The sequence below is a fragment of the Triticum aestivum genome, chromosome 2A (genome assembly GCF_018294505.1).
Source record: "Triticum aestivum cultivar Chinese Spring chromosome 2A, IWGSC CS RefSeq v2.1, whole genome shotgun sequence".
Lineage (NCBI taxonomy): Eukaryota > Viridiplantae > Streptophyta > Magnoliopsida > Poales > Poaceae > Triticum > Triticum aestivum.
Window position 1 is genome coordinate 744,500,505 of NC_057797.1, and position 72,089 is coordinate 744,572,593.

General features: G+C 46.0%; 2 protein-coding genes and 1 pseudogene across 2 annotated transcripts; 2 read left to right on the forward strand and 1 right to left on the reverse strand.

Moving 5' to 3' along the window:
- Positions 1-12,274: 12,274 nt before the first annotated feature.
- Positions 12,275-15,042, reverse strand: LOC123186371 (protein FAR1-RELATED SEQUENCE 5-like). The gene is made up of 3 exons (XM_044598149.1): positions 14,339-15,042; positions 14,022-14,245; positions 12,275-13,309 (listed from the first exon to the last, which is right to left on the reverse strand). Exons 1-3 carry the CDS (start codon positions 15,020-15,022, stop codon positions 12,580-12,582), a joined length of 1,638 nt encoding a protein of 545 aa, XP_044454084.1. The 5' UTR covers positions 15,023-15,042; the 3' UTR covers positions 12,275-12,579.
- A 3,029-nt stretch (positions 15,043-18,071) lies between these two features.
- On the forward strand, positions 18,072-22,564 carry LOC123186372 (uncharacterized). The gene is made up of 5 exons (XM_044598150.1): positions 18,072-18,514; positions 20,868-21,029; positions 21,865-21,908; positions 21,998-22,029; positions 22,116-22,564. The coding sequence occupies exons 1-5, from the start codon at positions 18,121-18,123 to the stop codon at positions 22,267-22,269; spliced, it is 786 nt and encodes a 261-aa protein (XP_044454085.1). The 5' UTR covers positions 18,072-18,120; the 3' UTR covers positions 22,270-22,564.
- Positions 22,565-67,432: 44,868 nt separating this feature from the next.
- LOC123191972 (uncharacterized) overlaps positions 67,433-72,089 on the forward strand; it is a 5,482-nt pseudogene continuing 825 nt past the window's right edge.

The window sequence follows — 72,089 nt, forward strand, 5'->3', positions numbered from 1 at the left end:
TGAGATCCAGCAGCGGGTCAGATCAACTCCGGTTAACCCATTCCCCAACAAAGCATTAATCCTTTTGATGGATGGTATCAACTTCTTGCGTTCAGCAGCAGTGAGTTTGTCAGGAAGTGCAAATTTGGAGTCAAGACGCTCTGAGCGATAACCTGGTAGGGGATGTTCGTTTGCTGGTGAGGTATCTTGACAATAAAACCAAGTCTGATTCTAGTCTTTGGGATGACTTGGCAAGACTATGAGGGGGAAGACAGCGCCCTGCCGACGCTGAATTGAGATGCCTCCAAGCTCCAAGCTAGGGCCATTGGTGCACTCATTTTGCCGGTTCAGATAAAAATATTCTCTAAAGAGGTCCACGGTCGGCTCTTCCTAAAGGTACACTTCGCAGAGCACTTAGAAGTTGCAGATATTAGATATGGAATTGGGCCCAATATCTTGAGGGTGGAGTTTGAAAAAATGGAGGACATCTCTGAAGAACTTTGAGCCGGGCGGTGAAAAGCCATGGTTCATATGGTCAGTAAAAACAATCACTTGGCCGTCCTTTGGATTGGGCCGTTCTTCATCCGAGTCAGGGGCACGGTAAGACATGACAGCTTTTCCTGGCAAAAATCCTATGGAAAAGAACTCCTTCAAACATTTCTCAGTTACGGTGGAGGGAACCCAGTTGCAGATGGTTGGCGCTTTGGACGGCATGATGTTCAAAAACGAACTGAAAAGAAAGGCAACATGCCGGTTCAATTCAATGGTGAAATTAGCAGTTAAAGGATGATAATACAGGGGAGTAATGGCGGCTTAGTTAAGGGCTGATGCCATATAAGGAAAAGAAAGCCGACACAGTAAGCCGCCATGACTACAGATATTTGAGAAAGCAAATTTAGCTAAGTGTTGAGACAAACAAGTTTCCTAATTGCTTGGTATTATTCCAGATCAAATGGCTATTCAAAATGGGAAAAATTCTAGACCTAAAAAGTTTAGCGCAGATGAGTCTGTAAGTTCTAATGAGGTCTTTGAACCAGAGAAAGGGATCTGTGGGTATCAATAGTAGGCACAAAACCACTACTGCACAAGCATATATATCTTTTTGGATCAAGAAGAGGCCTGCGGTGGAAGAACTACGAAGAACTACGATGAACTATGAAGAACATGCAGAAGCCTGGAAACCCTAATGCGGATCTGAGAAGCGAAAAGGAGAATACTTACAGCCACAAATCTTCTGCGGAGGTCGCTGCTATTTCTCTGGACCGATTCGGGTTGATGCAGCGGCCAAGATCAACGGAGACGGAGGTGAAGCGTGACGGCGGCGAAACTTGACCAGCAGGAGGGCTGTGAGAGGAAGAAGACAGAGAGAGAGAGAGAATGAGGAAGGCCGAGGTGTGCCTATTTATAAGGAAAAATGTGAACAGACGGGCGCGAAAATCGACGAAGAGCCGAATAATGGTTATCCAACTACACAGACGCCTCGATTCTCGGAAGACATTAAAGGGGAAGATCCGTTGGGAGATGATGTCATAAGAGTTTTTTGCGTTTTCAAGAGATGATGTCATGGAGGGTCACAAAAACTTCTGCGAGGATAAGAAGATGGATTTGGTCTAAGTGTTGAAGATTGACAAAGAACAAAGTTCAAAGTCAACCTGGGGCCTAATGTTGGGGATATAGCTATCAGTTATGACCCGCCCAGGAGGGGCCGGGTCAGCCCCAATGGCGGGTTACACAAAAAGCCCAGTAAACATTAAGATAATAGTTTATCAAATCTTATAGAAGGCCCAAAGGCCTAGAGGCGGCTTAAGGCCCAATATTGCAAACCGCCGTATGTAAGGAAGGACTTGTAAAGAAAGGCATGTAAAGGAAGTCGCCGAGCCGGACACGATTATGAGCCGGCCGGGACTCTGTAGGCCACCAGGCATCAACCCGTGTATATAAGGGGACGACCCGGTGGCGGCTTAGGGCAAGAAACAAGAGATTGATAACCAAGCCGGCGAGTTAAGCCTCTTTGTGATCGAAACCCCAGCAATACCAACACAACTAGACGTAGGCTTTTACCTTCATCGTAAGGGGCCGAAGTAGTATAAAACCTTTCGTGTCCTTTGTCCCGATTAACCCCTTTAAGCTTCCTAGTTGTGATGGCCATACCACTAAGTTCTTTCGCTAGGACATCTTCCGTGACAATTCCACGACAGTTTTACTTTTGTGTAAACGCCACAAAGCCCAAATATTCTCAAAACAAGTAGATGTATCAACTTGAAATAAGTTTGAATCAAAAGACCAAACATGTTTGGCAACAATACATGCAAAGAATAAATGTTGAACTTATTCTTTATCACTATAAAACAAACAAGATGGATCCTCGAGAGGCATAATTTTGCTTCTCTTAGAGGTACGGATTTGGTTCCGCGAGAGGCACAACCTCGTCTCTCGGAAAAGAAAACAAATACAATTTTTGCTTCCGGGATAGGCACAACCACCTCTCGGAAAAGAAGAAAACATATTCCTTTTTACTTCAAAAAAGAAGAAGCGTTTTTTTTTCTTTCGCGATAGGCATAGATTTGCTTCTTGTGGAGGCACAAATTTAGGATCTATTTGGTTGGAGACTAGTGTGGCCAAGCCAAAGTGTGGCCAGCCACACAAGTATGACAAGCCACACAAGTGTGGCTGAGAAATTAGACGCCAAACTTTGACAGAAGTTGACAAAAAAGTTATTTCTATGTCAAGTGGGCCATAGAGGAAATAAAGTGTGGCAAAAACCAAACACATACCAACTAAACTATAGCAGCCAAACTTTGGCTTGACAAACTGTGACTGGGAACCAAACAACCCCTTACTTGCAAAGCACAATTGCGCCTTTCCAAAAAAGGAACAGAAAAATGAAAAAGAAAAACCATGCTTCCGTCTTTGGATATTTTCCGTGAAAAATGTTTGTCAAAACCTTTAACATGGGATCTAATTTCGAAGATCTCGACGTGATAAGTCCATCACTAAAAATGATTCGATATTTAGACACACGGTTTAAAAGATAAAACGGTGTAAATAATCGAATCTACGAGAAAAGAGAAAATCCTAGGTTATGACAAATAGCGCATATATCGCAACCTTTGTAATCTATTTTTTATAGAGGGGGAACATCTTTGTAATCGGCTTTCATAGCACAGTGTGATTTTTGCCCACCATCGAGGAGTTGAACTCTCGGCTTTAGGTGACCCGACCGAACTCGAAAATTCTAGACCTACGGACCAGTTACGGGCTGCAGGCTACGGATAACTTTTCGGAAATGTTAACGCCCACACGTGTGGGCGTTCACCATTTCGTCCGCACGCAAGCATCGCCGTTGGTTTCGTTTTGCACGAATCTTGGAGCAAAAGGGCTGGTTTTCGGCGCCACGTTGGACGATCCTAGTGTGCGGTGTGCGAGTGGGTTCGCCCGCACGATAGTTGCCATCCCGCGGTCAGCGGTTGCCACTGAGAGGCGTGCGGTGGAACTGCCATGCGCCCGCACGCCACGGTCCGACCGCAGTTGACGCCAAACACGTCGCACACCCCTCCACCCTCTCCCTCACGGTTCCATTCACTCTCCCCCGCGTTGCATTTACTGGCACAACCCACTCGCATTACAGTCCACCGGAGGAGAAGGTGAGGGGAGAAGGCAACGGCGGAGGCGGGACAGTTGACGGTGTTCGCGGGCGTTGGTGGTGCTCGTCGGAGCGGAGCGGCGTCGCCGGAACGCGTGCGGGTCGAAGGTAATGCTCGCTTCATCTATCGCATACCCTCCCTGATTTTGTTCCCCTCTTTCCTCCCTGTTCGATTTCTAGATCCATTCCTAGAAATTTCGGAGATTCGGTGGTGCGCCGGCGTTCCCGCCGCTGCGGCGGTGCGCCATAGTTGTGTGCCTGCCGTTGCTTCGTGGGAGTGGGCAGTTTCGTCGCCGTTGCTGCGGCGGCATCGTCGGTGAGGCTATGCCTGCTCATAGGCAACGCATTAGTCTTGCATTTGGATTTTGAGAGTTGTCCGCCGGGTTGTTTTGGTGCGGATTGGTTCGAAATTTGGGGTTGCAGCCATTTCGCGTGAGAATTGTAAGGGTGATTTTGAGGTTGAAGCAGTTGCCATTGAAACCTAGACCTAGTCTAGTTTTGGGGTTGAAACTGCAGACTATGGCGAAATTGGCAGTATGATTGAACGTGAACAAATGTGCGGCAACTAAACTACCTGAAGAAACGTGGTAGTTGCCACAAACGTGTTCTCCCATGTGGCAACAGATTTCCGAAAATGACTGTCATAGTTGCCACCCCAAAACGAGGTGGCAACTAATTTCATTTGAACTCCTGTGGCAGTTGTCACACGCATGCTCTTCCCATGTGGCAAATTTTAATTCTGCTGAACTTGTACGATAAGTAACCAGAAAAAATATGCTTTCTGAATGTGGCAACTATGGCAGTATGACCGAACGTGAACAGGTGTGTGGCAACTAAACTACATGAACAAATGTGGCAGTTGCCACAAATGTGTTCTCTTCTGCGGCAACATATTTTCTGAAACTGACTGTCATAGTTGCCACAAATGTGTTCAAGCTCACACACAAGGGGGGCAACTAAATTTTACTGAATGAATGAGATAGTTGCCACATACACGCTCTCGAACGAGGCAAACTGATTTTTTTACTGAATTTACATAATAGTAACCTCAAACATTCTTTTTCATTTGTGAGACTTGTTTTTTTTTTCTGAATTATTTGCGACAGTTTCCAAACATTGGTAGTTACCACAATCAGTAGCACTGGACGGAACTAATGTGCACATCGAGTTGGCGTGTTTGCCACTTTGGATTTTGTATAATCATGTTGCAATACAGTATGTGAACACAATGTCTGTTGCCACAATACAGATATGACAGTGTGGCAAACTGGCTGCATAGTATGGCAACCACATTTGCATTCAAATAGTTAATATTTTTCTGTTAGGTGGCAACTGCTTAACCATTGCATTTTACATTTTCGCCATTAACAATTTGGTCTGTTCCTACATCAGCAGAATGGCTCGTGGCGATCATCAAAGTGATGATGACGATTTCATGGATCCACCTCAACGTAACCAGGCAACTGGACGGAGAAAAGAGGGCGATGAGGTAACTGTCCGCACACCCGCCCCCCTCCTCCTGATTTATGTTATTTGTTGGCAGCTAGATCTTTTTTATAGTCGTCCATCATGAACTAAATTTTCATAACATTGCAAAAACATGGCAACAGCTCAACACTTTTGTGTTTGTTTTTTGCAGAAGAAGAAACGTATTCGCAACAGAGCCTCCCAGGAACGTCTGACCATGTTGATTGACAAATTCACTGACGATCAAAAGGGAGCTGCTGCTGAGATGGGTATGCAGGTTCTGATGGATGTCCGGTGTACGAACCTTGTCAACCCGGTATGCGACTGGCTTGGTGAGATATACGATCCCGCCTCCAGGGAATTCGTGATCCCGGGACGGGGAAGACTTCCATTGAATGAGGAATCCGTGTTCTGCACTTTGGGTGTGCCTCGGGGACATATCAAAGTCCCGTACAAGGTTAATAATGAGATCGAGGAAGAGCTGTTCGCCCGTTTGTTTCCTGGGTTGGAGGCAATGCCGAACATGTCTGTACTGGCAGATTCTCTGCAGGACATGACGACGCACGGAGAAGTTTTCAAGATGAAGCTACTCATGTACCTCATCTCAGCTATTTTCGCGCCGACCACTTCTCTTCGCCCAAGCAACAAATGTTTCCCCATCCTGGTGAATGATCCATGCTTGCTACTGCCAGTGTTTTCGTTGCGTTTCTTCCGTTTTGATTTCTGACGCGGCAAACTTTTTTGCCCTGAAATTTTGTGTGGTGCAGGCGAATCTGAAAAACGTGAAGAGTATGAACTGGTGTAAGTTTATTGCCGACTTTCTCCACGATGCTTTCAAAAACAAGATGTACCAGAAGGGTTGTCGTCTGCACTTAATGGTATTTATTTTCACTAGATCTCTGTGTGAACTCTTTGTTTATAACGTACTTTTATTTCATGCATGACAATCTGGTCATAACAAGATGGCAACTGCCATAGTGACAATGTGGCAACTGCCATAATGACAACGTGGCAACTGTCACACTGACAATGTGGCAACTACCTTCATATTAGCATGGCAACTGCTATCACAGTAGGATGACAACTGCCATCACACTTTGATGGCAACTAACACATACATATTATCGTTGGATCATACATTATCCTGCTCTTTTTTTTTCTGAACTACAAATTAACCACGATGGCAACTGATATTTTCTTTTCTTTGCAAAATTGTTTTAAATCAGCTCATGTATGTCGACTCTCTTGATCTGCCCACCGTGGATTTCACCGAGATAGGAGGCCCGCCGCCTACTCACAAGTTTGCTGTTTCTGCGTGGACCATCAGCGCTGTCAAGGCTGTGCTTGCCGCAGACAAGGCAACTGATGGCACATATGGAAAACTACAGGTTAGTTTTTGTTTATGTCTTTTTCACACAGCATGCTTACAAATTTGACATGACGCAACTGTCCGTGGTTTATAAGGCATGCTTACATTTTCTTTTTTTGTTTTTTCATAGCTGATGGCCAAGCATGCTATAGACTACAGCGTGTTTGGGGGGCCTCAAAAATTTGAAAAGTGGATGGACGTGCACTCAGCTCCGTCTTGCCCTTCTGAGGTAATCAAAATGTCCACATCTACGGTTTGCCGTGGATTACATGTTGATGTCGCGGAAGCGAATGCAGTACGGGTGTTGTTTTGTTGATGCTTCTTGTTTTCGTGCACAGGCGAGGGCACCAGTGGAGCATCTAATTGGGCAGTTTGCATCCGGAATGACCGGCCTGCTCGGGAAGTTGGTTGAGGGGTGGACGTCCCTCAGTGCCTCTGACAGCGACGCGGTTGCGAGGCAGTTCACTTCATTTGTCCCAGAACGTACACATCGGCCAACCGGTTGCCGTGGCCGGTATGACTACAACAGCTCCCAAGAGCCCGGTGACACACAGGATGATGTGGATGGAGACGCTGGCCTCAGCAAGGACGACGACGATGACACTGATGACGATGAACACGCTGAAGTTCGCACATGCGGCAACAAGGGCAAGGATGCAACAGGTGCCCACCCACCGGAGAAAGTGAAAGAACATACGGCTGCGAGAGGCGAGGGGGTTTTTCCATCAAGGAGGGGGAGGGCTCCAGAGGATGTTGGGCAGGGTTCTGCTGGCAAGAGGTCTAGGATCGACCCCGTAGCTGCCAGGAAGAGGTTCGGCTCTCAATTTTAGTTTTCTGCCGTGTATCTTTTCTTTGGAACAATCTCATCCATTTCTTTTGCACTTGTTTTTTGTCAAGCGCGGCAATTAGTTTGTTGTCTGACAATTTCCACCTTCTTTTTTCCTTCCATCTGTTGCGTGCAGTGAGCCGACCGCTGGTGGACGAGCAGCTACGAAGAAACAGGCGCCAACGCCAACTCGTGTTTCTGCTCGCTTGAACAAAGGTGCCCCCATTGCCGGTGACATCCCTTCCACCAGGTCTTCTGCTCGTACGACGACGACCAACACCGGGGATCCTGTCGTGTTGCCTGACCTGAGGAAGGCAGTCAAGAAGTAGGTTTCTCCATGTGCTTTTCATTTGAGATAGCGGTTTTTTTCTTGATTTTTCAATGCAACTGGTCTGCTTTGTCACATGTTCTTTTGTTATCATCCCCCACGAGGCAACTGCTGTTTTTCCAAATGATTTCTTCCTTCATTTTTTAAATGTATGGCAACTCCTATTATCTTTACATGGCAACTGGCATCTAGGCCAAATGGCAACTATTTCTGTACCTAATGGCAACTGTCATCTTTTTTTTACCATTTTCTTCTGAGAGTTCATCCCCCACCTAATTTTGAAATTGCATTCCTCACAGATCAGACATTTTCTATCATTCCTTTCAATTTGCCTAACTTTGATAACTGCTGCTGTATGGCAACTGCTAACTATGGCACATGGCAACTCATGACCCCCTTACATGGCAACTACCAGCTTTTTCCACTTGTTTTTAGTTTTTTAATGCTTCTATCATTGCAAACATATTTTTTGTCCATTTTTTTCATACCATTTTTCACGTGCTTTTTTTCCTTTGCAGGGTGAAGAAGACTACTAAGCGCGGGGCCAAGCATATCAGTAGAGACCCACTCGAACGCCTGCATTCAAAGTTGTCAACAGGTGGCAACTCAGATGTACATGAGGCGCCAGGCGACAATACTGCTGCTGCACCGTCAACTGCTCCCACTAACTCTGATGCAAGTGGCCGACCATCTCCGCCGGCTGCAGATGTGCAGGCTAGAACAACAGGCATCCGTACATCGGGGAGTGACGAGTCGGTATCCGCCAGGACAGCTGAAATATTGCCAACTCTTCTGGCAATGAAGGATGCTGCTGTGAGCCATGCCACCCCATCAGCAAGCTCGAAGTGGATGCTCCCGAGACCAACCTAGGCAAGGAAGATTCCCGCTCATCTGACACTGATTCCAAGCGCGTGCCTGGTGTCTCACCTGTGTCCATGACAGAAGCGGCTGAGGCGGCACTTCACAAGGATATGCCATCTGCAGATGAGAATCCTGGCACAACAGCTCCAGCTCCTGTCGGTGGAGATACTGCTAAGGCGACCGTTCCGCGTGCTGGTCTTCCACCTAGGCGTCGTAGCCCCCGCAAGCAATCAACAGACACACCCAACGCTCCGGCTGTAGCTAGGAGCAGGAGAGACGAATCTGGTTATGTTCCTGCGTCCACACTGTTCCCGCCACCTGCAAAAATCAATGTGATGGAGAAACCGCAAGACCGGAGCACAACTGATGCAGGTGTCAAGCCGGGCACGAGTGACGCAGAGGAACGCCCGGAGCAGACTGCGCCTTCACCCGCAGCGGAAATCCCCAGCATAAATCTGCGCACTTCCAGGCTCCCAGTCAATGTCGGTGTCCCCTACAGTCCAAACAAGAAGATTGTCATGAAAGCTGCGGCTGAGACCGCTGACAACACGCCCCGCCCTGCAAATAAGGCCGATCATTTTGTAGCGGCCGATTCAGATATGCTTGTCGATCTTTCACCCTTGGATTCTGCCCCGAAAGTCGTTCGTGGTCCGGCCAGTAGGAATGAGAGGCACCCAATGGCCTTTAACCCACCAAGCTTCAGCCTCGGCGTCAGTCAAGATCAACCGGTGGTGCACGATCCTATACCAGTTGCCTTTGCTTTCCCAGGAGGCATGCCCGCAATGATGGCGCAGCCAATGGTCGAGGGCAGGAAGGCTGTCAAGTTCGCAGAGCCAATTGTGCAAGGTACACTCATCACGCACTTATGATTTTCTTGTATACATGTTTGTAGTTTGACTTTTGTCCCAATCACATTCTTTGGGGGTCCTCACTTGTGACGGCAACTGCCATGTGACGACATGGCAACTGGATTTGATGCACCATGTCACCTACGTTTTTTTCTTGCTGCCATGCTGCGTTTGACATTTGGGCAAGCACGTGGCAACTGAAGTTATTTCAACATGGCAACTGTAGTTACTGTCACATGGCAAATACAATTCAGTACACATGGCAACTGGATTTGCCACATCATGCCACCTGCATTTTTTCTACCATGCTGCATTTTTTCATACGGCATTCACATGGCAAGTGGAGCCGACACAACATGGCAACTGCAGTTGCTGTGACATGGTACCTACAGTACAACTAGGTGGCAACTACAGTGCAACTACATGGCAATTGTATTTGCTATGTCATAGCGACTGTAGTTGGACCACCCATGGCAACTGCCCCACTTTTTCTACCTACATATCACATCATGGACCTTTACCTCCTCACAATCCATCTGTTTTTGGATTTTATATGTATCCTAACCCACTTCTTTTATATTCATTGCAGCCACCCCTGAGGAGATTTCACCGTCACTTGATGAAGTTTACCGCATGATCGAGGAGACAGCATTACAGAGGAGTTCCTCACGAGGGCAAGGGCAATCAAGTTCCAATGTGCCTGCAGATACGGTATCTGAGGATACCATTAGGAGTGTCACCCCTGGTCCTGTGAGGCAGCAGAGGGTAGTTCACCCACCCCCCGCGGAAGACTATGAGCCCGAATTCAGGGCCACTAAGGAACAGACCCAGCTGTACGATATCGTCAAGCGTTTTGGAAATGCGAGGACCAACAGCAAGCACATGAAGGAGCTGAAAGCGTAAATTACCATACCCCATAATCTCTCATCTTGCTTGCTCTTTTTTACCATTTATCTACTTCGTACTTCTTATAAATGGTCCGCTTACGTTTTAGTTCTTTCATATATTTTTTTACTTAGTAGGCATGATTCTTCCATGCTATATCGTTTTCATACAGCTCATGTTTGGACAGAACGTAAGTCATTCAGTGCGGAGCGACGTACATCGACCTGGGTGATCTTGCCGAGTCCGTGAGGCCAAACGGAAAAATGTCGACGAATGTAGTTGCATGCGGGATCGACTACATCAACAATCACACCGATGTATGCGCCGACAAGATAATCATGCATTACAGTGTGACCTGCAAAATATGGGATGGTGACATCCACCACAAAATCCTGAGGAACAATTTTGCACAACACGGTGACTTCAAGCTCACACTGAAGAAATATGTGAGTACTCCTTTCCTGTCTGCACCGTTTTTTCACATGGCGTGGTTTTTTGCCAGAACCTGTACTTGTGTTTGTGTGGCAGAAGTTTTCATGTGGAAACAGTTGCCGTGCACACTGACTTCTTGATTTTTTGTATCCCCGTGCAAACTATGTGGCAACTTGATAGTAAAATACATGGCTCATTTTTGTTCATACAATGGACGGCAACTTTCTTTCAACTACTCCCACCCATAATCAAACATTTCTACGTGATTCTAATTTTTTTGTCCCTCTGTTGTTCTTTCATGTGAACTTTGTATCTCATTTCTTCACTTTTTTAAATCCAGGTCATGTTCCCCATGTTCCAGGAGCTTGCACCACACGACCGACATGACAAGTGTGGTCACCACTATGCGGTCTGTCTTGACCTGAAGAACCAACGTATCGAGGTGCTTGATTCAATCCGTTTGGAAGCTGATGCAGACCTTACTACGCATGCCGAACTCTTCATCAAGAACCTCAAAGAGACTTGGAACCGTCACTACGAACATTCAAAGATCCAGATCAGGCATTTCCCGACTGAGTATGTGGCGACTGTGAAGCAAGGGAACACGTAATTTCTTTTAACCCGCTCCTTCATTTGCCATTTTTACATCAATCCACCCCCTCTTTTTGTTGACACATCTAAACTGAAGTCCATCTTTACTGCAGCTATCCATTTTGCGTGTTCACCTGAACTCTTTTTCCTCATGCAGGACGGACTGTGGCTTTCACGCACTGGAGTACTTTGCAAAGTGGAAAGGCAGAATTGTCCCCGCTATCACAGATGCAACGGTCGTTGAGCTCCGAAAAATCTGCACATGGAACTGGCTGACGAATGAAGATTTCAACAAGCGGTCCGGAGCACGCGAGTTCGTGGAGGAAGCTGTCAAGCAAGTCATCAAGAAGTACAAGTGATCACGTGGTGTTACACACCAGACGCACACCTTACATTCTGTTGTTGAGGAATGTAAGGTACTATCTCTCTGTTCTTTGTCGAAAACTATGTTTTGTGTGCTACGTTATGACTGCAACCTCGTGTAGCCTACTATGTAATGGTGGCGTGTTAGCGACATTTTTAGTGTTTTCTGTAATACATGTGTGGACGTGAACCTATTTTAGGCGTTACATCAGATCTGTTTTTATGTTTATCATTACGACAGTGGTTTCATCGTTTCTAGCATTGTTTTTTGCTGTTTCGAATGCGTCTGCGATGTTTTCAAAAAAAAGATGGCAAATGTAGTTCAACAGACATGGTTAGTGAAAGTCATCGTCATTTTTTCATTTTTGGCTGTTTTGCTTGTTCTTTTTCATCGCTAATTGCACCGGCTAGCATTGGGTAGGTTTATCATGTAGCCATAACCTTTGTTGCGGTTTATGCACGTTTACACTTTTTTTTCCAACTTGTTTTCCCATACATTGCACACAACACACTACGTGCTTCCAAACCGCATCGTATTTGTCATGGGGATATATGCCATGCAGAGTCATTACAAAAAGCATCCGGAAATTTTCAGTACAGCTAACATGGCAGATACATCATAAATAACATGGCAGATCCAGTACAACTTACATGGCAAATCCAGTACAACTAACATGGCAGATCCAGTACAACTAACATGGCATATTTAGTATAAAGTAGCATGGCATATTTAGTATAAAATAGCATGGCTTATCTAGTATAAAATAGCATGGCATATTTGGTATAAAATAGCATGGCAGATTAACTACACATAACATGGCAGATTAAGTACCCATAACATGGCAAATGCATTTATCCATTCAATGAATTTTCCTTCTACTTCTGTCCCCCCTCAAGAGTCATTCTCCCAATTAAAAAAAATCCCATCGTATAGGGGTACAAAACAAAATGTCCACATGGACCATGTCACAGCGCCCCAATTTTTGCTCATGGATTGCCCGCCCCTTTCTTCGTTTTCTTGTGTTTTGCTTGAATCTCCAGTCCCGACTTGTACCTTATCTCTCTCGGACGACCCTTTGTGATGGAACGGGGTGGGTTCCTGACCTGGGTTTGTGTGCTTGCTGTTCCAGATCCTATCTCCGAGTTTTCAGACGATGGCCCCGTGGATGAAGGCACACTTGATGTGCGGGGGAACCGGTGTAAGGCTTCCTTGGCTTTCCTTTTTTTGATCTCATCAAGCTCTCTTTTCAGTGCCTTCCTGTGTTTTTCTGCGACTCTCGCTGTGTCATCACTCTTGCACGCTTCATCAATTAGCTCAGCATAGTTCTTTGTCAGCACAACGTGCCTCACGGCTTCCATGGTTGACTCAGGTCTCTCGTCATGCACAGCCAGAACTGCGTGTGTTGTCTGCGGCGCCAACGCATCGTCAGCATCCCAAGTACATCGCCTCCTTATGAAATGGCGGGGCATGCGTGTCACAGCGTTCATGTCCATGACTTTTAGTATGTGACAGCACACAATGCCGTCCCGTTCGAATTTGCAGCATTGGCAGTAGTACTCGTCTTCGCCTATCGAGGCTCTGACGAAGTAGTTCCTTCCTTTGTCCGCGTCTTCAGGTTCTGAATCTGACATGCCCAAAATAGAACACACCTTGAATGTATGTTCATCCACCCGGAAAGCCGTGAACATGCTGGCACGCTTTATTTCTTCCTGGAATCTGCAAGTTTTGTGTGTTTTCTGTTAAACTTTCGTGCGATCTTTTTCTTGTACACCCTTATGTTGTCATGGAAATAGAAATACATTTTGTTTGAACATGGCAAACATAGTTCATTGAACATGGCAAATATATTACGTTGAACATGGCAAATGCAGTACACTACACATGGAAAATGCATTACAACATACATGGCAATTGCAGTACAACAGACATGGCAATTGCAGTACATTTTCAACTGGATATCGTCATTTCCACACCAACATTCCCCAATGGAAGCACATTGCATAAAACATGGCAACTGTATTTTTATTAAACATGGCATCTACAGCTGAGTAAACATGTCAATTGCATTTCAAAAAAAAGGGCAGATGCATTTCATTAAACATGGCAACTGCATTTCAGCATATGTGTCGCCAATATAACATTTTTTTAGCATTTTTTGACATTGGCATTTGCATGCCAACATGCTCCAATGGAAGCATAGCGCATAAAACATGGCAACTGCACTTCATTCAACAAGGAAAATGCACCCGAGCAAGTATGCCAAAACAAAATTTTCATTTTAACATGGCAACTGCATCTGAGTAAGCATGGCAAACAGTATTTCATTAAACATGGCAGCTGCATGTCATGGCAACTTCATTGCACTCTATAAGGCCCCTACTGACTTGGTGCTTTTTATGCAAATAAGACTGTAATGCAACTGACTTACTTGTTAAAGATCTTGTTGGTGTATATCTTGCTCATTTGCCTCTCCATCGGTAGATACGTTAGCAATTTTGGCTGCTTTAGGGCTGTGGTCGCTTCTTGCTGTAGCTCAGATCCCAGAATTTTTTGTTGCAAAGCTGTGTACTGCTTGGCAAACTGTAGCAATGAGTTGCCAGGGCTGACGTACCGCTTTAAAACAGCATTGAACCCCTCGCTGCGCTGCGTAGTCTGCAGAAAGGGGAAGAAGCACTGCATGAAGTAGGCCGGCACCCAGTACATTCGCTTCTCTCATAGGCTAACAAGAGTCTCGTTGTCCTGGACTTGATGTGTTTCAGTCATGGCCATCCAGCTCCTTTCAAACTCCTCCACCGTCAAGCTGTGGTCCACGCACAGCTCGAATGCCTTGTGCAACTCTGGACGGTCGGCAAAGAACGGTCCTAGCGTCTCCTCAGCCTTCTTTATAATGTGCCACCTGCAGTGCCTGTGCACTGCCAACGGAAAGACCTCCTCTATGCCTGCACGCATGCTGAAATCTTGGTCCATTATTATGTTCATCGGAGCAAGTCCATCCATGCACTCCAAGAAGGTCTTGAACAGCCAAACGTACCCATCTGTGTCTTCGTTCCGGATGAGGCCGCATCCGAACTGCAACGACTGATTGTGGTTATTTATTCCTATGAACAGAGCGCATGGCATCTTGTACATATTGGTGAGGTACGTCGCGTCGAATGAAATGCAATCTCGCAAATGTTTGTAGGCTCTCCTTGCAGCACCATCCACCCAATACATGTTCCTGACACGGTCCTCATCGTCCAACCTTATCCTGTAGAAGAAATCTGGATCTTCCTTTGCTTTCGCATCGAAGTAGGCTATTGTGGCCTCTATGTCTGCCAACTTGCTCTCTCTACGGTACTTGGCCTGTAGGTTTGTGACGTCAGCTGGTATGTACGGCATGCTACTCAGAGTCCCCTTTTTGCTGTGGATGAGAGATAGTATCTGTACCATTCTTGATGGACCGACGTTACAATCATGTAGCAGCTTTACGAATTTCCTTTCGACGGGGGTGAACCCTCTGTGGGCGGTCAGAAATTTCACCAGGTCAAACTTCTTTATGAGTTTGTGGTTGTGCTCGTCAAAATACTCATTGACCACCCATGTTGCTCCATCTACGTTTAGCTTACACCGGACAGGGCACCCCGTCTTGATAATGATGCCTCTCTTTCGTTCCGGAACGACAGGCGCAACACCTTTCCCCTTCTTGTTCCTCCGTGCCTTGTGGCACCTCATCTCACCTCTGCTGTACTCATTAGTTTTCTTAATTTTCCTATGGTACTCGGTGTTGACCGCAAATCCATGGAACTTTGCGTATGCCTGGTAGTATTCCTTTGCTTCTGCGAATGATCCAAATCTCTGCCCAATGTATGGTGGCTGAGGTACCACGATCTCGGATTGCCCACCATCTTCATCCTCTTGTGCGTCGTCGTCAGTTTCATCATTCTCTTCAGTATCGGCGGCAGTTCCATCTACTCGAGTGTTGCTAGTGCTTGTGTTCAAAGGGGTGCTCGTCGGCATTGCTGGAATGATTGCCATTCCCGACTCTGACTCGAAATTGTTTGCGGCATGACAATCTGCTGGCTGGTGGAACGCGTCTTCCGTGCGCTCAGAGCTCCCCGCAGTAGATGTCCCCGCACCGCTGTTCACTGTAGTTGTAGGTTCTGTAATAGAAAAAACAAGCACGAGAGTAAGATTTTTTGGTTGAATAAGATGTGTATCACAACGGATCACACCATCTTCGATTGATTTGGCACGACATTTTTTCAAACAGCAAGCCGTGAGACTGCGTGTGGACATGTGTGGCAGCTGTAGCTGTCCAGTCATGGCAGGTACTGTTCAACAAACATGGCAACTATTGTTTTGCCTACAAAAAACTACAAACAACAAATGTAGTGATGTTTTTTGTGGTTCATTTTTTTCCTTACCTTGTTGTGCTGCATTTGGCCATCTTGTGTGGTCTGTGACACCAAAATGTCGTGCTCCACCTGCAATTTGTGAAGCTTGCCACGGGACGATTGCCGTGTCACCACCAGCGTAATACACTGTAAGCATAGTAGTGGTTGGTCAATTCATGGCAATTTGCAGTTTGTGCTAGCACGGCAACTGCAGTCGCCCCTGATGTGGCAACTGCAGTTTTACTGGCATGGCAACTATATTTGCATCGGCATGGCAACCGCAGTTGTTCCTCCATGGCAACTGCAGTTGCGATGACATGGCAACTGTAGTTGCTCTGGCATGGCAACTGCAGTTGTTTCTCCATGGCAACTGCAAGTGTCCACTGATGGCAACAACAGTTGTCCAGGGATGGCAAATGTAGTTTTAAATTCATGGCAATTGTAGAAGTCCAGTCATGGCAATTTGGAGCTGCCAACTATGCCCCTTCTGCTAATTGAACATCCGCAACTTCACTTTTTTTATGGACTGACCTGTGTATGACGTCGATGGCAGGTACATGGGTGCTGGCTGATGCCACGTGCTGCATGAAGGCCGTGCATTTTCACCCGTGATAACTCGTGAGTCCTCTTGCCAGTTTTTTTGCATGTCCATTTTTCACGTCCACAGCAGTATGTTTTTTTTTGGTTTTGCATTACCTTGATTAGCCATACTAGCTAGTTGAGGTTGGTTGCCCGTAAATATGTCAGTGTTAGCGCCTTGTGACTGAACTTGCCATGGGGCCCCCCTGAGAGTGTTTTGGTCATAAGAACCTACAAAAAAATGGGAGTGTAGGACATAAGTAGAATGTCATCTTCATCGTTGCGAAGTTGGCAACTGCTCTCTTCTTTTTGTTACCACACATCATACCTACGCCTGCATACTGTTCTAGTAGTGGCAGCAACGGCCCTGCAGAGATGAGTTGACTATACTCTACTGCATCCCAAGGCGGTGTTTCTGGCCTTTTAGAACCTCAAGCATTAGCGCCACCTTCGCGATTCATCCTTTCCGCGTCTCGATTCTTTTCCGACATGTTCTCAATCACTGGATGATCAAAAAGGCATCAATAATCCACAAGAATTGTATTCTTCTGCTGCTTGCACATGGAAGATAGGGATGGCAAGCAACAGGTCAAAATAGGTGGCAATTGTCATCATACACAAGCGGCAACTGTCGTTACACACAAGTGGCAATTATTTTTTCCCACCCTCTTCATTCAAAAAATCGTCCTTCCTGCCCTTTTTTAGGGATTCCTACTCATCCATTTGATACCCAACTACTTAAGTGCCTAAACTAGGCACCTAAGTTAACCTCAAACGTAGTACATGGCAGATCTGGTGTATTCTGCCTGGCAATTGCGAATATACACTGAACCATGCAGTGTTCTACCCCTATAGTATGGACCCAGTACAAGATCGGGAGATTTTCAGCCTTAAGGATGAGAGGGAAGGACGAGATCGAGATTTTTCACCTGGTTTTAGTTGATCGTGTCTGGAGGGCTGGATTGGAGTGGGCGGCTGGGGATGGGAAGGGTTATGGTGTGGTTTGGGGTCGGAGCGCCCTACGAATCTGCCCTGGTTGCCATGGCAACCAGGGATGGCCGGCGACGGATGTCGGGGTTCGAGAGGTGGGGGACGATGGCGGCGTACGAGAGATGGGATGGATCGGAGGCGTGGATCGGCTGGTCGTGCGGGCAGCCGGTCTTCTGGTCCGGACGGGGCAGTGCGAGCGGGGTTGCCACACACCGGACGTGCGGGCCGTGCTTTTGTGCACTCGGACGTGGTCGTGCGGGCCGATCCCCGTCTATGCCGCACGAGGCATGCGGGCGGGTTCCTATCGACGCCACACGTGTGGCAGTTATTCGGACCCTAACTTTTTCGTAACAAATCTCTCGCCCCCCTGATTTTCCTGGTGGGGCCGACCAGCGTGATTTCTCAATCCTTCAATTCCACGTCAGTCCGTAACCAAACATCACGTAGAATCTGCGCGTAAGTGTAGCAAAACTCGACCGAACTCCTGGTAGAATCCGGCTCGTCCCTTTAATAGGCCGCCACGACGCCTAGCGCCGAGATTTCTTCCACCATATAAATACTCGAAAAGCGACCGTAACAATCGCCATGGCGATAAATTCGGTGACAATGGCTTCCTCCCACAGCCTCTTCCGCGCAAGCTCCCTCGTCCCTCCCGGTGCCACACGGAGCCGCCGCTCCGATTCCTGCGCCCCTCGCCTCCAATTCACCAAGCACCCCAGATGCAGCGTGCTGAGGCTGTGCAGCGCACGCCCTAGCGCTCCGGCCCTCAACCAGTGGTGGGCGTCCGAGCTCACCCCGGAGGATCTACCCACGGAGGAGACCGACGGGCCGACGACTGGGCACGGCTGGGAGGAGCTGGTGGCCATATGGAACGCGCTCATCGCCGAGCCCCTCCGGCCCGTCCTGCTCGCCTTGCGCGAGATCAGGGACCGCGGCCACTTCTTCCGCTGCCGCAGCTACCACGCCGGGATCGTCGCTGGTATGTATTTATGGACAGGTTTCTTGGTTAATTTTGTACAACTTCTGATGTGAAAGCTTCATTTTTTTTCTTCGTGCGCAATTCGTACTATCCATTGAGTCAAGCTGCTTTCCCCAACCATCAAGCTGCTTTTTTTTTTCTGCGCAATGCAGTCAGGAATCGGCTGATATCCAGCTATTTGTCTCATCTTCTTGTCTCTAATATGCATTTAACAAAAAAAAAAACACTACCTCTATAAAAAAATATAAGATCGTTTGATTTTTCAAAAGAAAAGATGACTCCCGGCCTCTACATCTAGATGATGAATGTGGCCACTTTATTAATTATTCTCATAATACCTTACAAAGTCATACAATAGAGGATTAAAGCCGCCGTCTAAGCAACAAACTGTCACAACACCTATTCAGTTGATAAAGGGGCGCAGATAGCCTGAGCCTAATACCAAACAGACATCGCAGTCAAGCCTAACATCTAAGACCTGAGATCCCAACCTAGCCACTTGCCGGGTCTGGAGCACACATTGGTCGGGCGTGCTCTGAAGCCGCCGCCACCAACTGTCATCGCTCCATCTTCAGAACTATACTGATGCATCAACTTTACTCGGTCTAGCTATCGACGACGCCACCACGGTGCTCAACGGCACCTCCTTCCTGCGCGCAAACTTCAAACTGCTTTCCCTCAACCATCAAGCTGCTTTTTTCTGTGCAATACAGTCAGGAAATCGGCTTACTCATTCTACTGACAGCGAGTAGCAGTGCAATCACAGATATCCAGCTATTTGTCTCATCTTCTTGTCTTTAATATGCATTGAACAAACAAAAAAAATACTTTCTCTGTAAAGAAATATAAGTTCGTTTGATTTTTTTTAAAAAGAAGGATGACCCCGGTCTCTGTATCTGGATGATGCATACGACCACTTTATTAATTATTTTCACAAGACCTTACAAAGTCATACAATAGTAGGACTAAAGTCGCCGTCTAAGCAACAAACTGTCGCTACACCTATCCAGTTGATGAAGGGGCGCAGATAGCTTGAGCCTAATACCAAACAGACATCGCAGCCAAACCTAGCATCTAAGACCTGAGACCCCAACCTAACCACTTGCCGGTTCTGGAGCACACGCTGGTCGGGCGTGCTCTCAGAGGCCGCCGCCGCCAACTGTCATCGCTCCATCTTCAGAATTGTACTGATGCATCAACTTTGCTTGGTCTAGCTATCGACGACGCCACCACGGTGCCCAACGGCACCTTCTCCCTGCGTGCAAACTTCAAGCTGCTTTCCCCCAACCATCAAGCTGCTTTTTTCTGCGCAATGCAGTCAGGAATCGGCTTACTCATTCTACTGGCAGCGAGTAGCAGTGCAATCACAGATATCCAGCTATTTGTCTCATCTTCTTGTCTCTAATATGCATTCAACAAACAAAAAAAAGTACTCCCTCTGTAAAGAAATATAAAATCGTTCGATTTTTTTTAAAAAGAAGGATGATTCCCGGCCTCTGCATCTGGATGATGCATACGGCCACTTTACTAATTATTTTCACAAGACCTTACAAAGTTATACAATAGTGGGACTAAAACCGCCGTCTAAGCAACAAACTGTCGCTACACCTATCCAGTTGATGAAGAGGCGCAGATAGCCTGGGCCTAATACCAAACAGACATCGCAGCCAAGCCTAACACTAAGACCTGAAACCCCAACCTAGCCACTTGTCGGGTCTAGAGCACACACTGGTCGGGCGTGCTCTCAGAGGCCACCGCCGCCAACTAACATTGCTCCATCTTCAAAACTGTACTGATGCATCAACCTTGCTCGGTCTAGCTATTGAAGACGCCACCACGGTGTCCAACGGCACCTTCTCCCTGCGCGCAAACTTCAAGCTGCTTTCCCCCAACCATCAAGCTGCTTTTTTCTGCGCAATGCAGTCAGGAATCGGCTTACTCATTCTACTAACAGCAAGTAGCAGTGCAATCACACCAGCTATTTATCTCATCTTCTTGTCTCTAATATGCATTGAACAAACAAAAAAAATACTCCTTATGTAAAGAAATATAAGATCGTTTAGATTAAACGATCTATAAACGATCTTATATTTCTTTACAGATGGAGTAAATATTAATTACTTGTTCCTCCAAAAAAAATTAAGCATCACTGAATTTGCAAATCTTTGCCCTTCCCAAATATAATCTGAATATGACACCGTTGGTTGCTCTTATTCATGCGTTTTCTTGACACTGTACTAGTTTCATCTTATCTTGATTTAATGTCAATCAAAGAAATAGCAAATGGCCTACCTGCAAAGTATCTGAGGAAGCATTGCGCACAACTCAAATCATGTTTCCTTTTTGTTTGCAGGCCTATTCTTGATGATTGCTGGCTTCTGCCAACTCCGTAAATTAGTACCAACCCTGTTCGTGGATATAGTTCTTGGATATATATTCTACAAGTTAAGTGTCCTAGCAGCAGAACTGAGAAGAAATGGGAAGGCGAACCATTTGTGTGCTCGGATACAGCTCCGTGAGTTTTGGAACTCAAACTATATTGTTTGTGTTTATTATGGAGAAGACAAATATATGAAATTTTGTGCTCTGGACCGGTGACGGAGCTTGGGTCAAAATCACCCGGGGGGGGGGGGGGGGGGGGGGGGGCGCTTGATGGAGGGCCGAACATAACCACTTTGGGGTGATTTTTAGTGGAAAAACATGCCTAAATACTAATGGATGTGCACGTATTTTCCAATGGTTTGGCGGGAACATGCCCCAGATTGGCCATCATGAAGCTCCGCTACTGGTGTGGACCCTACTAAAAGATTTGTTGGTGCCTTGAGATTGGAACGGAAGAGTTGTCTTTTCATAACTCATTTTGAAACTTATGAATGAGCGATTTTATAGAAAACATTGGAGAAGTGGAAGGCACTTGCCTCTTAGAAATCACTTCTCCATTCTCGAAGTAAATATTTTTGTGTGGTGTGCCCCCCCTCCACACACACACACGCACACACAAATTGTTAGAAAAAAATGTGCTTATTTTAGGTATGCAAATGTATATATTTCTCCAGTGGCAATTATACACCTTTAGTTGCCTCTAAATACATGCCTGTCTTTCTGCGTGTCTACTACAACAAGTTTGGCCCGTTTCCGGTGGGGGTGGGGGAGTGGGCAATGACGGTGGCGCGCCTTCGGCTCGCTCAAGTGATTATAGTTGTCGCTAGGCGGTTCATAGGCTTGGTTTTATTTTTTATTAGTCTAATGTTTTTTATACTGTCATGATTGATTATGAGTATACCTGAAAAAAATTATACACCTTTATAAATAATGGAAGAATTAATGTATGCCTTTTATTTCAAATGCAGTTCTCTTACTTATTTTGTCATTCAAGGATAACAATGCTTTCTGGGTAAGTCTTTGTTAAAGAGCAAGGGTGCCTAAACTTCAACTCAATCATGAAGATATTGTTTACTAATGGCTTGTTGTGGCTTATGGTAGGATGCTTACCGCCTCGTCACCGAGTTGATCTGGTTAGTATTTGGTGTAAAGCTATTATTGCTATGTTGTTCCATACCACACAAATAATCTTGTCTAAATAATTATCTGTTCATCTCAGGTTCATTGCTCTGGACGTGTACTTAGTAGCTGTCACCTTTGAAATTATCGACGAGGAGGATCCCAGACCCGAAATGCTAGGAATTTACAAGATACTAAAAACCAAAGGGGGCCTGACGAGGGTGATAAAGAATTGGAATTCGAAAGATTGGTAGACCGCGCGAGCACACCGTTCAATGCTCATGTTGGTTGGGTGTAGTTTCTCGCCGACTGCTTTCAAATAATTAAAGAAAACCACACGCCACCTTGACTTGCCAGGATCAAGAAAGGCACAGGGTTTACGCCACTGACAACCGAGCGATGGCAGTAGCTTTCATCAGATCAGAGTTAGTTGACGACACGTTTTCATGGGCGTCCGTACCTTCGTGTTGTTGTTAGTGGCAACCACCAATATTTTCCTTCCATGTTTCTTCAAAAAATTGCTCGTACCACATGCTACGCTGTCTCTCATTTTTTTCTTTGTTATTATTCATAATAACATATGGTAGTGTTAGTAATATTAAACACGACTGACAACAAACTCTCCTTTTTTTGGATTCTAAAAAAAATCTCCTTTTTTTGTTGGTGTCGGCTAGATCTTGTCATGTATTTTTTTTATTCTACTGGTTAAATTGACTATTATTCATCTATAGCTTGCTACGTTATACATCAGCATGTTGCGCCCAACAAAATTAACCACATATGCCATTCTGGTTCTTTCAATAATGGGGAGGACCCAAAAGTACCATTGACACAATACTGTAGAAAGGACCCTAAAAATTATAAATTGCAACTAGGTCCTTCCTCATTGCAACAAGGACCACAAAGATGGCACTAATATAATAATGCAATCTCGTCCTGATGCAAACGACTTCACCGGAGACACATTGATCGCCGCCTCCAATCAACACCTTGCCAACAACGGGTAGGTTGGAGAAGGTACTTCAAAAACTTATGTTGAGCTGATCTTCATTTTCGGTGGCTGACATTGATGCATGGCCGAAAGGAGGATGAAGAGCCACCAGGCCCGCTTACTAACCCCATAAATGAATGGATCTGAGAGGGTTGAGCATAGATCCATTGCTCTCTTTCCTTTTTCCCATGGCATTGAAGAGAGAGGGGAGATGACGCCGAATTTGCTTGGTCTGGCGGTCTGCCCGGTTTATTGGAGGTGTTTTCACTAGATCGACCTTCCTCGCCATCGTCCTCCATGGGTGACTAGAAGAAGAACCAAGCCACGTGTTGATGCCACTAGCATCAGAGGCCATACCTACATGACCTGAAGCCATACGTCACATGGACTACCCTAACCTAGACTCAAACATAAGTCTGTTAGAGTTGTGTCGAATATTGTGTACAAGGTAGGTTACAGTTGGACTCTGAGTAGTATTGTGTTTAGATAGGATATGGAGTCCTAGTAGGACACTTGTATCCTAGGCCTCTCATATATAGCGGGGTAGACACACGATGTAATTTATGCCAACATAATAGCACAGACGCGCAAGGAGGAGCCGGCGGCGTGTGCCGGCGCCCGGGTGGCCGGTGTGCGGTATTGTGACGGTGTCACGGGGAGGAGCGCCCGTAGTCAGGCCCCGGAGATGTAGCCATATTGGTGAACCTCGTTAACAAATCTCGGTGTCGTGTTCGTGTGATTGCTTGATCCTCGGATGATCAACGGTATTGCCTCTGATTTATTCTAACAAGTGGTATCATGAGCAAGGTTTCGAGAAAGCTACGGATCGGTGATCGTATATCAGCGGACGCAAAGCGAATCAAGTTGAGACCGAGTTCTCGAGAAGATCGGATAGCAGCAGACGGCGACGGCTTACGGTGCAAACAGCAGCGGATCGATCGGCGCGGTGCCTGGAAGCGGCCCGGTTGTTGGGTGCGCGTTGGGTCTGAGGCCGGATGCCCATGTGTGGCTGCTGCAGCTGGGACCCGGAGGGGCGCACGGGCCGGACAAGGTTCAGGCCGTTGACAAAGCGGTCCACGCGGGGGGTTTTGTTCTTTTGGGAGAGCTTGGAGATGTGCTGACGACGTGCAAGATTTGTTTTGGACCAAAAGAAGGGACCGAGTGCCCGGAGGAGACGCGCTCTCCTCGTATTGCAGCCGTAGCCGTGAAGCACCAAAGGCAGCTCTTCCTACATGGCATCGGGAAGGTAAAGGCTTGGGCATGCAAAACTAGCATTTGAAGTTGTGCAAGGGAGCTACTCCACGTGAAGACCAGAAGCTATTCTTTGGATTTGCAACTAGTATACTTGGTGTACATGGGGATCACGGAAAGATTGCTCGGTATGTTTTTTTCACAGATCAGCTATACAAAGAACCATGGAGCCAACGGGTATCAGGTTTGAGGTGGAGACGTTCGACGGAATTGAAAACCTTGGGTTATGACAGACAAAGGTGAAAATTTGTTGGCACAACAGGGATGCTTGAAGGCGTTGCGGGATGTCAAGCCAGATGGACGATGAGCACTGTGAGGAGTTGCAGTTGGTTGCAGCCGGGATAGTTCGGCTGGGTCAGACTTGTCAGTCTGATGGATCGACGTAAGTCGGTTGATACAGAAGACGGTGATGGAATCGGCGACGACGACATAGGTGCACGATGCTGATAGTGACCGACTTTTCGGGCGTGGAAACACATGGCACATGCCCGAGTGCTTGTGTGACTTCGACAAGGCTATGGCGCTGGGTTGATTCAAGACGGTGCACATGAGAGCTTGAAGACGACGGAGCGCGGGGTGGACTGATCATCTACCATGGAGTCATGTTGAAGGTGGAGCTGGATTGAGGGGCTATGGTGTAAGGATTCAGGGAATCGAAGCCTATTCAGCAAGGGGGGAAAAGCGAGTGACATGCAGTTCGGACTGGAGCCCAGTGGTCTGATGGAAGCGTTAAACTCGTCATCGGTCGGTGATGATCGATGGTACTCCGCAGTGGGGGTTGAGTGGTGTGGGTTCGCCACCCTTGAGACCCGACCGAGACAGCAGAGGCTCGACGCGGTAATAGCAACGAGGCGTGCGGTACACACGAGACATGGAGACGGGCCAGGGCTTTGGTAGTCATACATGTGGTGAGACAACTGCGAGTTTGACTCAGGATGACTACAAGCAACGGTGAAATTCTTTCAAGTTTCAGACATGCGGTCAAGAAGGAGCGGTGATGTTGAGTCCAGGTAACTCTTATGTGTGACACCCAATATGTGAGTTGTTCACTTTCACACAGGTCAGTGATCAGTGTGTGATGGTGTGGACGGATACTCTGGAAGTTGGGAGCACAAAATAGAGTAAGGGGAATTTAATCTTGCTCGAGTGTTGACTATGGTCAAGAAAAGGAGAGACTACAAGTTGCAGGTGGAGTCACATGGAGTCTTTGTGGAGTAGCAGCGGTACTCATGGGATAAACTCAAGTCCAATGTACATGGAAGTTTGACGCATTGACAAATTCATGGTGGTGGAGAATATTCGCCAATGTGGAGTTTGTTAGAGTTGTGTCGAATATTGTGTACAAGGTAGGTTACAGTTGGACTCTGAGTAGTATTGTGTTTAGATAGGATATGGAGTCCTAGTAGGACACTTGTATTCTAGGCCTCTCATATATAGCGGGGGTAGACACATGATGTAACCTATGCCAACATAATAGCACAGGCGCGCAAGGGGGAGCCGGCGGCGTGTGCCGGCGCCTGGGTGGCCGGTGTGCGGTATTGTGACGGTGTCACGGGGAGGAGCGCCCGTAGTCAGGCCCCAGGGATGTAGCCATATCGGTGAAGCTCATTAACAAATCTCGTTGTCGTGCTCGTGTGATTGCTTGGTCCTCAGATGATCAACGGTATGCCTCAGATTTATTCTAACAAAGCCTACTACCAACAACAATGGCGTGACTTCCTCTCCTACCACTCATTCAGCCAATGATGTAGAGGGAGGAGGGGAGAGGGATCAAGGATCTTGGGGAGACTCTTTAATATGGTGGAGGAGAGAGAAGGGAAGGAAAGAAATGAGATGTCATCTCGGACATTTCATGAAGTCCGACACCACATGGGAAACCCTAGCCTAGACCTAAACTTTTCTTTTGCGCAGAAGGCCGGGAAAACTTAACATTACTATCAACAACGACGGGAGAAACCTCGTCTCCCACCCTGATCATGGACGGCCCGACCCAAGGCCAACCCAAAAAATAAGGATGGGTTGAATCGAGCTTGCCTATCAACTCGGGCCTAGGCTTTGTTTTGCATCCCAAAAGAGTGTTCGGATCAGAGGCTTCTATATTACAGTTTTTTGAGCCATACTTCAGGCCGGGCTTGCATGTGTGCAGATTAGAAAGCAATATTTGGGCTGGGCTTTTGGGCTCATGCATGAGGGAAGGGACATTTTTGAGCTTCGGGCCGGGCTGAGGCTTTTAGTTTGGGATTCAAGCCTTTTAAAGACCAGCTTGAAACCTGGGCCAAAATATGCTTAGGTTTAGCGCCATCCATTGGAAGTGATCGAGTTGGAGTCGCAGGCTAGGTTTCCCTCGTGGTATGCACCTTCTTTTGTGACCACGGGTAGCATGTAAGAGCCCCGAGCTTAACAGGTTTCCCTATGCACTTTGAGAGAGGAGAGAACAACTTGGCTAGCAACCATGTCGTACCATGCATAATATGTCACGCAGTATATATGTCGCATCCATCCATGTGATGTAGCTAGTCAGTGTAGGCAAAGGGTGATCCATAATATATCACAGTGTAGTACACCAGGTAATCGGTGTTGTGGCGTATGTAGGCAGAGTTAACGCCCAAGCCCCTGATTAGGGGTGTCCTAAGTGAGGAGGTCATTGATGAGATCGAAAATCCTGTCATTGATCCGGTTTGGGAAGACAAAGTCGATGTTGTTGATGTGGATGAAGACATCGTCGAGGACGACTTTGTGGATGGCTATGCATAGGTTCTACATGATATTGTGAGGACCCCCCCTCCCATCGATCACCGTCAACCATGGGCGATGTTTCAAAATGTTACCTATAACAGAGTGAATTGCAAAAAACATCGAAACTTCAGGCTAGGTTTGCAGGAACCACACATATACGAAATTGTGCCAAAAAGCACTATTTTTTTCATATTTTTTGCAAAAAACACTGGTTGCTCGTTTGGACCGTTTTAAGTGTGTTTATGACAGGGGGCCCGCATCCGTCAACGTGGCTGCACTGTTCACACGGCAACGCCGTTAGACGGCGTTACACGCTGCTGGCGCACCGGTTCGAGCCGGGCGGATCAAACACCCCCGAAGCGGTGCAGGCCCACCCCCAGCCCTCACTCTCTCGTCCTTCTCCCTCTCTCTGCTCCCGCTCGTTCGCCGCCGCCCCCTCCCACATCTTCGACTGCCGTCGCCGCCGCGTCGCCATGGTGTCCTGGTCTAATGACGACAGCAGCGACAACTCTCACCAGTACGCCGACTCGGCTTCAGACGAGGGCATCATCAAGGTGAGTTGCTCGAGCTCAAGCTAGGGTTAGGGTTATGGTTAGGGTTATGGTTAGGGTTGCGATTTGGGGATTTTTCTGTTGAGCTTGATCTAAAGTTTTGTTGCCTTTTCTTTGCACCTCCAGATCCCTGAGACCATGGATGACTCCGATTTCGAGGGCACTCAACCTGACATTTTGTGCAGTGAACACTCCGTGCCAGCAGAGATGCGTGTTGCTTTCCAAGGCATCCATACCGGCAGGAGGTTCCTTGCTTGTGCTGTGAAGGTATGTGCCAAACTTATGCTAATCTGGTCATTGTTTAGTACCGATTTTATAGTTAGCAGATCTGGTGTGCTAGTTGCTCAGTGAGGTAATTGTTTATATGTGAGCATGTGCACAGTGTTGTCAGCAGATCTGCCCTGTTAGTTAGGTTGTTAATTAGTTATGTATTTCCTGTGATAGTGGTGGGTTAGTGAGGTCATTGTTTATATGCCATTATGTGCATAGGGTTGGGAGCACTGATTGAGACTTGTTACTTTATAGCATGTGGATTAGTGAGCACTGTAATTGTTTAACTCATTGTGTCATACAGCTAGCTCATACCTGTTTGTTTAACTCATTGTGTTACTTTATACCTGTTTGTTACTTTATAGCATGTGGATGAGTGAGCACTTTACACCATTTATATCATTGTGTTACTTTATACCTGTTTAACACTAATATTACAGGAGGGAAGAAACTGTGGGCTAGTTGAATGGGTTGATTCATTTTGGCCAGCTACAATGGAGAATGCATTGACCAAGTTGTGGGATAAGTATGAAGAGTGCAGGAGGAGCAAGATTGAGGACAATCTAGAAAGCTCATTTGCTGTTCACAATCTGACACAACAGAAGATCAAGCTGCAGGCAAGTTATGAGAGGTTGGTTGAAGATGTCAATGGCCTCTTGGATGCCCAGGAGCAGAGGGCTCAGATGGAGAGAGGTTAGATGCAGAACAAACCTGATGAGAGCAAGCTGCAGGAGAAGTATGACATGCTCAAGAACCTGACAGCTGCTCAAGCCAATGTCATTAGGACCATGAAGTTGAAGCTTGCTGAAGAGAAGATTAAGTTGCAGGCCCACATTAATGAGCTTGAGAAGGTTGCGGAGCAGACCAAGCTGAAGCTGAATGGGATCAAGGCCATCTTAGATGAATGAGCAGTATAATGTAATATGCTGCTGTAACACCCCATATGTAACCTGCCATATTTGTATTCCAACTCTTGCCATTTTCGGCACTAAGTTATGTTATTTCCTCGTTGTCGGGTTTTTGTCTTCGTGTTGCTTTTGTCTTTGTCATGCATCTCATATCATGTCATCATGTGCATCGCATTTGCATACGTGTTCGTCTCATGCATCCGAGCATTTTCCCCGTTGTCTGTTTTGCATTCCGGCGCTCCTATGTCCTTCGGTGTCCCTTTCTACTTTTCGTGTGCGGGTATTAAACGTTCTCGGATTGGACCGAGACTTGCCAAGCGGCCTGAGTTTACTACCGGTAGACCGCCTGTCAAGTTTCGTGCCATTTGGACTTCGTTTGATACTCCAACGGTTAACCGAGGAACCGTAAAGGCCTCGTGTGTGTTGCAGCCCAACACCTCTCCAAAGTGGCCCAAAACCCACCTAAACCCACTCCATCATCTCGGTCATTCGTTCACGATTGCATGGCCGTAAACCGTGCTCAATTTGGAGCCTCCTAGCTCCCTCTAGGTATAAATTTGTGCACCCCGTCCAAATCCCGCATCAAACCCTAACCTCTCCCTCTCCTCGCGCCGCCGGACGGAAATCAGCCGACCGGACGTGTCCGACCCGCGCCGCCGCCACCACGTGTCGTCGCCCGTTTCGCCCGCCGCCCGCGCGCCAACATCGCCATCGCCGGCCCGCCGAGGCCCGGGGCAGGCCCCCGCGGCCCGAGCCGCCCCACGCGCCGGCGCGCCTCCACCGCGGCCGAGTCCCCGCGCTGCCGCGTCGCCATTTTCTCCTCCTCGCCGGCCGCCGGAGCTCCCCTCGTCGCCCCGCTGTCTCCTCTCGCCGATGCCGCCCGGATCCGACCGGATCCGCCCTCCCCAGCCTCCTCCGGCCACTTCTCCGGCAGGGATCCGGCGAGATCCGCTGCCGCCTCGAAGTCCGTGCCCGATCTTGATCGGCTACAGTAAACCCTAGGGTTGACTTCGTCCTAGTTTTCCATTAATTTTAGCATTCTTCATCGCATCATAACTTTGCACCCGTGGCTCCGTTTTGGGCGTGAAGCATGTCAAATTGTTCGTCTCGATGTGTACTTCATTTCTTTCCATTGCACCTTGTTCATTTGAGTTCATCTTGATGTGCTAAATGCTGTTGCAAGAGTGCTATGCAATGTTAGTTTCAGATTCTTAACAGAGATTGGACTTTTGTCATTTTTGCCATGTTTAATGTGTGCCTCCTATGATCTTGAGCCCTACATGTGTTTTGAAGTATGCCATGCCATCTTTACAGGGGTGTATGCCATGTATTTTTGTGATCTTTATGGTGACTAGCACAAGCATGCAAAGTAGATCTCGTAATGTTGCTGATTCCAGGGACTTAGAAATCTTCCAAGTCTTTCCCCTGATATTATTTTTATGCCATGTATTCTTGTTCCTACAGAGTGATCCATGCCTCTTTTGAGCATGTTCAGTAAGGATGATTTTGAGATATTGCTATGCTCTATCCATCCATGTCTTTGTTTGCAATTATGGAGCAACCTAGCATGACTCAATCTTGCTCTACTTTTGCTATAAAATGTTCCTGGCAGATTGTTTACATGTTAAGCAATTTTGCCGAGGTTGTTATAGTTTATCCATGCATGCTATGAGAGTGTTCTTGCCATGGTTAGCTTATTCATCATGTCTACTTGCTGGGTGTATGCTTAGTTTGTCATGCAATGCCTTGTGGTGAGTGCATCGAGCTTGTAAACATGCCTACGTGAATCTGTTTTGCCATGTTCCAGTTTTCTGCTAAGTCTGAATCTGTTAACGAAAGTTGCTATGTTCACATGGTTTCCATTGTATTTTATGATCCCTTTTGGCTTATGGCCAGTAAGGGACTTTTGTTGTATGCTTTGAGTAGCTTCATGCCATGCTTTGCCTTGCCATGATATGTTCCTGTATCATGTTGTTATCTTGCTCTAAACATTGCTTCCTGATGTTAATTCCTGACATGTTATTTTCCCTAAGTCTGTGAACCTGATATCTTTTGCACTTTTGCCATGCTTGTGTGAACCTGCTATTGAGTGAATTAGCCGTAGCTCATTGTTCATCTTTTGTTAATCATCTTGAGTGGATCACTGCCATGTGCTTTGTTGTTATGTTAGAGTGCAGTAGCTTGTTGTTCTTGATGCATTTAGATTGCCTCGTGCTGTTAATCGCATGTAACACCCCGGATTTAACTTTCCCAATTTGTACTCCAACTCTTGCCGTTTCCGGCATTAAGTTATATTTATTTCTCGGCTTCGGGTCTTTGTCTCCGTTGTTGTTTTCTTTGTCATGCATCTCATATCATGTCATCATGTGCATTGCATTTGCAATACATGTTCGTCTCATGCATTCGAGCATTTTCCCCGTTGTCCGTTTTGCATTCCGGCGCTTCGTTCTCCTCCGGTGGTCATTTCTAGCTTTCTTTCGTCTATGGGGATTAAACATTTCCGGATTGGACCGAGACTTGCCAAGCGGCCTTGGTTTACTACCGGTAGACCGCCTGTCAAGTTTTGTATCATTTGGAGTTCGTTTAATACTCCAACGGTTAACCGAGGGACTGAAAAGACCTCGTGTGTGTTGCAGCCCAACACCCCTCCAATTTGGCCCAAAACCCAGCAAACTCTGCTCCATGCCCTAGAGCGTTCGATCTCGATCGCGTGTCGAAAACCGCACCTCATTTGGACTCTCCTAGCTCCCTCTATGCCTATATATATCTCCCCCCATTCAAATCACGGACGAAACCCTAGCCCCTCTCCTCCTCCGACCGCCGGACAAAAATCCGGACGGCCGGACATTGTCCGCCGCCCTCCGCGCCCAGTCAGCAGCCGCCACCTGTCCCCGGGGCGGGACCGCATCGCCGCCGCCACGCCGGCCCGCCCAAGCCCACCGCGGGCCCCCTCCTCGCTCCATCCGGGCCGCGCCCGCGCCCCTGCAGCGCCGCCCGCCTCCTCTTGCCGGTGCCGCCCCGCCGCCACGAGCCCACCGCGCCGCCTCCCCGACGCCGCCCGCCGACGAGCCGCCGCTGCACGCCGCCGCCTCGGCTGCCGCGGGCCGCACGCCTCCGCCGCCCGCCGCGAGCCGCCCCGGCCATCGCCGGCCCCGGGCCGCGCCGCTCCGGCCTCCCCCACCTCGCCGACGCCGGCCTCCTCCTCCCCTCACGCCGGCGAGCTCCACCGGCTCCGGCGCCGGCCATCCTCGGAGATCGCGCTCCGGTGAACAGTGCCCGATCTAGATCCAGCTACAGTAACCCTAATTTTCGCGAGGTGGGTTTTTTTTCTAAGTCCTGAAAATTTTAGTCCAAGTTGCTATGTCCGAGGCTCCGTAACTTTGCATCCGTAGCTCCGATTCATGCATATAGCATATCAAAATGTTCGCCTCGACGAGTACATCATTTCATTCCATTGCATCATTTTCATTTGAGCTCATCTTGATGCCCGAAATGCTGTTAGAAGGAGGCTTCGTGAGTTAATTGTCAGATCTGCTAGTTCATCTTAGACTTTTGTCATTTTTGCCATGATTATTGTGTGCATGCTATGCCTGTGAGTCCTTCATATGTTTTGTTAAGAATTTTGTCTTCTTTCCAGAGGTGCAACCCATGTATTTTTAGGATGTGTGTGGTGACTTGTGCAAGCTTGCAAAGTGAGGCACCCGGTAAATCTGTTTTCAGGGACTTAGTAGTTTTCACTAAGTCTGGGTTTATTTAGTTCATGATGCCATATGTTTGGCTGGTTTCCTAGTGATCCGTGCCTCGTTTGAGGATGATCAGTAAAGGAGTTTTGTTAATCATGATATGCTCTATCCATCCATGTCTTTGTTTGCATTTTTGGAGCAACCTAGCTTGAGTCAATCGAGCTCTACTTTTGCTTCATTGTGAATCTGGGCAGATCGTCAACTCGTTTGCGATTTTGCCGATGCTATTGTAGTTGATCCGTGCATGCTATGCCATTGTTCTTGCCATATCTAGCTAGAATTTTGTGCCTTCTTAATGGATGTATGCTTGCCTTGCCATGACTTGCACCATAGTGAGTGCATCGAGCTCGTTTACATGCCTTCGTGAGTTATATTTCAGCATGTCTCAGTTTTCACTAAGTCTGAAAACTGATTGTGTTTTAGCTATGTTCGTGTGCCCATTAGTATATTTTGTGAACCCTTTTGGCCTCAGGTCACTTTGGGTCTTTTGTTAAGCTTGTTGAGTAGCTCCATGCCATGTTCTTAATTGTCTTAATCAGGTCATGCATCATGTTGTTTTGCTGCTCCGAAGAGGGCTTCGTGATCTGAAATTTCAGACAAGTGTTAATTTCACTAAGTCTGGAATCTGTCTTGCATTTGCGTTTTTCCATGCTTGTTTGAACCTCATAATGGATGAATTGGCCGTGGCTCAGTGCTAGTCTTTTCTTAAGCATCTTGTGTGCATCCCTGCCATGTATTTTTTTGTCATGTTGGGTGGCTGTAGCATGTTCATTTCGTTGCATTTAGATGCCTACTTGCTGTAAATTGCAGACCGGTGTCATTCTTAAAACGCTCGCCATTTCCAAACCGTAACTCCGATTCCGTTGATCTTTATATCGTTTTCAAGCGATTTCATCTCATCTTTTCAGTGGCACCCTTGGAATTCCAAGTTGAGGCCAGGTTCATGCATTTCCTGTCATATCTTGCATTTTGCATCCCGCATCGCATCCCGCATAGCATGTCAACTTTGCATTGTGTTGTTTGAGTTTGCACGTGGTTGATTGTATCCTTGTTGCTTGTTTATCTTGTTTGGGTAGAGCCGGGAGACGAGTCCGCTAACGAGGAGCCCGTTGAGTTTGCTCTTGAGGATCCAGTCAACTCTGACAACTGTGCAGGCAAGATGATCATACCCTCGAAATCACTACTATCTTTGCTATGCTAGTTTGCTCGCTCTTGCTATGCCAATGCTACGATGCCTACCATTTGCTTGTCAGCCTCCCAATTGCCATGTCAAACCTCTAACCCACCTTGTCCTAGCAAACCGTTGTTTGTCTATGTTATCGCTTTGCTCAGCCCTTCTTATAGCGTTGCTAGTTGCAGGTGAAGATTGGAGGCCGTTCCTCGTTGGAACATTTATTTACTTGTTGGGATATCATTATATTGCCATGTTATCTTAATGCATCTATATACTTGGTAAAGGGTGGAAGGCTCGGCCTCTCGCCCAGTGTTTTGTTCCACTCTTGCCGCCCTAGTTTCTGTCATATCAGTGTTATGTTCTCGGATTTTGCGTTCCTTACGCGGTTGGGTTATAATGGGAACCCCTTGATAGTTCGCCTTGATTAAAGCTTTTCCAGCAATGCCCAACATCGGTCTTACCATTTGCCACCTAGCCTCTTTTTCCCTCGGGTTTCCAGAGCCCGCGGGTCATCTTATTTAAACCCCCCGGGCCAGTGCTCCTCTGAGTGTTGGTCCAAACTAGAGTCCTGTGCAGCGCCCCCTCGGGGAAACTCGAGGTTTGGTTTTAGTTGTATGGAGCGCTCATCTGAGTGTGCCCTGAGAAAGAGATATGTGCAGCTCCTATCGGGATTTGTCGGCACATTCGGGCGGTGTTGCTGGTCTTGTTTTAACCTGTCGAAGTGTCTTGAGTTACCGAGATACCGAGTCTGATCGGAACGTCTTGGGAGGAGGTCTATTCCTTCGTTGACTGTGAGAGCTTGTCACGGGCTAAGTTGGGACTCCCCTGCAGGGATTAAACTTTCGAAAGCCGTGCCCACGGTTATGGGCAGATGGGAATTTGTTAATGTACGGTTGTAGACAACTTGAACCTTAATTAATTAAAATGAATCAACTGAGTGTGTTACCATGATGGCCTCTTCTCGGCGGAGTCCAGGAAGTGGACACGGTGTTGGAGTAATGTTTGCGCAGGTTGCCCCCTAGCTTCTCGCTCGTGCTTTGCCTCCTCTTCTCGCTCTCCTTTGCGTATAAGTTAGCCACCATATATGCTAGTCGCTTGCTGCAGCTCCACTTGTATTTGCCTTACCCTTCCTATAAGCTTAAATAGTCTTGATCGCGAGGGTGCGAGATTGCTGAGTCCCTGTGGCTCACAGATACTATAACTACAGATGCAGGTCCAGGTGTTTCCGCTCCAGGTGACGAGTACGAGCTCAAGTGGGAGTTCGACGAGGACTCTCAGCGTTACTACGTGTCTTTTCCTGATGATCAGTAGTGGTGCCTAGTTGGGGTTTGATTCGGGGCCTTGTCGCATGTTGGGTTTTCTTCTATTTTGGCGCCGTAGTCGGGCCATGAGTGTTTGTATGATGGATGTTATTCATGTACTTTGATGTGATGTGGCGAGTGTAAGCCAACTATGTATCTCCCCTTTTATTCTATATATTGCATGGGATGTTTGTGATGATTGCCTAGCTTGCGACATTGCTTTCAATGCGGTTATGTCTCTAAGTCGTGCCTCGACACGTGGGAGCTATAGCCGCATCGAGGGTGTTATAACTTGGTAATCAGAGCCTTCCCCGACCTTAGGAGCCCCATTGCTTGATCGTTTTTAGCGGCCGAGTTGTGTCTAGAAAAATGTTTTGAGTCCTTAGGAATTATATATCGGAGAGTTTAGGAATTCTTTTTACTTCCCAGTCTCCTCATCGCTTTGGTAAGGCATCCTGACGTAGAGTTTTGACTCTTTTCTTCTCAAATTTCACTAAATTTTTTTAGGATCACGCGATTATCTTGGAATCGTTCCGATGGCTTATGATGAGAATACTGTCTTGGTGCCTCTTGTCAGGGGTTTAGTGGAAGTGTCCTGGGGAGTTGAGCTCTGAGGTGTTGTCATCATAATTTTATCGTTGCAATTCTGGAATACTTGAGATATGTTCACCGACATCGAAAATCTCTTTTATGCAGTTCGTTGGTGAGATAACCTCGACGCCACCCAGTACTGGGGCGGGAGTTCGGGAGTATCGCCATAACTTGTATAACGGATGGTTTTCGAAGGTTGAGGTAGATGGTTTCCGAAGTTTTCTTGGTTATGTGTTGAAGGATGGATACAGCTGGATGTAGGATTTGCTAGTTTGGGTGAGATATTATGCTTCCCCTGTATCCCCAACACCTGATTGCATAACCGGAAAGGTTCGGGAGTTTCATAGGTGGGAACTCTAGTAGCTCTAGTTCTTCTTCCACGGATATTGGTTTGAGATTGGGATTTCTTACCGATTATTCGTTCTTGATCCGTACCTTGTTGACTTATTTCTCTACCTTAATTCTACGTGGCTTCGCAATTTATGGATATGTGACCATTTCAAGAGGAATGCATTCGTTCATTTTGTTCGGATGTGAAGACTATATGTTGCAATTTTCATTCCGTTGGATTCAGCTTCAATATTTATTTGTTAAAGTGCTAATGGTGGTCAACCTCTTCAGGATGGCTCCTCCAACGCGCACGACTCCGAATCCTGATCCGCCACCACCTCCACCTCCTCCAGAGGCATGGCAAGCTGTGATGGCCGCAACTAATGCAAACACTCAGCTGATCATGCAAATTCTCCAAGAGCGCAATCAAGGCAGTCAAGGGAATCAAGGAAGCAATTAGAGTCACTTTGCTACACTCAACTAGTTCCTTGCTAAGGGGCCAAATACTTTCAGTAATTGTGTTGAGGCAACCGATGCTGACGATTGGCTTGTGGATCTGTGTAAGCATTTCGAGTGCAGTAACGTCAGGCCTGAGGACTTTGTCAAGTTCGCTTCCTTCCAACTCAAAGATCAAGCTGCAGAATGGTTCCAGCAGTACAAGGATTCCTGAGGTGGATGTGTTATCACTTGGGATGATTTCCATCGAGATTTCCGAGCTCATCATATTCCGCAGAGCATGGTTGAAAGCAAGCGTGAGGAATTCCGCAATCTGAAGCAAGGCTCTTTGTCTGTCTATGACTACAACAAATTGTTCCAGAAGCTTGCCCGCTTTGCCAGGCAGGATGTGCCTGATGAGAAGAGCATGATATATCAGTTCAGGGGTGGTCTCAGAGAAGATATCCAGCTTGCTCTTGTTCTGTTTGAGCCCTTGAGGTACGACGAGTTCTACAACATGGCACTGAAGCAAGAGGCTGCTCAGTTGAGGTGTGATGCTTCCAGGAAGCGAGTCTGAGATGTTAATCCTTCTTCCTCTACTCAAGTGGCCAAGCAGCAGAAGTTTTGGCTTCCTCCTCCTCCGTTCCGTCAGCCGTATTAGCAGAAGAGTAAAGGTGGCAGTGGTTCTTCCCACCCACCCAACCCTGCCTTTCAGAACAAGACTTCGTCTCAAGCTCCAAGATCGAGTGCTCCGTATCACCGTCCGCTTTCAGAGGTCACGTGCAACAAGTTCCAACAGAAGGGTCACTATGCCAACAAGTGTCTCAACCAGAGGCATCTTCCTCCTCCTCCTCCTGTCAGATCGGCAAGTACAGCTGTGGTCAAGGATAACCCCAAGTTCGCCAAGGTCAATATGGTGAATGCAGCTCAGGCAGAGGACTCACCAGATGTGATCATGGGTAACCTTCCTGTTAATGATATTCCTGCAAAAGTTCTTTTTGACAGGGTGCATCGCATTGCTTCATTTCTAAACCTTTTGCATCCAAGTATGAGTGTGATTATCAGTATCTGCAAAGTTCCTTGCAAATTGTGTCACCGGGCAAGCAGATGACAGCTAACACCTGCGTCCCTGAGGTTACTATCACATTGGGTGACTACAAGTTCCTTTCTTCCCCAATTGTTCTCGGTAACTCAGATATTGATCTTATTCTCAGAATGGATTGGCTTTCTAAGCACAAGGCACATCTTGATTGTGCTGCCAGGCAGATTCAATTGACTCATTCGTCTGATGATGTAATTGTCTTTGCCGCTCGGGATAATACCATCCGTCTGTTTTCTCTCAATGAGAAGGGTGAATTGGATGCCATCTCTCAGATTCCAGTCGTTTGCGAATATCAAGACGTCTTTCCAGAAGAGCTCCCAGGAATGCCTCCGCACCGGCCAGTTGAATTCGTTATTGAACTTGAGCCTGGCACGGAACCTGTGTGCAAATGTCCTTACAAACTCGGACCTGAAGAGTTGAAGGAGCTGAAGAAGCAACTCGATGAGCAAGAAAGAATGGGTCTCATCCGGCCTAGTTCTTCTCCGTGGGGTTGTGGTGCTCTTTTTGTGAAGAAGAAGGATGGAACGGACCGACTTTGTGTTGATTACCGTCCAGTGAACAAGAAGACCATCAAGAACAAATACCCACTTCCCAACATCAATGAGCTGTTCGAACAACTCAAAGGTGCCCAAGTATTCTCCAAGCTTGATCTCCGTATGGGTTATCACCAGATTCGCATTCGTGAAGAAGATATTCCCAAGACAGCATTCAGAACAAGCTTTGGTTCATATGAATACACTGTCATGTCTTTTGGCCTCGCCAACGCTCCTCCGACGTTCTCTCGCATGATGAACTTCATCTTCAATGCCTACACCAATGACTTCGTTTTGGTCTATCTCGACGACATTCTGGTTTTCTCGAAGAACAAGAAAGATCATGCCAAGCACTTGCGTTTGGTTCTCGATAAGCTCAGGGAACATCAGTTCTACGCCAAGTTCTCCAAGTGTGAATTTTGGCTTGATGAGGTTCTTTATCTTGGTCATATCATCTCTGCCAAGGGCATTTCCGTGAATCCTGAGAAGGTGTCCGCAATTGTGAATTGGGAACCTCCTCAGACCGTGAAGCAACTCCGTAGTTTCCTCGGTCTCGCAAGCTATTGCCGAAGATTCGTTGAAAACTTTTGTAAGATTGCAAAGCCTCTCTCAAATCTTCTTCAGAAGCACGTCAAGTACGTTTGGTCTCCGGAGTGTGATATTTCTTTCAACACTTTGAAAGAGAAGTTGATCACTGCTCCAGTTCTGACTCCACCTGATGAATCCAAGCCGTACGAGGTCTTTTGTGATGCCTCTCTCCAAGGTCTCGGTGCAGTTTTGATGCAAGAGAAGAAAGTTGTTGCTTATACATCTCGCCAGTTGAAGCCTAATGAGAAGAACTACCCCACTCATGATCTCGAGTTGGCGGCAGTTGTGCATGCTCTGTTGACTTGGAGACATCTTCTATTGGGAAGAAAAGTGGACATTTTCACTGATCACAAGAGTCTCAAGTACATCTTCACCCAGCCTAATCTCAACCTCAGGCAAACTCGATGGGTCGAAATGATTCAAGAGTATAATCCGAGTATTGAGTACACTCCAGGCAAGTCTAATGTGATTGCTGACGCTTTGAGCAGGAAAGCGTATTGCAACAGTCTGATTCTTAAGCCTTATCAACCCGAGCTTTGTGAAGCTTTCCGCAAACTTAATCTGCAAGTTGTTCCTCAAGGTTTCCTCGCCAACCTTCAAGTCTCTCCTACCTTAGAAGACCAGATTCGCCAAGCCCAGCTTCTTGATGCTATGGTGAAAAAGGTGAAGATTGGGATTGCCAAGAGTCAGTCCAAGTACAAGTGCTACCGCCTTGATGACAAGGACACTCTCTTCTTCGAGGATAGTATTGTTGTGCCCAAAGGTGACCTCCGTAAAGTGATCATGAATGAGGCTCACAATTCTCTCCTCTCCATCCACCCTGGGAGCATGAAGATGTATCAGGACCTTAAGCAAGCTTATTGGTGGACTCGAATAAAGCGCGAGATCGCTCAATTCGTGAATGAATGTGATGTCTGCAGAAGAGTGAAGGCAGAACACCAAAGGCCAGCAGGTCTCCTCCAACCTCTTGCCATTCCAGAATGGAAATTTGACCACATTGAAATGGACTTCGTGACGGGTTTCCAAAGTCCAAGCGTGGCAATGATGCTATATTTGTTGTCATCGACAAGCTCACCAAAGTGGCTCACTTTCTGCCTACCAAAGAGTCGATCACTGCAGCTCAATTGGCGGAACTCTATACCTCTCGTATTGTCTCTCTGCACGGTATTCCTCAAGTGATCTCTTCAGACCGTGGCAGCATCTTTACCTCCAAGTTTTGGGATTCTTTTCAGAAGGCCATGGGCACTAACATCCGCTTCAGCACTGCTTTCCATCCTCAAACAAGCGGTCAAGTCGAGCATGTCAACCAGATTCTTGAAGATATGCTCAGGGCTTGTGTGATCTCCTTCGGCATGAAATGGGAGGATTGTCTTCCTTATGTTGAATTCTCCTACAATAACAGTTTTCAAGCAAGTTCGGGCAAGGCCCCTTTTGAAATTCTGTATGGCAGGAAGTGCCGTACCCCTCTCAACTGGTCTGAAACCGGTGAACGTCAGCTGCTGGGTAATGACTTAATCACAAAAGCAGAAGAAATGTGCAAAGTCATTCGTGATAACCTCAAAGCAGCCCAATCCCGCCAGAAGAGCTACTATGATAGTAAGCACCGTGATTCGGCTTTCGAGATCGGAGATCATGTTTACCTCCGTGTCTCTCCCATGAAAGGTACTCGTCGCTTCGGTATCAAAGGGAAGCCAGATACGTGGGACCTTTCAAGATTGTAAGCAAGAGAGGCGACCTCGCCTATCAACTCGAGCTTCCTTCAAACTTTGCAAATGTTCATGACGTGTTCCATGTCTCTCTGCTTCGAAAGTGCTTCAAGACTCCTGACCGCACTGTCAACTTCGAGGACATTGAGCTCCAAGAAGATCTCTCTTATCGCGAGCACCCAGTTGCTATTCTTGAAGAGACTGAACGCAAGACTCGCAACAAGTCAATCAAATTTCTCAAAGTCAAGTGGTCACACCATTCCGACCGTGAAGCTACCTGGGAACACGAGGATCACCTCCGTTCTGAGTACCCGGAGTTCTTTCAGTCCTAGATCTCGGGACGAGATCTTTTCGTAGTGGTGGAGTGTTGTAACACCCCGGATGTAACTTTCCCAATTTGTACTCCAACTCTTGCCGTTTCCGGTGTTAAGTTATATTTATTTCTCGGGTTCGGCTCTTTGTCTCCATGTGTTTTTTTCTTTGTCATCCATCTCATATCATGTCATCATGTGCATTGCATTTGCATACATGTTCGTCTCATGCATTCGAGCATTTTCCCCGTTGTCCGTTTTGCATTCTGGCGCTTCGTTTTCCTCCGGTGGTCATTTCTAGCTTTCTTTTGTCTGTGGGGATTAAACATTTCCGAATTGGACCGAGACTTGCCAAGCGACCTTGGTTTACTACCGGTAGACCTCCTGTCAAGTTTCGTATCATTTGGACTTCGTTTAATACTCCAACGGTTAACCGAGGGACCGAAAAGGCCTCGTGTGTGTTGCAGCCCAACACACCTCCAATTTGGCCCAAAACCCACAAAACTCCGCGCCATGCCCTAAAGCGTTCGATCTCGATCGCGTGGCCGAAAACCGCACCTCATTTGGACTCTCCTAGCTCCCTCTATGCCTATATATATCTCCCCCCATTCGAATCACGGACGAAACCCTAGCCCCTCTCCTCCTTCGACCGCCGGACAAAAATCCGGACGGCCGGACATTGTTCGCCGCCCTCCGCACCCAGTCAGCAGCCGCTACCTGTCCCCGGGGCGGGACCGCATCGCCGCCGCCGCGCCGGCCCGCCCAGGCCCACCGCGGGCCCCCTCCTCGCTCCATCCGGGCCGCGCCCGCGCCCCCGCAACGCCGCCCGCCTCCTCTTGCCGGCGCCGCCCCGCCGCCACGAGCCCGCCGCGCCGCCTCCCTGACGCCGCCCGCCGACGAGCCGCCGCTGCACGCCGCCGCCTCGGCTGCCGCGGGCCGCACGCCTCCGCCGCCCGCTGCGAGCCGCCCCGGCCATCGCCGGCCCCGGGCCGCGCCGGTCCGGCCTCCCCCACCTAGCCGACGCCGGCCTCCTCCTCCCCTCACGCCGGCGAGCTCCACCGGCTCCGGCGCCGGCCATCCTCGGAGATCGCGCTCCGGTGAACAGTGCCCGATCTAGATCCAGCTACAGTAACCCTAATTTTCGCGAGGTGGATTTTTTTCTAAGTCCTGAAATTAGTAGTCCAAGTTGCTATGTCCGAGGCTCCGTAACTTTGCATCTGTAGCTCCGATTCATGCATATAGCATATCAAAATGTTCGCCTCGACGAGTACATCATTTCATTCCATTGCGTCATTTTCATTTGAGCTCATCTTGATGCCCGAAATGCTGTTAGAAGGAGGCTTCGTGAGTTAATTGTCAGATCTGCTAGTTCATCTTAGACTTTTGTCATTTTTGCCATGATTATTGTGTGCATGCTATGCCTGTGAGTCCTTCATATGTTTTGTTAAGAATTTTGTCTTCTTTCCAGAGGTGCAACCCATGCATTTTTAGGATGTGTGTGGTGACTTGTGCAAGCTTGCAAAGTGAGGCACCCGGTAAATCTGTTTTCAGGGACTTAGTAGTTTTCACTAAGTCTGGGTTTATTTAGTTCATGATGCCATATGTTTGGCTGGTTTCCTAGTGATCCGTGCCTCGTTTGAGGATGATCAGTAAAGGAGTTTTGTTAATCATGATATGCTATATCCATCCATGTCTTTGTTTGCATTTTTGGAGCAACTTAGCTTGAGTCAATCGAGCTCTACTTTTGCTTCATTGTGAATCTGGGCAGATCGTCAACTCGTTTGCGATTTTGCCGATGCTATTGTAGTTGATCCGTGCATGCTATGCCATTGTTCTTGCCATGTCTAGCTAGAATTTTGTGCCTTCTTAATGGATGTATGCTTGCCTTGCCATGACTTGCACCATAGTGAGTGCATCGAGCTCGTTTACATGCCTTCGTGAGTTATATTTCAGCATGTCTCAGTTTTCACTAAGTCTGAAAACTGATTGTGTTTTAGCTATGTTCGTGTGCCCATTAGTATATTTTGTGAACCCTTTTGGCCTCAGGTCACTTTGGGTCTTTTGTTAAGCTTGTTGAGTAGCTCCATGCCATGTTCTTAATTGTCTTAATCAGGTCATGCATCATGTTGTTTTGCTGCTCCGAAGAGGGCTTCGTGATCTGAAATTTCAGACAAGTGTTAATTTCACTAAGTCTGGAATCTGTCTTGCATTTGCGTTTTTTCCATGCTTGTTTGAACCTCATAATGGATGAATTGGCCGTGGCTCAGTGCTAGTCTTTTCTTAAGCATCTTGTGTGCATCCCTGCCATGTATTTTTTTGTCATGTTGGGTGGCTGTAGCATGTTCATTTCGTTGCATTTAGATGCCTACTTGCTGTAAATTGCAGACCGGTGTCATTCTTAAAACGCTCGCCATTTCCAAACCGTAACTCCGATTCCGTTGATCTTTATATCGTTTTCAAGCGATTTCATCTCATCTTTTCAGTGGCACCCTTGGAATTCCAAGTTGAGGCCAGGTTCATGCATTTCCTGTCATATCTTGCATTTTGCATCCCGCATCGCATCCCGCATAGCATGTCAACTTTGCATTGTGTTGTTTGAGTTTGCACGTGGTTGATTGTATCCTTGTTGCTTGTTTATCTTGTTTGGGTAGAGCCGGGAGACGAGTCTGCTAACGAGGAGCCCGTTGAGTTTGCTCTTGAGGATCCAGTCAACTCTGACAACTGTGCAGGCAAGATGATCATACCCTCGAAATCACTACTATCTTTGCTATGCTAGTTTGCTCGCTCTTGCTATGCCAATGCTACGATGCCTACCATTTGCTTGTCAGCCTCCCAATTGCCATGTCAAACCTCTAACCCACCTTGTCCTAGCAAACCGTTGTTTGGCTATGTTATCGCTTTGCTCAGCCCCTCTTATAGCGTTGCTAGTTGCAGGTGAAGATTGGAGGCCGTTCCTCGTTGGAACATTTATTTACTTGTTGGGATATCATTATATTGCCATGTTATCTTAATGCATCTATATACTTGGTAAAGGGTGGAAGGCTCGGCCTCTCGCCTAGTGTTTTGTTCCACTCTTGCCGCCCTAGTTTCCGTCATATCGGTGTTATGTTCCCGGATTTTGCGTTCCTTACGCGGTTGGGTTATAATGGGAACCCCTTGATAGTTCGCCTTGATTAAAGCTTTTCCAGCAATGCCCAACATTGGTCTTACCATTTGCCACCTAGCCTCTTTTTCCCTCGGGTTTCCAGAGCCCGCGGGTCATCTTATTTAAACCCCCCGGGCCAGTGCTCCTCTGAGTGTTGGTCCAAACTAGAGTCCTGTGCAGCGCCCCCTCGGGGAAACTCGAGGTTTGGTTTTAGTTGTATGGAGCGCTCATCTGAGTGTGCCCTGAGAAAGAGATATGTGCAGCTCCTATCGGGATTTGTCGGCACATTCGGGCGGTGTTGCTGGTCTTGTTTTAACCTGTCGAAGTGTCTTGAGTTACCGAGATACCGAGTCTGATCAGAACGTCTTGGGAGGAGGTCTATTCCTTCGTTGACCGTGAGAGCTTGTCATGGGCTAAGTTGGGACTCCCCTGCAGGGATTGAACTTTCGAAAGCCATGCCCGCGGTTATGGGCAGATGGGAATTTGTTTATGTCCGGTTGTAGATAACTTGAACCTTAAGTAATTAAAATGAATCAACTGAGTGTGTTACCGTGATGGCCTCTTCTCAGCGGAGTCTTGGAAGTGGACACGGTGTTGGAGTAATGTTTGCGCAGGTTGACCCCTAGCTTCTCGCTCGTGCTTTGCCTCCTCTTCTCGCTCTCCTTTGCGTATAAGTTAGCCACCATATATGCTAGTCGCTTGCTGCAGCTCCACTTGTATTTGCCTTACCCTTCCTATAAGCTTAAATAGTCTTGATCACGAGGGTGCGAGATTGCTGAGTCCCTGTGGCTCACAGATACTATAACTCCAGATGCAGGTCCAGGTGTTTCCGCTCCAGGTGACGAGTACGAGCTCAAGTGGGAGTTCGACGAGGACTCTCAGCGTTACTATGTGTCTTTTCCTGATGATCAGTAGTGGTGCCTAGTTGGGGTTTGATTCGGGGCCTTGTCGCATGTTGGGTTTTCTTCTATTTTGGTGCCGTAGTCGGGCCATGAGTGTTTGTATGATGGATGTTATTCATGTACTTTGATGTGACGTGGCGAGTGTAAACCAACTATGTATCTCCCCTTTTATTCTATATATTGCATGGGATGTTTGTGATGATTGCCTAGCTTGCGACATTGCTTTCAATGCGGTTATGTCTCTAAGTCATGCCTCGACACGTGGGAGCTATAGCCGCATCGAGGGCGTTACATCGCAGCTTTGCGCCTTTATTGTTTTGCTTGCCATTTGCAAACCGTGCATCCGTTTCCGATGATCTTTATATCGATTTCGACCGAAATCAACTCATCTTTCCAGTAGCACTCTTGGTGTTCCTAGTTGAGGCCTAATTCAATATTTCCTTTCCAAAGCACGCATATGCATTGCATATCACATCCTGCATATCATGCCATGTTTGGCATCATGTTGCTTGTGCATTGCACCGTGGTTGATTGTGATTCCCTTTGTTTGTGTTCTTGCTTTGGGTAGAGCCGGGAGACGAGTACGTGATCGAGGAACCTGTTGAGAACGTTTACGAGGATCAAGCTTACGTCAACTCGGAGAACTTTGCAGGCAAGATGACCATACCCTAGAAATTACTTCTATCTTTGCTTGCTAGATGCTCACTCTTGTGCTATGCCTATGCTACGATACCTACCACATGCTTTACCATGCCTCCCATATTGCCATGTCAAACCTCTAACCCACCTTGTCCTAGCAAACCGTTGTTTGGCTATGTTACCGCTTCGCTCAGCCCCTCTTATAGCGTTGCTAGTTGCAGGTGAAGATTGGAGTTCGTTCCTTGTTGGAACATGTTTATTGTTGGGATATCATTATTATATCGTGTCTACTTTAATGCATCTATATACTTGGTAAAGGGTGGAAGGCTCGGCCTTATGCCTGGTGTTTTGTTCCACTCTTGCCGCCCTAGTTTCCGTCATACCGGTGTTATGTTCCTTGATTTTTGCGTTCCTTACACGGTTGGGTTATAATGGTAACCCCTTGACAGTTCGCCTTGAATAAAACTCCTCCAGCAAGGCCCAACCTTGGTTTTACCATTCGCCACCTAGCTTTTTTCCCTTGGGTTTCGCGGACTCAAGGGTCATCTTTATTTTAAACCCCCGGGCCAGTGCTTCTCTAAGTGTTGGTCCAACCCAGAGCACCGTGCGGGGCCGTCCCTTGGCAACTTGGGTTACGTTGGCTCCCGTATGCTTAGCTTATCCGGTGTGCCCTGAGAACGAGATATGTGCAATTCCTATCGGGATTTGTCGGCACAACAGGTGGTCTTGCTGGTTTAGTTTTACCATTGTCAAGGTGTCTTGTAACCGGGATTCCGAGTCTGATCGGGTTGTCTTGGGAGAAGGAATATCCTTCGTTGGCCGTGAGAGCTTGTGATGGGCTAAGTTGGGACACCCCTGCAGGGATTTGAACTTTCGAAAGCCGTGCCCGCGGTTATGGGCAGATGGGAATTTGTTAATGTACGGTTGTAGAAAACCTAAAACTTAACTTAATTAAAATGAATCAACAGAGTGTGTGGCCGTGATGGTCTCTTTTCGGCGGAGTCCGGGAAGAGAACACGGTCTCGTGTTATGCTTGAACATAGGTTGTTCTAGGATCACTTCTTGATCATAGATTCTCGACCATGCCTTTGCCTTCTCTTCTCGCTCTCTTTTGCGTATGTTAGCCACCTTATATGCTAGTGCTTGCTGCAACTCCATCTCATACCTTTTACCCTACCTATAAGCTTAAATAGTCTTGATCGCGAGGGTGTGAGATTGCTGAGTCCCCGTGACTCATAGATTCCTTCCAAAAACAGATGCAGGGACCGCTGATACCGTTCCAGGAGATACGACTAAGCTCAAGTGGGAGTTCGATGAGGACTTAGGACGATACTACGTTTCCTTTCCAGATGATCAGTAGTGGAGCCCAGTTGGGGCGATCAGGGACATTATGCATTTGGGGTTGTCTTTATTTTGGTTCCGTAGTCGGACCTTGACTGTATCTGGATGATTGTAATGTTATATTTATGCTATTGTTTGAAGTGGTGATTGTAAGCCAACTATGTACCTCTTTTCTTATTCAGTACATGGGATGTGTAAAGATTACCCCTCTTGCGACATTGCTTACAATGCGGTTATGCCTCTAAGTCGTGCTTCGACACGTGGGAGATATAGCCGCATCGTGGGCGTTACAGCTGCTTATTAGTACCACCAACATGGTTATGGGATGATGAGTACTATAATTATGGTTATGTAATGACTACTATTAGATCAATGATCTAGTAATATCTGAATTATGGTTATGTAATGTACCTATTTAGCATTAAGCACTATCATGTAATATGGTACTTATTAGTTATGGTTATGTATGGATCTTCCAGTTATGCTGAATCTGATGTTGTTGGTTGGTTTTGTCAATGCCGAGAGACCCTAGACTCACTTGCTAGTTTTGTCGATGCCGAGAGACCCTAGACTCACTTGGTTGGTTTTGTCAATGACGAGAGACCCTACACTCACTTGGGTGGGTTTATCGATGTCGAGTGACCCTAGACTCACTTTGGTGGGTTTCTCGCCGAGTGACCCTAGACTCACTTTCATGGGTTTCTAGACGTCGAGTGACCCTAGACTCACTTTGGTGGGTTTCTCGACGCCGAGTGACCCTAGACTCACTTTGGTGGGTTTCTCGACGTCGAGTGACCCTAGAGTCACTTTGGTGGGTTTCTCGACGCCGAGTGACCCTAGACTCACTTTGGTGGGTTTCTTGACATCGAGTGACCCTAGACTCACTTTGGTGGGTTTATCGATGCCGAGTGACCCTAGACTCACTTTGGTGGGTTTCTCGACGTCGAGTGACCCTAGACTCACTTTGGTCGGTATCTCGACGTCGAGGGACCCTAGACTCACTTTGGTCGGTTTCTCGACGCCGAGGGACCCTAGAATCATAGTAAGCATCATCATCACCAGAGTCACCAACATTTAAGATAAACATCCAAGTTTTCACAGCCAACAATGGTTCAAAGCCAACATAGGCATCATATGTTCTGAAAGCCAACAAAGGCATAATATAGTTGAAAGCCAACAATGGCATCATAGGTTCTGAAAGCCAACAAAGGCATAATCTAGTTGAAAGCCAACAATGTCATCATAGGTTCTGAAAGCCAACAACGGCATAATCTAGTTCGCAGCCAACACAAACGCATCACAAGCCAACAAAGACAAAGGCATCTAGTTCCCAGAAGCATAGAAGTACTCTTTCAAGTTGTATGAAGTCCTTTTTCTTCCACTTTGTCTTGGTGCTTGAAAAGTTGACCTGTTTCCTACAGCAGAGGTAGAGGCCGTACCAGCAGTGGTAGCTTTCTTCCTGGGAGACCTCCTTGGAGGAGCAACATGTGTAGTGGCAGCAGGTGTAGCTTTCTTCCTGGGAGATCTCCTTAGAGGAGCAACAGGTGTAGTGGCAGCAGGTGTAGGAGCAATAGTTGATGGAGATGGCCTCTTCCTTGCTGGTGCAGCAGTAGATGAAGATGACCTCTTCCTTGGTGGTGCAGCAGTTGTAGATGCATTTGTTTATTGAAGTAGAAGCCTGTGACCTATTTGGCTGCATTTCAAAAACAGTTAAGGCTTGCGAGTTACAATGGAGACAAAATAAAGAGAATTGAGGTGCTACTATAACTAACCTGATGCTGGTTTATTCTCATAGCAGGAGCTGGGTTGAGGGGCTTGGAGCAAACATTGTATCTATGCCCTACAAGTTTGCAGTTGCTGCAAGTAATATATGCCATCCTAGATGTATCTCTTGGCGCTGGCTTCTCAAATTGGGGTTTCCTCCTCTTTGTTTGTTGCTTCCCAACCTTGTCTTTGAATACTGGAGGCTCTATGTCCTGAGTTCTTGTCCTTGGCCACAAGTTTGGACCAGGCATAGGAAATATGATTTGTGAAAATGTTTTTTTATACATTTCCTTTTTGAAGAAATCAGCCACAAAGTCCTCTGGCTGCAACTTAGCTTTCACTATTGCATAAACTGCATGATGGCAAGGCATAGAAGTCATATCCCATTTCCTACATCCACATGTTCTGTCCAGCAAGTTCACTGAGTAGGTGTTTTCTCCACTAGTCACTTGGTAAATGTTAGGACCAACCATCAAAGTCTGGCACCACCTTGAGTTGTACTTTGTCTCCTCTACATTTCAGCATAGGTAGGGAAAATCTCCCAATTTGCTGTCTCTGTCTTTGTTCTATTCTTGTTAAATTTGACCATCAATTTTGTCCTAATTCCTTCTATCATGGTCACTATTGGCTTGCCTCTGACATCTAATATCATTTTATTAAACGCCTCACTGATGTTGTTCACTACTAGGTCAGTTTTGCAATTAAAATCCATAGCATGCCTTAAGTATGAACAGGTATTTTGTGAAGCCATGTTCAAGCAGGCTTACACTCTCTTTTCAAAGCATTTATTGCATCAAGGTGTTCATTCTCAGTATAAGAGTAGCTAGCTGCATCCATGTGTTTCTTTAATTCATCACCTCTAAAACCAGCTGTTTGGAAATTCTGATAGATATGTCTAAGGCAGAATCTTTGTGGATAATTGGGGAAAACATGGTTTATTGCATTTAAAAGCCCTTGTTTGAAACAATGGGAAATAAAGCTAAGCATTGGTCCTATGAAACAATGAAACAATGAAGCTAGAGCAATGTGCATATGAAACCATGAAACCTAGTGCAATATTGTATGATAAGAGAAGTTTACCTTTTGCCTATCAGAGATGATGGTATAATAACCAAACTTCCCACTTTCTCCATCAAGTGCATCTTTAAATTGTGTTAAGAACCATGTCCAGCTGTCTTTGTCCTCTTTGTCAACAACTCCAAATGCTATAGGGTAGATATTATTGTTCCCATCACTTCCTGTTGCAGCAAGGATCTGTTTACCTGTTGACAGCTTGATAAAACAACCATCTACCCCTGCAAAGCTGACAATTGTGAGAAGATAGTGTATATAATATGAGCACATAAACAATTCACAACTTAGTAAATGAAATGTACCTATGAATGGCTTGCATCCATTCAAAAACCCTTCTTTGCAAGCACTTAGACAGAAAAAGAGGCCATGAAACCTAGGATTTTTTTCTTGGGTGCTCTGGTAGATGCCTAGTAGTCATACCACATCTAGAGCCTGGGTTTGTATCCAACACAGCCTGCAAATAATCTCTTATTCTAGTGTATTGTCCTCTCTGATCTCCTTCGACAACCTTTAATGCTTGCTTTCTAGCCCTGTAGGCCATATGGGTGGACATCTCTATTCCATATTTCTTCTTTAGTGTCTGCATTATTGTGGTGACTGGTGTGCCAATATCAACTCTCATCATTGCCTCACACTAGTGTGCAACCCATTTTGCAATGACCTTGGTGTTCTCTCCTACTGCTGGGCATGTGCGCACAAAATTTGCCTTCCTTATGCAAAAAGTAGTCTCATTTGCAACAACAGAAGCTGCAATAAAGAAAGGGCATTTTGTATTTGTGCACACAACTATGATGCTGTCATTGCAGTTTTCATGGAACTCATAATTCCTATTCCGAGTTATGTGCAATGTCTGAATTGCTCTCCTAAACTGATACACAGAGGAAACAAAGTTTTCTGCAAAACTGCTCCTCTGGGTTCTCTCTCTCCTCACTGTACCAGATCCTTGGCAAAGATCTCACTGAACTGCTCCTGGTTCGGTTGCTCATATTTGTAACTCGAAATAGGGGCTACGGATTAAACGAAGATTGGCTAAGGATGAGGTGATGATGCGTGTCGGGAATGGTTCCAAGGTCGTTGTGATCGCCGTCGGCACGCTACCTCTACATCTACCTTCGGGATTAGTTTTAGACCTGAATAATTGTTATTTGGTGCCTGATACGTCTCCGTCGTATCTACTTTTTGAAACACTTTTGCCCTTGTTTTGGACTCTAACTTGTATGATTTGAATGGAACTAACCCGGACTGACGCTGTTTTCAGCAGAATTTTTTTTGACAGAAAGACTGTAAGGGAACCCCTTACAGTATAATTTGTGCAACAAACCCAAATTACAAGTACCATGCCTTAAACCTGGGTGGGTGGGAAGGCATCAGCCCCTTCCCACCACTAGGCTATGCCTTAGTCTGCTGTTTTCAGCAGAATTGCCATGGTGTTGTTTTATGTGCAGAAAAACAAATATTCTCGGAATGGCCTGAAACTCCACGGAACATCTTAGAAATAATAATAAAAAATCCTCGCCAAAGATGAAGACCAGGGGGCCCACATCCTGTCCACAAGGGTGGGGGGTGCACCCCCCCTCTAGGGCGCGCCCCCTACCTCATGGTCCCCCTGGATGCCCTCCGATGCCAACTCCAACTCTATATATTTGCTTTCGGAGAGAAAAAAATCAAAGAGAAGAAATCATCGCGTTTTACGATACGGAGCCGCCACCAAGCCCAAAAACCTCTCAGGAGGGCTGATCTGGAGTCCGTTCGGGGCTCCGGAGAGGGGGATTCGTCGCCGTCGTCATCATCAACCATCCTCCATCACCAATTTCATGATGCTCACCGCCGTGCGTGAGTAATTCCATCATAGGCTTGCTGGATGGTGCTGGGTTGGATGGGATTTATCATGTAATCGAGTTAGTTTTGTTAGGGTTTGATCCCTAGTATCCATTATGTTCTCAGATTGATGTTGCTATGACTTTGCTATGCTTAATGCTTGTCACTAGGGCCCGAGTGCCATGATTTTAGATCTGAACCTATTATGTTTCTATGAATATATGTGAGTTCTTGATCCTATCTTTCAAGTCTATAGTCACCTACTATGTGTTATGATCCGGCAACCCCGAAGTGACAATAATCGGGACCACTCTCGGTGATGACCATAGTTTGAGGAGTTCATGTATTCATTATGTGCTAATGCTTTGTTCCGGTTCTCTATTAAAAGGAGGCCTTAATATCCCTTAGTTTCCAATAGGACCCCGCTGCCACGGGAGGGTAGGACAAAAGATGTCATGCAAGTTCTTTTCCATAAGCACGTTTGACTATATATGGAATGCATGCCTACATTATATTGATGAATTGGAGCTAGTTCTGTGTCACCCTATGTTATGACTGTTACATGATGAACCGCATCCGGCATAATTATCCATCACCGATCTGGTGCCTACGAGTTTTCCATATACTGGTTCTTGCTTATTTACTTTCCCGCTGCTACTGTTACAATCACTACAAAATACCAAAAACATTACTTTTGCTGTCTTTACTTTTGTTGCTGCTACCACCACTATCATATTACTTTGCTACTAAACACTTTGCTGCAGATACTAAGTTTCCAGGTGTGGTTGAATTGACAACTCAGCTGCTAATACTTGAGAATATTCTTTGGCTCCCCTTGTGTCGAATCAATAAATTTGGGTTGAATACTCTACCCTCGAAAGCTGTTGCGATCCCTACACTTGTGGGTTATCAGTGCCAGCGTTGAGCATGAACATTATATCTAGATCTTGTTTGATGCGAGATGGTTATTCATTTAAATTTGAGAATAATGGTTGTTCCATTTATATCAGTAATATCTTTTATGGCCATGCACCCTTGAAGAGTGGTCTATTTTTGTTGAATCTTGATTGTGGTGATACACATATTCATAATATTGATGCCAAAAGATGCAAAGTGCATAATGATAGTGCAACATATTTGTGGCACTGCCGTTTAGGTCATATTGGTGTAAAACGCATGAGGAAACTCCATGCAGATGTGCTTTTGGAATCACTTGATTATGAATCATTTGATACTTGTGAACCATGCCTCATGGGCAAGATGACTAAAACTCTGTTCTCCATAAGAATGGAGCGAGCTAATGACTTATTGGAAATAATACATACCGATGTATGCGGTCCGATGAGTATTGAGGCTCGTGGCGGGTATCATTTTTTCTGACCTTCACACATGATTTGAGCTGATATGGGTATATCTACTTAATGAAACACAAGTCTGAAACATTTGAAAAGTTCAAATAATTTCAGAGTGAAGTGGAGAATCATCGTGACAAGATAATAAAGTTTCTACGATCTGATCGCGGAGGCGAATATTTGAGTTACGAGTTTGGCCTTCATTTAAAACAATGTGGAATAGTTTCACAACTCACACCACCAGGAACACCACAGCGTAATGGTGTGTCCGAACATCGTAACCGTACTTTACTAGATATGGTGCGATCTATGATGTCTCTTACCGGTTTGCCTTTATTATTTTGGGGTTATGCATTAGAGACAATTGCATTCACATTAAATAGGGCACCGTCTAAATCCGTTGAGACGACACCGTATGAATTGTGGTTTGGCAAGAAACCTAATATGTTGTTTCTTAAAGTTTGGGGTTGCGATGCTTATGTGAAAAAGCTTCAGCCTGATAAGCTCGAACCCAAATCGGAGAAGTGCATCTTCATAGGATACCCAAAAGAAACTGTTGGGTACACCTTCTACCACAGATATGTAGGCAAGATCTTTGTTGCTAAGAATGGATCCTTTCTAGAGAAGGAGTTTCTCTCGAAAGAAGTGAGTGGGAGGAAAGTAGAACTTGATGAGGTAATTGTACCTTCTCCCGAATTGGAAAGTAGCTCATCACAGAAAACTGCTCCCGTGATGCCTACACCAACTAGAGAGGAAGCTAATGATAATGATCATGAAACTTCAGATCAAGTTACTACCGAACTTCGTAGGTCAACCAGAGCATGTTTCACACCAGAGTGGTACGATAATCCTGTTATGGAAGTCATGTTACTAGACCATGACGAACCTACGAACTATGAAGAAGCTATGATGAGCCCAGATTCCGATAAATGGCTTGAGGCCATGAAATCTGAGATAGGATCCATGTATGAGAACAAAGTGTGGACTTTGGTTGACTTGCCCGATGATCGGCGAGCCATAGAGAATAAATGGATCTTCAAGAAGAAGACTGATGCTGATGGTAATATTACTATCTACAAAGCTCGACTTGTTGCAAAAGGTTTTCGACAAGTTCAAGGAGTTGACTATGATGAGACTTTCTCACCTGTAGCGATGCTTAAGTCTGTCCGAATCATGTTAGCAATTGCCGCATTTTATGATTATGAAATCTGGCAAATGGACGTCAAAACTGCATTCCTTAATGGATTTCTTAAAGAAGAGTTGTATATGATGCAACTAGAAGGTTTTATCGATCATAAAGGTGCTAACAAAGTGTGCAAGCTCTAGTGATCCATCTATGGACTGGTGCCAGCCTCTCGGAGTTGGAATATATGTTTGATAAGGTGATCAGAGCATATGGTTTTATACAGACTTTCAGAGAAGCCTGTATTTACAAGAAAGTGAGTAGGAGCTCTATATAATTTCTAATATTATATGTGGATGACATATTATTAAGTTGGAAATGATATAGAATTTCTGTATAGCATAAAAGGATACTTGAAGAAATTTTTTTCAATGGAAGACCTCGGTGAAGCTACTTATATATTGGGCATCAAGATCAATAGAGATAGACCAAGACGCTTAATTGGACTTTCACAAAGCACATACCTTGATTAAGTTTTGTAGAAGTTCAAAATGGATCAGTCAAAGAAAGGGTTCTTGCATGTGTTACAAGGTGTGAAATTGAATCAGACTCAATGTCCGACCATTGCAGAAGATAGAGAGAAAATGAAAGTCATTCCCTATGCCTCAGCCATAGGTTCTATCATGTATGCTATGTTGTGTACCAGACCTGATGTGTGCCTTGCTATAAGTTTAGCAGGGAGGTACCAAAGTAATCCAGGAGTGGGTCACTGGACAGCGGTCAAGAACATCCTAAAGTACCTGAAAAGTACTAAGGATATGTTTCTCCTTTATGGAGGTGACAAAGAGCTCATCGTAAATGTTTACGTCGATGCTAGCTTTGACACTGATCCGGCTGAGTCTAATTCACAAACCGGATACATATTTATATTGAATGGTGGAGCTGTAAGTTGGTGCAGCTCCAAGCAAAGCGTCGTGGCAGGATCTACGTGTGAAGCGGAGTACATAGCTGCTTCGGAAGAAGCAAATGAAGGAGTTCATATCCGATCTATGTGTAATACCTAGTGCATCGGGTCTAATGAAAATCTTTTGTGACAATACTGGAGAAATTGCCTTAGCTAAGGATCCATATTTCACAAAAGAACTAAACACATCAAGAGACGCTTCAACTCCATCCGTGATCAAGTCAAGGAGGGAGACATAGAGATTTGCAAAATACATATGGATTTGATTGTGGAAGACCCATTGACTAAGACTCTTCCACGAGCAAAACATGATCAGCACGAAGACTCCATGGGTGTTAGAATCATTACAATGTAATCTAGATTATTGACTCTAGTGCAAGTGGGCGACTGAAGGAAATATGCCCTAGAGGCAATAATAAAGTTTTTTATTTTATATTTCCTTATTCATGATAAATGTTTATTATTCATGTTAGAATTGTATTAACCGGAAACTTGATACATGTGTGGATACATAGACAAAACACCATGTCCCAAGTAAGCCTCTACTAGACTAGCTCGTTAATCAAAGATGGTTAAGTTTCCTAACCATAGACATGTGTTGTCATTTTATGAACGGGGGTCACATCATTAGGAGAATGATGTGACAGACAAGACCCATCCGTTAGCTTAGCACTATGATCGTTTAGTTTATCGCTATTGCTTTCTTCATGACTTATACATGTTCCTCAGACTATGAGATTATGTGATACGTCTCCAACGTATCTATAATTTTTGATTGTTCCATGCTATTATATTATCTATTTTGGGTGTTTAATGAGCTTTAATATGCACTTTTATATTATTTTTGGGACTAACCTATTAACTAAAGGCCCAGTGCAAATTGCTGTTTTTTGCCTATTTCAGTGTTTCGCAGAAAAGGAATATCAAATGTTTCAAAACCTTTGCGAGGATCTTTCTTGGAACAAACGCAACCCTGGAGACTTGGAGTACAAGCCTGGAAGTCCGTGAAGCTTCCATGAGGCAGGGGTGCGCCTAGGGGGGTAGGTGTGCCCCCACCCTTGTGGGCCCCACGGAGCTCCACGGACCTACTTCTTTCGCCTATATATACTCTTATACCCTGAAAACATCCAAGGGAGCCAAGAAACCACTTTTCCACCGCCGGAACCTTCTGTACCTGTGAGATCCCATCCGGGGGGCTTTTCCGGTGCTCTGCCGGAGGGGGGTTCGATCACGGAGGGCTTCTATATCAACACCATAGCCTCTCCGATGATGTGTGTGTGGTTTACCATAGACCTTCGGGTCCATAGTTATTAGCTAGATGGCTTCTTATCTTTCTTTGGTTCTCAATACAAAGTTCTCCTCGATGTTCTTGGAGATCTATTCGATGTAATACTCTTTTGAGGTGTGTTTGTCGAGATCCGATGAATTGTGGGTTTATGAATTTGATTATCTATGAATATTATTTGGTTCTTCTCTGAATTCTTATATGAATTATTTGATATCTTTGCAAGTATCTTCGAATTATCGGTTTAGTTTGGCCTACTAGATTGATCTTTCTTGCAATGGGAGGAGTGCTTAGCTTTGGGTTCAATCTTGTGGTGTCTTTTCCCAGTGACAGCAGGGGCAGCAAGGCACGTATTGTATTGTTGCCATCGAGGACAAAAAGATGGGGTTTATATCATATTGCTTGAGTTTATCCCTCTACATCATGTCATCTTGCCTAATGCGTTACTCTGTTCTTATGAACTTAATACTCTAGATGCATGATGGATAGCGGTTGATGTGTGGAGTAATAGTAGTAGATGCAGAATCGTTTCGGTCTACTTGACACGAACGTGATGCCTATATTCATGATCATTGCCTTAGATATCATCATAACTATGCGCTTTTATATCAATTGCTCGGCAGTAATTTGTTCACCCACCGTAATACTTGGTATCACGAGAGAAGCCACTAGTGAAACCTATGGCCCCTGGGTCTACTTTACATCTTATAAGTTTCCGATCTATAGTTCTAGTTTACTATTTTGCAATCTTTATTTTCCAATCTATACAACAAAAATACCAAAAATATTTATCTTATTATCTTTATCAGATCTCACTTTTGCAAGTGGCCGTGAAGGGATTGACAACCCCTTAATCGCGTTGGTTGCAAGGTTCTTGATTGTTTGTGTAGGTACTAGGCGACTTGCGTGTAGTCTCCTACTGGATTGATACCTTGGTTCTCAAAAACTGAAGGAAATACTTACGCTACTTTGCTGCATCACCCTTCCCTCTTCAAGGGAAAACGAACGCATGCTCAAGAGGTAGCATTATGCAACTTCCGAATACAGGAGGAACACCTTGTGTGCTATGAAACATCACAACGTAACTGGTGATTATAAAGATGTTTTACAGCTATCTCCGAAGGTGTTTGTTGGGTTGGCATAGATCGAGATTAGGATTTGTCACTCTGAGTATCGGAGATGTATCTCTGGGCCATCTTGGTAATACACATCATAAGAAGCCTTGCAAGCAAAGTGACTAATGAGTTAGTTGCGGGATGATGTATTATGGAACGAGTAAAAGAGACTTGCCGGTAACGAGATTGAACTAGGTATGAAGATACCTACGATCGAATCTCGGGAAAGTAACATACCGATGGACAAAGGGAATAATGTATGTTGTCATTACGGTTTGACCGATAAATATCTTCGTAGAATATGTAGGAACCAATATGAGCATCCAGATTCCACTATTGGTTATTGACCGGAGAGGTGTCTCGGTCATGTCTACATAGTTCTCGAACCCGTAGGGTCCGTACGCTTAACGTTTGATGACAATTTTGTATTATATGAGTTATGTGATTTGGTTACCAACTATTGTTCGGAGTCTCGGATGAGATTACGGACATGACGAGGAGTCTCGAAATGGTCGAGAGGTAAAGATTGATATATAGGACGGTAGTATTCGGACATGGAAGTGTTCCGGAGGGTACAAGGTATATACCAGGTCACCGAAAGGGGTTCCGGGCACCCCCCGGCAAAGATATGGGCCTAATTGGCCAAGAGGGGAAACACAACAGCTAGCAAGGGCTGTTGTCCCCCCATATGGGCCGCACCAGAGGAGAAAGGAAAAGAGGGAAAAGAGAAGGAAGGGGAGGGATTCGTCCTCGTGTTTCCCTCCCTCCTCTTTCCTTTCCCCTCCGGTGAAAGAGGAAAGTATTGGGGAACACAGTAATTTCAAAAAAATTCCTACGCACACGCAAGATCTATCTAGATGATGCATAGCAACGAGAGGGTAAGAGTGTTGTCTACGTACCCTCGTAGACCGTAAGCGGAAGCGTTATGACAACGCGGTTGATGTAGTCGAACGTCTTCATGATCCGACTGATCCTAGCATCGAAGGTACGGCACCTCCGTGATCTGCACACGTTTAGCTCGGTGACGTCCCACGAACTCTAGATTCAGCTGAGTGTCGAGGGAGAGTTTCTTCAGCATGACGGCGTGATGACGGTGATGATGAAGCTACGAGAACAGGGTTTCGCCTAAGCACCGCTATGATATGACCGAGGTGGATTATGGTGGAGGGGGCCATCGCACACGGTTAAGACAACGATCAACTTGTGTGTCTATGGGGTGCCCCTCCCCCGTATATATAGGAGTGGAGGAGGGGGAGGGCCGGCCCTCTATGGCGCGCCCTAGGGGAGTCCTACTCCCACCGGGAGTAGGATTCCCCCCTTCCAAGTAGTAGGAGTAGGAAAGAAGGAAGGAAAGGGGGTCCGCCCCACCCAATTCGGATTGGGCTAGGGGGCGCGCCTCCCACATTTTCCCTTCCTCCCCTCTATTCCACTAAGGCCCAATAAGGCCCATATACTCCCCGGGGGGTTCCGGTAACCTCCTGGTACTCCGGAAAATGCGTGAACTCATCCGGAACCATTCCGATGTCCAAACATAGGCTTCCAATATATCAATCTTTATGTCTCAATCATTTCAAGACTCCTCTTCATGTCCGTGATCAAATCCGGGACTCCGAACTACCTTCGGTACATCAAAACACATAAACTCATAATACCGATCGTCACTGAACGTTAAGCGTGCGGACCCTACAGGTTTGAGAACTATGTAGACATGACCGAGACTCATCTCCGGTCAATAAACAATAGCGGAACCTGGATGCTCATATTGGTTCCTACATATTCTACGAATATCTTTATCGGTCAAACCGCACAACAACATACGTTGTTCCCTCTTTCATCGGTATGTTACTTGCCCGAGATTCGATCGTCGGCATCTCAATACCTAGTTCAATCTCGTTACCGGCAAGTCTCTTTACTCGTTCCGTAATGCACCATCCCGAAACTAACTCATTAGTTACATTGCTTGCAAGGCTTATAGTGATGTGCATTACCGAGAGGGCCCAGAGATACCTCTCCAATACTCGGAGTGACAAATCCTAATCTCGATCTATGCCAACTCAACAAACACCATCGGAGACACCTGTAGAGCATCTTTATAGTCACCTAGTTACGTCGTGATGTTTGATAGCACACTAAGTGTTCCTCCGATATTCGGGAGTTGCATGATCTCATAGTCATAGGAACATGTATAAGTTATGGAGAAAGCAATAGCAACAAACTAAACGATCATCGTGCTAAGCTAACGGATGAGTCAAGTCAATCACATCATTCTCTAATGATGTGATCCCGTTAATCAAGTGACAACTCTTGTCTATGGTTAGGAAACATAACCATCATTGATTCAACGAGCTAGTCAAGTAGAGGCATACTGGTGACACTCTATTTTTCTATGCATTCACACATGTACTAAGTTTCTGGTTAATACAATTCTAGCATGAATGGTAAACATTTATCATGATATAAGGAAATATAAATAACAACTTTATTATTGCCTCTAGGGCATATTTCCTTCAGTCTCCCACTTGCACTAGAGTCAATAATCTAGATTGCATTGTAATGATTCTAACACCCATAGAGTCTTGGTGCTGATCATGTTTTGCTCATGAGAGAGGCTTAGTCAACGGGTCTGCAACATTCATATCCGTATGTATTTTGAAAATCTCTATGTCTCCCTCTTTGACTTGATCGTGGATGGAATTGAAACGTCTCTTGATGTGCTTGGTTCTCTTGTGAAATCTGGATTCCTTTGCCAAGGCAATTGCACCAGTATTGTCACAAAAGATTTTCATTGGACCCGATGCACTAGGTATGACAGCTAGATCGGATATGAACTCCTTCATCCAGACCCCTTCATTTGCTGCTTCAGAAGCAGCTATGTGCTCCGCTTCATACGTAGATCCCGCCACGACGCTCTTCTTGGAACTGCACCAACTGGCAACTCCACCATTTAATAAAAATATGTATCCGGTTTGTGATTTAGAGTCATCAGGATCAGTGTCAAAGCTTGCATCAACGTAACGGTTTACGACGAGCTCTTTGTCACCTCCATAAACGAGAAACATATCCTTAGTCCTTTTCAGGTATTTCAGGATGTTCTTGACCGCTGTCCAGTGATCCACTCCTTGATTACTTTGGTACCTCCCCGCTAAACTAATAGCAAGGCACACATCAGGTCTGGTAAACAACATTGCGTACGTGATAGAACCTACGGCTGAAGCATAGGGAATGACTTTTATTTTCTCTCTATCTTCTACAGTGGTCGGGCATTGAGTCTGACTCAAATTAACACCATGTAACACAGGCAAGAACCCTTTCTTTGCTTGATCCATTTTGAACTTGTTCAAAACTTTATCAAGGTATGTGCTTTGTGAAAGTCCAATTAAGCGTCTTGATCTATCTCTATAGATCTTGATGCCCAATATATAGGCAGCTTCACCGAGGTCTTTCATTGAAAAATTCTTATTCAAGTATCCTTTTATGCTATTCAGAAATTCAGTATCATTTCCGATCAGCAATATGTCATCTACAGATAATATTATAAATGCCAAAGAGCTCGCACTCACTTTCTTGTAAATACATGCTTCTCCAAAAGTCTGTATAAACCATATGCTTTGATCACACTATCAAAGCGTATATTCCAACTCCGAGAGGCTTGCACCAGTCCATAAATGGATCACTGGAGCTTGCACACTTTGTTAGCACCTTTTGGATCGACAAAACCTTCTGGTTGCATCATATACAACTCTTATTTAAGATATCCATTAAAGAATGTAGTTTTGACATCCCTTTGCCAAATTTCATAATCATAAAATGCAGCAATTTCTAACATGATTCGGACGGACTTATGCATCGCTACGGGTGAGAAGGTCTCATCATAGTCAACTCCTTGAACTTGTCGAAAACCTTTTGCAACAAGTCGAGCTTTGTAGACAGTAACATTACCGTCAGCATCAGTCTTCTTCTTGAAGATCCATTTATTCTCTATGGCCTGCCGGTCATCATGCAAGTCAACCAAAGTCCACACTTTGTTCTCATACATGGATCCCATCTCAGATTTCATGGCCTCAAGCCATTTTGCGGAATCTGGGCTTATCATCGCTTCCTCATAGTTCGTAGGTTTGTCATGGTAAAGTAACATGACCTCCAGAATAGGATTACCGTACCACTCTGGTGCGGATCTTACTCTGGTTGAACTACGAGTGTCGGTGTCAAAACCGGAGGATCTCGGGTAGGGGGTCCCGAACTGTGCGTCTAGGCGGATGGTAACAGGAGGCAGGGGACACGATGTTTACCCAGGTTCGGGCCCTCTTGATGGAGCTAATACCCTACGCCCCGCTTGATTGTTCTTGATAATATGAGTAGTACAAGAGTTGATCTACCACGAGATCAAAGAGGCTAAACCCTAGAAGCTAGCCTGTGGTATGATTGTTGTTGTTGGTCCTACGGACTAAACCCTTCGGTTTATATAGACATCGAAGGGGGCTAGAGTTACACAGAGTCGGTTACAAGGAAGGAGATCTACATATCCGTACTGCCAAGCTTGCCTTCCAAGCCAGGGAGAGTCCCATCCGGACACGGGACGAAGTCTTCAATCTTGTATCTTCATAGTCCAACAATCCGGCCAAAGGATATAGTCCGGCTATCCGGATAACCCCTAAAAAGAATTCTTGGAACGGGTTCCTGCTGCATGTCTGCGCCTGTGTCTCTGTTGTGCCGTATCTTGGACGGGTGTAGCACGATGGTCATCTGTAAAAGAGAGGAACTTAGTGGAAAAGTTGTCGTGCAAAAGGTAGGTTATACTAAATAAACCATGTACAGTTCAAGATGAGTAAAGTTGAGCCAAATTGTCACTTGTTCACATGTGTTGAGCCCCTTGTATTGTTGTAGGGGTATAGCCATCAAACCTGTATCAATTACATATAGCTACACCGGACTCGTCTAACCATGTCCGTGGTCTTAACAACCTGTCAGATGCTCTAGTTGGTGAGGCCGTCTAGTGTGCGGCTGCCAAGGCAGCCGCACGGTTTTCCGCGCGCAAGGAGCGCTCAATATTTCCATTTACTGTAATGATGCCACGTGGACCGGGCATATTAAGCATGAGAGAAGCGTAATGCGGTATTGTGTTAAAGCGAGCGAAAGCTTCGCGTCCCAGTAGTGCTTGATAGCCACTTTGGAACTGAGCGATGTGGAAGGTTAAATTTTCGCTGCGGAAGTTATCGGGAAAGCCAAATATAACCTCTAGTAGCAGGGAGCCCGTACAATGGGCTTCTGGGCCTGGCGTTACTCCTTTAAAGGTAGTATTGCTATGGCTGATTTTTGTTGGGTCTATCCCCATTTTGCGGACTGTGTCCTGATATATCAGGTTTAAACTACTGCCGCCGTCCATCAGGACTCGTGTGAAGTGGTATCTGTAAATTATCAGGTCTAACACCAAGGCAGCCCATCCTACATGCCGGATACTTGCCGAGTAATCCCGATGGTCAAAGCTGATCAGTTTGGACGACCAGTGGCAGAACTCCGCGGTGATAGGCCCTGGGGCATGTGTTTCTAGGAGTGCCACTTTGTTTCTCCCTTCATCACGTGTAACACATTTACTGTTTTGACTTTTGGTGGGAATTTTTCTGTTCCCCAGTGCTTTGCTTGCGAGGCTCATCCTCGTCTTCACTTGGTGTATCCTGCCCCTTGTGTTCGGCGTTGAGTTTGCCGGACTGCTTGAAGACCCAACATTCTCTATGGGTATGATTTGCAGATTTATCGGGAGTGATGTGGATCTGACATAGTTTGTCCAGAATCTTGTTCAGGCTGGATAGTTCGTCTCTGTTGCCTTTGGAGGGCAGCTTTTGCTGACCTGGCCAAGAGCTTCTGAATCCGTCATTTACCGCCGTGCTCTTCGGGCTGTCTTCTTTATTTCGGCGCTTGTTTTTGCTGCGTCATGTCTTCCCGTTTCCATCCCTGACTTTGGATGTACTTGGGTCGCTGGTGCTACATCGGGCTAACCAGCTGTCCTCGCCCGCGCAAAAGCGGGTGATGAGGCTTGTTAATGCTGCCTTTGTTATCGGCTTTTCTTGGCCGAGGTGTCTGGCAAGCCATTCGTCTCGAACGTTGTGCTTGAAAGCTGCTAAGGCTTCGGCGTCCGGACAGTCGACTATTTGGTTCTTTTTAGTGAGAAATTGTTCCAAAGCTTTCGGGCTAACTCTACGGGCTGTTGAGTTATATGACTTAAATCGTCTGCATCCGGTGGTCGGACATAGGTCCCTTGGAAATTTGCCCGAAAAGCGTCCTCGAGCTCTTCCCAACTTCCAATGGAGTTTTCGAGGAGGCTTTTAAGCCAGTGCCGAGCTGGCCCTTTGAGCTTGAGGGGTAAGTACTTGATGGCATGGAGATCGTCTCCTCGAGCCATGTGGATATGGAGGATGTAGTCCTCAATCCAAACCCCAGGGTCTGTCGTTCCGTCGTACGTCTCTATGTTTACGGGTTTGAATCCCTCTGGAAATTCATGGTCCAGCACCTCATCGGTGAAACATAGGGGGTGTGCGGCACCCCTATATTTGGGTGTACCATGGTGTTCGGATTTTTGTTGTGTTGAATTACGTGCTGGAGCGCGCTTGCTTGGCCAGTGATGGATCTGGTTGCGCCATCCTTTTGATGCGAGCCCTCACGTGGATCGCGTACTGGCTTGTGTGCAGCGTCGTTTGCCGCTCTATGTTGGCCACGAGGTCGTCTATCCGACTGGATGGCTGTTTTGTTTTTTGATTGCGGGGGATCTAAGGCCTCCTCATCAAATTCAGGTAGCAGCTTTCGCTTCAGGTAGCTCTTTGTCTGGTGACTACCGCCGTACTTTGCTGCAGTGTTGAGTACTTCACTCCATCTAATTCTGAGTGTGTCTTGTGCAACCCTGAGCCTTTGCTTCTGCTTTTTCAGACTCCTCGCAGTGGCGACAAGACTGTCCGGCGTGATGTCATCCGGACTGTTATCTTCGTCGGAGACGGGTTGTTAAGTTTGATTCTCCGTGTTGCCGTGGTCGGACGGTGGTTCAATGCCATGTTTGTCATCCACTGGCTCACCTTGCTCTATTGCTGGGTCTATATGATCACTGTTTCTGCCGAGGCGGGATTTTGAGCGGCGCTTACGCCACCGCTTTGACTGCTTCTCGAGGGAACGATCCTTCGTTGTGTCCTTCCGTTCCTCGTCGTCGTTTTCTTTGGGTGTGTCCACCATGTATACATCATATGATGAAGTGGGCATCCAGTGCCCTGTGTGCAGTGGCTCCTGTCCGTCTCCTGCATCGTCGTCCATACCGTCGATGTCTTCAGAGTCGAAGGCGAGCATGTCGGTCAAATCATCGACAATGGCTACTAAGTGGGTGGTGGGTGGGCGGCGAATTTCTTCGTCGTCCGCATCCCTATCTGGCCGGCCATAGTTCGGCCAGGACTCTCCTGACAAGGAGAGAGACCTTAATGAGTTCAGTATGTCGCCAAAGGGCGAGTGCTGAAAGATATCCGCGGAGGTGAACTCCATGATCGGCGTCCAGTTGGATTCGATAGGCACGGGCGCAGGCGGTTCGGAGTCCGTGGCCGGGGAAGAATCCGACAGTTCGGTGTCACGGCTCCCGTGAAGGGTAAGGTCGATACTCGGCTCGATCGCCGCTGAGAATGCGGCCTCCGTGGTGGCGGGGTCTATCCACCCGTCCATGGATGGTGCACTTGGCTCCGAATTGAGGGTCGGAGCGGTTGCCGGTGCGATCTCCCGGACACTGTCCGATGGTAGAGCTAAATCATGCTCATCATGACCGTGCGGTGCACTCGTTAGGGGCTCGAATCCGTCGAAGATCAAGTCTTCGTGGATGTCGGCCGTGTGGTTTATGCTTCCAAACCTGACCTGGTGGCCAGGGGCGCAACTCTCGATCTGCTCCAGATGGCCAAGCGAGTTGGCTCGCAGTGCGGGTTTGCCGAATACAAGGATCTGTCCGGGTAGAATAGTCTCACCATGGACTGCATTGCTATTGATGATTGAAGGGGCCAGCCAGCCTAACGATGACGACACAGAGGAACTCTCAATGAAAGCACCAATGTCAGTGTCAAAATCGGCGGATCTCGGGTAGGGGGTCCCGAACTGTGCGTCTAGGCGGATGGTAACAGGAGGCAGGGGACACGATGTTTACCCAGGTTTGGGCCCTCTTGATGGAGGTAATACCCTACGTCCTGCTTGATTGTTCTTGATAACATGAGTAGTACAAGAGTTGATCTACCACGAGATCGAAGAGGCTAAACCCTAGAAGATAGCCTATGGTATGATTGTTGTTGTTGGTCCTACGGACTAGACCCTCCGGTTTATATAGACACCGGAGGGGGATAGGGTTACACAGAGTCGGTTACAAGGAAGGAGATCTACATATCCATACTGCCAAGCTTGCCTTCCACACCAAGGAGAGTCCCATCCGGACACGGGACGAAGTCTTCAATCTTGTATCTTCATAGTCCAACAATCCGGGGAAAGGATATAGTCCGGCTGTCCGGATACCCCTCATCCAGGAGTCCCTCAACGAGGTTCGGTAGTAACTTGATCAGAAGTTTCATGATCATCATCATTAGCTTCCTCACTTACTGGTGCAGGTATCACTGGAACTAATTTTAGTGATGAACTACTTTCCAATAAGGGAGAAGGTACAATTACATCGTCAAGTTCTACTTTCCTCCCACTCACTTCTTTCGAGAGAAACTCCTTCTCTAGAAAGGATCCATTCTTAGCAATGAATATCTTGCCTTAAGATCTGTGATAGAAGTTGTACCCAACAGTCTCCTTTGGGTATCCTATGAAGAGACCACTACAAGAAATATGTCAACTTATGACCTTCTGTCAGTGACCTTGGAAGAATTGGTCATAAATCTATGACCATTTTAGACCAATTGGTCAAAAGCTGTTCGGGGGGCTCCAAACCCTAAACCATTGCGACCATTTTGGTCAGAAAGGTCGTAATTTCCTTACACGAAATGGTCATAAAGCAGATAGCACTAGTCCACTGCTTTATTTCTAGCTGATCATGACCAATATAGATGGTCATAACCTTGTCAATTGTGGTGGATTGGTATGAGTTGGCGCCACCTCATCAGTTTTGCCTATGTGTCATGTCCATGTGTCAATTTTTGCCCTAGGTTGTGAAGCAACCTATATTTCTGTCATTCCAAAAATTCCCAAAAAAATCTCATAAATTCGTTGGGTCATGTCTTCGTCAAATATGTAAAAATACTTCCTTGCCTAGTTCAAAAATAATTCAACAATATTCATTTTCCTATTCTGTTCACAACATCACTTTATGAAGGAAGTTCTATTTATATATTCTTGATTGCCCTCAGAATTCTTGGGCACTCTTTCCTATCCAAATCATTGCCACATGACAAAATTCAGCTCCATTTTCCTGGCAAATCTTGCTCGGCAAATTTGCAAAGTTTTTGTCCACCTAGAAGCATTGTGAAGGAAGTACCTTTTTTATATATCCAAATGACATGAAATTTATACAGTTCCTTCACATGCCCAAATTATCACCCTCCTCCAAATTGCAGCGGAGGCAAATTATCTATGTGAGCCCAGGTTCAATTTATATTTTATGGCCAGATTGGCACGTTGCAAAGCAAGTGTTATCTAGACCCCTCCTATTAACCTCAAACTCTTTGGGCACTCTTCCATACCCAAATCATTGCCACATGATAATATTCAGCTCCATTTTCCTAGTAAATCTTTCTCAGGAAATTTCCAAAGTTTCTACCTCGAGAGAAGCTTTGTGAAGTAAGTACTATCTAGGCTTACCCAAATGATTTGAAAATCTACCAAGGCATAACCATACCTATGTAACTTACCTACACCAAATTTGAGCTCATTTCATTCATCCAATTTCTCTCACTACTTTTCCCAAGTTTCTGTCCATAGAAGAGCATTGTGAAGGAAGTACCACTTTGGCATGTCCAAATGGTATCAATTTTCAACGGTGCTTTCCAATGCCAAAATAATCATCCTCCACCAAATTTCAGCTCAATCCATTCATTATTTTGAGCCCAGCTTCAACATTCATATTTCTGTCCAGTGTGGTACTTTGCAAAGCAAGTACCACCTAGGATCCTCCTTTTGATCTGAAAATTTGCGAAGACATTCTTCTTAGTAGATGATCATCCTCAGCAAAAACTCACGCCCATTGGCCATGTGCATTTCCCGTACCGCTAATCAAACAGTTGGCTGCTAATTCATGTTTGAGCATCGATCAGTCTCCTCGTGAGAATCTTATGTTGTAATTTTATTCCTAGAACCTACCTGGGGAGTGCCCAACCCACTAGACATGTCTAGGCTGCCTAGAACACATGGCAACGCCACGGTCACACGGTGACCATGCGCCAGGCATGCGAGTTTACGCGCTCTAGAGTTGGGGGCCTTGGCCACCGCCCAAACCTCGACGTATCACCATCAAACCATGTATTTATGATTAAATAGGTACTTATGTAACTATAAATGATTTTTGGAAAAAATAAATAGTAAACTATGAGGCAGCTGCAGTTCAAATTTGACCCGCTTCCTGCTGAATCGGCGGGAATTTGTCTTTTTCAACAGAGGTGGATCAAAACTTTTGACGCCCAACAATTTTGTCAACTGTGCATTAAATATGGCCTAGTATTTTATAAAAATGATTTGGTCCAATTTTGCAACAATTATTTGGGAGGTCCTTCACAAAAAAACCTCCTTTTGGGCACTGGAAAAATGGAAAATGGTTTTTTCGTCCAAAGAAAATGAAAACTTCCTTAGGCAACATTGTTTGCTATTCCAATATACACCCTTGTGCACAATATGGGATCATTTGAACAAATTATGCCATGAATGTGGCCATAAGATTGATCATTTGGCTTGAAAGCCATTGATATCCACACGTGATAGCTCGATTTTGAGAACACTTTTTTAAAATAATTGCCGTATTACAAGTTTGTTATTTTTCCTGGGAACTTGGCCACATATAATGACACAATGCGAAGGTTTCCCAATTTTTTGATTTTTTTGAATTTTTTATGCCCGTTTCAAAATGCGGTCAAAACGGCGGGAATGACCGTTCCTAGCTAGTGGTTGAATCTTGAATTTTTTTGGTGTTTCTCTGATTAAATAGGTACTTATGTACCTAGAAATGATTTTTGGAAAAAATAAATAGCAAACTATGAGGCAACTGCAGTTCAAATTTGACCCGCTTCCAACTGAATCGGCGGAAATTTGTCTTTTTCACGAGAGGTGGATCAAAACCTTTTACACCCAACCATTTTGTCAATTGTGCATTAAATATGTCCTAGTATTTTATAAAATTGATTTCGTCCAATTTTGCAACAATTATTTGGGAGGTCCTTCACAAAAAACCTCCTTTTGGGCACTCGAAAAATGAAAAATTGATTTTTCGTACAAAGTAAATGAAAACTCCCTTAGGCAACATTGTTTGCCATTCCAATATGCACCCTTGTGCACAATATGAGATCATTTGAACAAACTATGCCATGAATGTGGCCATAAGATTGATCATTTGGCTTGAAAACCCTAAATCTTCACGCGTGATAGCTCATTTCTGAGAACACTTTTTTAAAATAATTGCCGTATTATAAGTTAATTATTTTTCCTGGAAACCTGGTCACATATAATGACATAATGCAAAGGTTTCCCAATTTTTTGATTTTTTTTGAATTTTTTATGCCCGTTTCAAAATGCGGTCAAAACCGCGGGCATGACCGTTCCTAGCTAGTGGTTGAATCTTGGAATTTTTTTGGTGTTTCTCTGATTAAATAGATACTTATGTACCTAGAAATGATTTTTGGAAAAAATAAAGAGCAAACTATGAGGCAGCTGCAGTTCAAATTTGACCCGCTTCCAGTTGAATCGGCAGGAATTTGTCTTTTTCACCAGAGGTGGATCAAAACTTTTGACACCCAGCCATTTGGTCAATTGTGAATCAAATATGGCCTAGTATTTTATAAAAATGTTTTGGTCCAATTTTGCAACAAATATATGGTAGATCCTTCACAAAAAGAACTCAATTCGGGCACTCGGAAAATGGAAAATGGATTTTCCGTGCAAAGAAAATGAAAACTTCCTTAGGAAACATTGTTTGCCATTCCAATATGCACCCTTGTGCACAATATGAGATCATTTGAACAAACTATGCCACGAATGTGGCCATAAGATTGATCATTTGGCTTGAAAGCCATTGATCTCCACACGTGATAGCTCGTTTCTGAGAACTTTTTTTAAAATAATTGCCACATTACAAGTTTGTTATTTTTCCTGGGAACTTGGCCACATATAATGACACAATGCGAAGGTTTCCCAATTTTTTGATTTTTTTGTAATTTTTATGCCCGTTTCAAAATGCGGTCAAAACGACGAGAATGACCGTTCCTAGCTAGTGGTTGAATCTTGGATTTTTTTGGTGTTTCTCTGATTAAATAGGTACTTATATACCTAGAAATGACTTTTGGAAAAAATAAATAGCAAACTATGAGGCAGCTGCAGTTCAAATTTGACCCGCTTCCAGCTGAATCGGCGGAAATTTGTCTTTTTCACGAGAGGTGGATCGAAAATTTTGACACCCAACCATTTTGTAAATCGTGCATTATACCTGGCCTACTATTTTATAAAAATGATTTGGTCCAATATTGCAACAAATATATGGTAGGTCGTTCACAAAAAAACTCATTTTGGGCACTTGAAAAATAGAAAATGAATTTTTAGTCAACTACGACCAATTTTTTAGTTAACTGTGACCAATTTAGATGGTCATGACATGGTACGCGTGTATTGCATTTTGAGTGGTCCGTGGGTGTTTCACGCGGATCGTGGATGGATCATCGTCGGATGCTCCCGGATCCAACGGCTGTCCTCACCCGAAGCCCACCTAAGCCGAAACCCTAGATCTCGTGAGTCCTCTGCACATTTTCCATCCACCCCCGCCGCCTCCTTTCTTTCTCCCCTCGCTCTATTCTCCTTCCTTTCTCCCCTCCCCTGCGCCACCCGCCCCTCACCTTGTTCGAGACTGCCGGAGACCCCCACCTTCTCCTCTACCCCACCACCGCCGGCGCCCCCACCTTTTGATTCTTTCCCAAGCACACAAAACCCTAGCCCGCGCCGCGGGCTAGAGGTGCAGCACCGGATCCGGTCCAGGGTGCAGCCATCATGTAGCACCACCACCAGCTGGACCAGTGGCTCGCCGACGGCGTGGGTGGGGTGCTTCGCCAGACAAAGTATGCCCCCTGCCTTCCCGTGCCCGACCGCTCGCTCCACCTCAACCTCGCCGTCTCGTAGGACCTGCGCGGCTGCCTCCAGGACTGCGTCTTCGCGCTCGAGGAGGACCTCCACGCCGCCGCCCAATGCATCGACCTCCTTAGGGTCAGTCCGCCCCCCTTCCCCCCTCCCCCGTCCATTTTGCTGTGGCGGTTACTCGCGCACTATACCTGTTTGCCAGAATGCCTGATGGATCGGAACAGCCCCGTGCCGTGCGTGCAGAACAAGTCGGCGATGAACGCGGAGGGGATCTGGCGCTGCGTGGAGGAGAAGGAGGTCGTGGCGGCTGCGCGCAACCAGCTTGACGCCCAGCCAGGCTCGAGAAGGAGTGCGGCCTCTACGAGCGCGACCTCAAGCGCGCCATGGAGTCATGCGACGAGCTCGCCTGGGAGAGCAACAACCTACGCAAGCACCTCAGGGACACCCCCGACGTCAGTAACATCACCACACCCCGTATCCCTTTCCTCGCTCATATTATCAGTCGATTTCATGCTTGATGGCTCCTGTTATCCACTGATTGCTACATTCTGGATATGATTTACTGTCTACTCTTGTGTGCTCTGCCATTGGGAAAGGAAAATTAGTTAGTTGTGTCAGTTGATGACTAATTATATCTTCCATGGATTTTAATCACTTGATGCATATTCAGTTTGACTAGTTGGTCTTGTTACATTGTTTGTTTTTGGTCTGTCAACTATAGTAGAGCTCCATCACCTTCAATCAGGTGATTTGGTGTTGGATCAACTGTAGAGATCCATCACCATCATTGAACACTCTGCTTGCTTGCATGATACTCCTGTATGCTACTGCGGTGGCTGCTTTGTATAATTACTAGTGCAGTGCTGTTTAACCAACCTGGTCCTCCAACATTCATCTTACTCACGTGCAGCTTACTAACAAGTGCAAGCACCGCAGAGGGACAAGAAGATACTCAAGACCAACCTAAAAAAAGCATAGGAGGTAACATGTTATCTCACTCTTGTACTTGCAACACCTATGTTCTGTACCTGCAACTTATCGCCCTCTCAGTGAACATTGCTTCATGCAACACTAATGTAGTCTTGACAGTTTGAAGTTTCTTTTGCATGTTTAATTCAAGGTTAAGTTATTCGAGGAGAAAAGAGTTGTTGACGAAGCCAACAAGACGCTATTGTGCTTACTGGAGAAGGAGCAGAAACATCGGTCCGAAAGGAAGCACTCCGCCAGCAATTCCACCAAGGTAAAAGCACCAACCAACCCAACCATAAAAGCTCAAGTGTTTACTGATTTAATTTAATCTGGTACACACACAGCACAGGCAGTACAACTGTTAGTCGAAACCTGAATTACCCTACTGTCTGGCTACCTTGACTACATTAACAATGTCATTCTTGGTGCTGCAGCAGAAGCGCAAGTCGTCGAGCCTGAAGGACACGAGCCCGGTCGGCCTAGCCATCGATTTCAACAACACAGACGCATGCAGCCAAACTCCCCAGACTGTAGGGTGCACAAGAAGTGAACCCAGCCGGTTGTCCTGACATTCTCTTCTAGGTAGCTTGAACTGAAGTGAACTGAACAATCCACCCTTATGCATCTGGGCTGCTTGCCTCATCTGACTAACTTGCTGGGTTAATTTGGTTGGTTCTTGTTGGTAGAACCTCGGTCATGTAGCCTGCATTTTCCATTTTCCTCTTCCTGTTGGTAGCTGCCTGTGTCTATCATGATCCTTTCATGAGAAAAATTAGGAGTGTTACCTTGGTAA

Excerpts from the sequence above, each read along its gene's own strand:
- LOC123186372 (XM_044598150.1), top strand. The coding sequence starts at position 18,121 with ATGGCGATAAATTCGGTGACAATGGCTTCCTCCCACAGCCTCTTCCGC. Across the intron at positions 21,030-21,864 it reads GTGTGCTCGGATACAGCTCC|TTCTCTTACTTATTTTGTCA; the intron begins GTGAGTTTTGGA and ends TTTCAAATGCAG. Across the intron at positions 21,909-21,997 it reads AGGATAACAATGCTTTCTGG|GATGCTTACCGCCTCGTCAC; the intron begins GTAAGTCTTTGT and ends GGCTTATGGTAG.
- LOC123186371 (XM_044598149.1), bottom strand. The coding sequence starts at position 15,022 with ATGGTACAGATACTATCTCTCATCCACAGCAAAAAGGGGACTCTGAGT. Across the intron at positions 14,246-14,338 it reads CCATGACTGAAACACATCAA|ACTACGCAGCGCAGCGAGGG; the intron begins GTCCAGGACAAC and ends CCCTTTCTGCAG. Across the intron at positions 13,310-14,021 it reads ACCAACAAGATCTTTAACAA|ATTCCAGGAAGAAATAAAGC; the intron begins GTAAGTCAGTTG and ends CAAAACTTGCAG.